Source organism: Salvelinus namaycush, chromosome 41, assembly GCF_016432855.1.
Source record: "Salvelinus namaycush isolate Seneca chromosome 41, SaNama_1.0, whole genome shotgun sequence".
Lineage (NCBI taxonomy): Eukaryota > Metazoa > Chordata > Actinopteri > Salmoniformes > Salmonidae > Salvelinus > Salvelinus namaycush.
Genome location: NC_052347.1, coordinates 8052900 through 8110229, shown reverse-complemented (window position 1 = coordinate 8110229; position 57330 = coordinate 8052900). Strand labels below are relative to the sequence as shown.

General features: G+C 41.6%; 1 protein-coding gene and 1 non-coding gene across 9 annotated transcripts; one reads left to right on the top strand and one right to left on the bottom strand.

Moving 5' to 3' along the window:
- Window positions 1-8369: 8369 nt before the first annotated feature.
- On the bottom strand, window positions 8370-8441 carry trnat-cgu. Its single transcript has one exon. It is a non-coding gene; the product is annotated as a tRNA-Thr (tRNA).
- A 4055-nt stretch (window positions 8442-12496) lies between these two features.
- LOC120033907 (axin-1-like) lies at window positions 12497-55436 on the top strand. Of its 8 annotated transcripts, none has more exons than XM_038980296.1 (12): window positions 12497-13208; window positions 21723-21917; window positions 31786-32766; window positions 40105-40251; window positions 41503-41599; window positions 45445-45582; window positions 48974-49530; window positions 49673-49831; window positions 49989-50240; window positions 50668-50760; window positions 52259-52408; window positions 52662-55436. In XM_038980296.1, the coding sequence occupies exons 3-12, from the start codon at window positions 31865-31867 to the stop codon at window positions 52780-52782; spliced, it is 2616 nt and encodes an 871-aa protein (XP_038836224.1). In that variant the 5' UTR covers window positions 12497-13208; window positions 21723-21917; window positions 31786-31864; the 3' UTR covers window positions 52783-55436. The 8 variants fall into 8 exon arrangements, with proteins under 8 accessions (XP_038836224.1, XP_038836221.1, XP_038836220.1 ...); XM_038980293.1 differs by lacking the exon at window positions 50668-50760 and having other exon boundaries at window positions 12498-12637; window positions 12980-13208; XM_038980292.1 differs by lacking the exon at window positions 50668-50760 and having other exon boundaries at window positions 12498-12894; window positions 12980-13208.
- Window positions 55437-57330: the final 1894 nt, after the last annotated feature.

Sequence of the window (57330 nt, the reverse complement as noted above, 5' to 3'; positions counted from 1 at the left end):
CACCAGCATTTCGCTACACTCGCATTAACATCTGCTAACCATTTGTATGTGACCAATAAAATTATCTAGGGGTTCTAAGTGTAGTTACATGGTCTGCAACCTGAATCAATGTGTGCATTTATATGAGAAATCAGCATTTGATGACAGTGTTGGATGCACATGTGCCCAGGAGACAGCTACTTACCGAGTTATGGGCCAGCTCCATCTTGACGTATTGGATGGCCATATATGAATTTTGTTTAAGTGAGAGCGACAACTTGGTAATATTTGGCTGGACAAATTTCTATTGTCATTATTACGTTGTCATACCAAGAGAGCACAGCCTACATTCATTAATCTTACTGTGTTAATCATGTTTGGTGTCTGATTCGAGCATAAGAATCAAGAGAATCATCTAAATTCCTTCCCATTTTGCTTCAAATGCATCAGGATGTCCTCTGTTCGCCGTTTCTACTGAAGCTCTAAATATAACTGCTGAGGCAGAAAGGGTAAATGTATCCCCCTCGCTGTGTGAGGGTGGCTTGTCATGTGAGATTTTTCAATATACTTTACCATGCAGAGTTCCCCTGCAAGGTCTCTGTGTGTGTCCCTCTCTGTCTAAGTAGTCCTGCTTCAAAATGGGACTTCAGCAGTGTGTGCAGTTCAGTGTGAATGTCAAAGGAATCTGACATCAGCAACAGTAGAGCACTCAATATGGCCTTATCTACAATAGGATTAGATGTGGGTGGGAGTCTTGGCTGTAAGGATTTCATACCGTGCCTATTGCTTCACACATGTCTTGTTGTTTTGGACAAGGAAATATATATTTTTCTTGACTAACATTGTTCTAAAGCATTCCCAAATGGAACAATTCCAAACTTTTTTATCATCAGAATGTGTAACACTTACATTGTAACAAGTGTTGTTATGACATTGTTCTTACATTGTATTTTGGGTCAGGATTACTGTAATTACAATACTTGTTGTATTACTTACAAGTAAAATCAGCATCTGATGTATGCTGAAGGACTGAATGTGTCATCCCATCTTGTGGTCCTGTTCAAGTATTATGTGCATTGACAAGAAAAGGCACATTTCATCTTGCTATGCCACCTGGTATTTTGTTTAAAAGCTGTGTGTGTGTGTGTGTGTGTGTGTGTGTGTGTGTGTGTGTGTGTGTGTGTGTGTGTGTGTGTGTGTGTGCATGTGTGTGCGTGCTCTTGGCCTGCTAACTCTCACACCCTCAGCTTGTTGTATCTGGCAGGCTGTCAGTGTGGAGACCTGCGAGCAGAGATTATTAAACCGTAAACTGGGTCTGTGTGCCCTTCTCACTCTGCTCTGCCTTGTCTGAAGACCACTAAATAACACTAGGAGGACTCATGTGGATGAGCGTAGTGAAAGAATACATGCCACCATCTTCTATTCACTCATACATACAGATCCATTCATCCTATGATGAATAGAGGGAAGGTTTTTGAAGACAGACACATACACTGAGTGTACAAAACATTAAGAACACCCTCTGAATGGCACACATACACAACCATGTCTCAATTGTCTCAAGGCTTAAAAATCCTTCTTTAACCCGTCTCCTCCCCTTCATCTACACTGATTGAAGTGGATTTAACAAGTGATATCAATAAGGGATCATAGCTTTCACTTGGATTCACCTGGTCAGTCTGTCATGGAAAGAGCCGGTGTTCTTAATGTTTTGTATACTCAGTGTAGTAGAGTACTATACGTTGATGTAGAAGAAGCCTCTATAGAGGAAGGTTGTACAATTAGAAACACAACAGTCTAAGAACTGCAAGGACCAGGAAATATTGGTCACATCTGGAATCTTAACGGTGGTTGTGACAATCCAAACCATTTTGTAGGTCATTGTGAATGTACTTTGTAGGTCATTGTGAATGTACTTTGCTAATTCAACAAAAAATGATGTTCTCCAGTGCATTCCTGTCCTCTGACGTCAGTTTGTCATAGCAAGAGGCTTTTGGGGATTAATTTTTGCAAAGTTTACTAGTTTATCACAGAATCTAATCAACATAGTTTTGGTTTATGCACAGCAATGCGTCAGAAAACATTCTACGTCGTTAGGATTTGAGGGATCATTTAATAGAGATTACTCAAAGTATTACATCCATTGGAAAAAAGTCAAACAAGCTTATGCTATTATCTCATTATATTGAACATCAAATGTCTCAGATTAATATCTTGCAGTCCCTTTGAAAGATATCTCAACTATGACAGTTATTCACCTCATCATCTACTTCCTGAGGCACCAGGCACCACATGATGCAGAAATTATACCAACAATTAGAGTTTCTACTATCATTATTAATCAGTCTATAAATAGTTTATCTGTTGCTTTCTCGTCTTGTCATTCACAGTTTAATATTTTAAATACTCATATTGCAATATTCATATTTCAATATTATTACCATAGGCATTCGCTGTGATGTTTTATTTCAAATCAATAAAGGCACAGATCCTTTCTGCCATGTCATTTAGACTGGAACGTTCCGTTGAAGGTATAGAGTGTCAATAATGACTTCCCCAGCTGTAACTGCCTCCCTCACGATAAGCAAAGACAAACCTGTCTGGAAAGCCAGCAAATGCTCTGTGATTCAACACAGCCTGACCATATTCTTCACACACAGCGCCTTCACAGCAAGGGAAGGTGTTTGCGACTCCACCATCACATCTCACGATGCAAATTATGACAGTTTTGATTCCGTATGTCCATGGCTAGGATATGTTTACAATGATATAGATGTGTTTATTTACTGATATTTTGAGAGATTATTTAGATGGGCTTAGTTATAGAGGGTTCTCCTCCACTGATATTCTTCTATGAATGCAAATACAACAATGAAATCCAAAATACTTTTGTTTCATGACCCATTCTGTCAAAATCATTCTGATTCCGTCATCAGTTACAAGGTAAAGGTGAAGAGAGCTAAATATCTATTCTGCTCACTCACAGTATATCCCACATAGAAGGAAGTGCTCTCCTGATAGCAGTAGCTACAGGCTTGTGGACATACAGAGAGCTTGATGGGTGTGAATGACCACTAATCACCTGTTTTATGTCTTAGCCTACTGAAAGTGTTCCTTTTAATCAAAATTCCTTTGGTCTTCATCTGTTCACCCTCATCTAATTTACAAAACATTTTGGTAATCGAACTAAACCATCGGTTTGGTATTTCAATTAGTTGATCATGAATCCACAGCTGCTGTGACTGCACTACACTGTAAAAAAATATTCAAGGGCTTAGTAAAAATTATCCCCAAAAATATATGATTGCACTACACTGTAAAAAAATATTCAAGTGCTTAGTAAAAATTATCCCCAAAAATATATGATTTTCACATACAAATTCAGGTTTCGGGTTTTACTTCAATATTTGTAATACCTTACTTCATTTGTATGTGTCCAAAAAGCATTACATTTGAAAATGTCAATTCAATTTAATATACAGTGTATAATTTGCTACATTTTCATAATATTTACTCTCAGCTTTATAATACATTTTTTTGCAACAACTTGCCATGTGGCCTCGTTTTTAGAGGATTGTGGGTAATTCAAAATTGTTTGACTTTATGATACTTTTACATAACTTTATATGCATGTTTCTGTATCGTATTAAGCAGCTTGTTGTGCTATGAGTTATAATGGATAATGATGAACTGATATGAAAACCATCGGGCAAATTAACGTTCTACGATGAGACCACCCATTCCCACCATCAACAAGGTTACACAACCCTTAATGCCAGAGGCATGTGCAGCATCTTACAATGCCTGCAGTTCTACCTCCACTGACTGCTAGTGGAATGCGCACTGTGTTCAGCAATGGGTTAAAATGGCAAATAATCAAAGACATAAAAAAATATTTGACATGATCACTGAAAGTCACTGATCAAAAAGATGAAGTAGACCTAACTGTTCCGGAATTGTATATTATACACAGTAATACCTCATGTTGGAAATACTCAAAAAGCTGAGGCAAACAGTTCATTGTTAAAAAGTAGAACTAGCACCTTTTTTTTTTACCGTGTACAGTAATTCAGTGATCCCAGTCAGCTGGAATTTAACGGGAAAGTGATACACACACAGGGGCTGTGAGAGGACCTTGGTGCAAAACAACTTAATTGTGCACTCAAGGCCATCTGTAAGAAGCACAAATTGTAGGCATGACATTATGTGAACTCCCTACCAAACGGCTTGTTCAAGCCAAGGAGATACATTGGTAATGTTAACACAAACAAATATTGAGCAGTGGCTTGTGTTTGTGTCACATGTTCTGAGCACTGAAAGAGTGTGTTCTGGCCTTTGCCTCAGGACTAGGATGGAACAATCTGGGCTTTGAAAGAAGACACGGCTCCTTTCTTTATAGGGAAATGCTAAGAAGTCAAAACTCCCCTGCGTTAATATTTAGAGGAATTTGAACGCCTCCTTACATGTTGTAAATGATGCAAACCTCTCACAATTGATATAAAGCCAATAACCATACTGAATTATGATTTATGCAATACAATCATTATTTATTCATCATTAGAAGCGAGATAACAATTTATAAAATTATAATTTGTCTCCTACCTACAGTGCATGTAATACTATTTATAAACATAACACTGTGGACCTATTTGCATATATGACCAATAAACAAAATACAGGTATAACCTTTTCTTTATCCTTAGGCATGAAATTAACAATTTGACAGAGATGTGTACTCTCTCGTTCAAAAGTTTGGGGTCACTTTGAAATTTCCTTGATTTTGAAAGAAAAGCAATTTTTTTGTCCATTAAAATACCATCAAATTGATCAGAAATACAGTGTAGACATTGTTAGTGTTGTAAATGACTATTGTAGCTGGAAATGGCAGATTTTTTATGGAATTTCTACATAGGCGTACAGAGGCCCATTATCAGCAACCATCACTCCTGTGTTCCAATGGCAAGTTGTGTTAGCTAGCCCAAGTTTATCATTTTAAAAGGCTAATTGATCATTAGAAAACCCTTTTGCAATTATGTTAGCACAGCTGAAAACTGTTGTCCTGGTTAAATAAGCAATAAAACAGGCCTTCTTTAGACTAGTTGAGTATCTGGAGAATCAGCATTTGTGGGTTTGATTAGAGGCTCAAAATGACCAGAAACAAAGACCTTTCTTCTGAAACTCGTCAGTCTATTCTTGTTCTGAGAAATGAAGGCTATTCCATGTGAGAAATTGTCAAGAAACTGAAGATCTCATACAACGCTGTGTACTACTTCCTTCACAGAACAGCACAAACTGGCCCTAACAAGAATAGAAAGAGGAGTGGCAGGCCCCGGTGCACAACTGAGCAAGAGGACAAGTACATTAGAGCGTCTAGTTTGAGAAACAGACACCTCACAAGTCCTCAACTGGCAGCTCAAACACCAGTCTCAACATCAACTGTGAAGAGGCGACTCCGGGACGCTGGCCTTCTAGGCAGAGCTCCTCTGTCCGGTGTCTGTTCTTTTGCCCATCTTAATATTTTATTTTTATTGGCCTGTCTGAGATATGTCTTTTTCTTTGCAACTCTGCCTAGAAGGCCAGCATCCTGGAGTTGCTTTTCTTTCAAAATCAAGGAAATTTCTAAGTGACCCCAAACTTTTTGAACGGTGGTCTAAATTAGCTCATGTTTCAACTTTATTTGTCCCAGAAGGCAATTGGTTTTGCAGCAAGGAGCACATAAGACGTAGAAACATTTTAAAAAAACTTTTGAATCACAAAGATACCGAATGCAAAGGTAGTACATACAATGCTAGTGCATTAGTCATGGGTGGGCAGCCATCAATATTAGCAATAGTACAAAGTAAAACCCAGATTGAAGTTAAGTACCTTATCAAATACATCAAGTCAACATCATCATCATCAAAAATATGCTGACCTAAAACTAAACATAAAAAATGATGATTACATTATCATCATCATCATCATCATCAGCCCATGTAATGGAATCCAAGACAATAAAGCTAGTTAGGACATTAATCCAAGGGCACTGTGAAATGTATAGAGGGGAAAGAGTTGGGTTAGTTTAATCTGATATATATTTTAGTTTAATCTGATATATATTTTAGTTTAATCTGATATGTATTTTGGTTTAATCTGATATATATTTTAGTTTAATCTGATATGTTTTTTAGTTTAATCTGATATGTGTTTTAGTTTAATCTGATATGTATTTTATATACCCCCATAAGCACAGCGATAGGAGATCAGTGCAAGAGCAATAAGGATTTTTAGGGGCATTATGATGGTGAAACTGAAACACAAGTGCCCCCAAAAGCCCCTCATTCTCCCTGCGGCGTTACATTTGAACTTCACTGGGCACCACCGCCTGCCACTATTTTGACTATTTATTCTGTCCCAACATAATCACAGTATCATACAAACAAACATAAAGTTGGGCTAATTGGTTTTAAGATGAGAGGGTGAGTCACAGAAGCGGGACTTTGCGGGCCAGTTGGATTCTATTCAAACTCATCTCGCCCCCAAGATCCCGTGACTGAGATCACACTAAGGCCACCTGACATTCTCATACACATTACAATTACTTATGGATACAATATTACATCATCCTCAGCTTTGGTCCTCAGTTCATTTTCAAAGAGTGCAATTTGTATGTAGGCTATTGCATAACTGACATTGGGTTATGGTCTAGGTAGGGGTTTTGTCTGGCTATAAGTTTTTGTCTGACCTACAATAAGGCTGGTTTCATAAGAACAACGGCTTTACAGTAGCCTGTGTATTTTATACAAATGATGTGATTACTGATTATGCAATCCTCATGATTTGAATCACTGTGCAATCCTTGAACTTGTCCTTTCATAAACTACACACTTGATTAGCATCAAGCTGACATTTCTTGTACAATAACTGGATTATAACATGCACATTAATATCATATTTCTGCAATATACCCCTCTGTATAGAATGTAAAACAACATGTTTTAATATACAGCTCTTGTGTGCGTTTAGTGAATTCAGTGGGCGTTAGTTGAGTCCCAGACAGTGTCTGGTGGTCCCTAGAGAGTTCAGGTACTCTCAGACACAATCTGTCTGCTACTCTGAGAGACCACCCCTTGAAAAAAACAGCACATTTAATACGACAACTAATCATGCATACCTAATATCAAAACAATAGCATTATCTAAACATTCACAGACAAGTTTAGCGTTCATTGTGCTTTTCAAAATGATCAATAACATAGGCCTATAATTATTAGATAATCGGAGTGACAGCAATAAGAATTCCCCTCACACCTGCTGGCCCTCTCAGCCCTGGTAGACAGACGACATGACAGCCGCTCCGACCTCTCAAGCAAAACATCTTCCGTGTATCATGGATATAACGTCGCTTTAAACTTACCATGATAATATCAGACCAGTCAGCAGGATAGGAAAGAATGACTGTCTGATTTTATGTGTTGTTGTTTCTTTAAGTATCCGTGCTCCTAGTGGTGAGTTTAGCAGTGTCTGGCGGACTTGACTCAATGCATTCAAATAAAATCTCGATACAAGCGCCTCAAACATTGCTTCATGGTCACGCCACGAGGTAAGAGAGGCGGTGAAGGGGGTGATGCAGTCTCAAAAACAGACAACAGCAATATGGCATTTATCCAAATAAATTTGTTTTTGTTGTTAATTATAGGCTGTTGAAATTCAGAAAACCATTCTAGGGGGGGGGGGGGTCGTATCAGAGTCAGTTATGGCGTTGTCCTGCGTTGTTGTCTGCAGCTATTGGGGGGAAAGTTTGGCATATGCTAGGCCCACTGTAAATGGAATTATGAGTTTTATTTTCGTAAAACTATTATACAAATATTGAAACTGGGAATTGCATTCCTCGAAGTCCATGGAGCGTCACACTGTTTTGTGCGTTTATGGTGCCCAGAACAGGCGCGCCAAAAGGTTTTCACAATAATACTAATGATGAAAGGGTTTGAAAATGCAGATGAAATGGGATGTAACAAAAACAAAACATTGCGTTGTTTTATAAAATTCTTACAAAAGTCCCCATGTCCCTTTTAAAATATGAATATATTGCGCAATTTAGCACACTAATTTAGTCAGTTGCTGCCTATATGTCACGTTTCACTCTTAGGTAGCTACAATGTTATGTACTTATTCATTGTAAAGGAAAGATTGTATAGACGCATTAAAAACATTAGTGTTTGCTGCCCCCTATTGATGCTAAAGTAGTCCCACACAATATTTCAAAAGTAATGTATGCAGTCGAAGTGAAAATCAACACAAATATGACTGTTGTTGTGGCTAATCACGCTTTCTATTATAAATTCTATTTCGAGTACGGAAATGGTACATCGATTTTTGATTTAGCAGGAATGCTATTGATAATCTCCTAAAAGGCACGGACGGGGTTCGAACCCGCGATCTTCGGTTTACGAGACCGACGCCTTACCACTTGGCCACCGCGCCTGCGCTGGTTAGCGCACGAAAGAGTGTTCCATATCTCATATAGACGAAGTAGTATGTGTTACACAGCTATCTCGTGGCGGTCCTATGCAGTTAAATTCCCCTGAAAATGTTTAATTTAGAAGAAAAAAAAATCATGGCTTATGCCGTGTGCATGTATTTTGGTCTATGTTCTACACTTAAACTATTTAAATTGGAAATAGGTCATGTTTTGTTTAAGACAGAAGTAACACAAATTCAGTTGAAAGGGAGTAGCTAGTAGGGCCCCTACCAATGCATGTCAAATATAATGTATTTTAGCATAGGCCTATTTAAATGAACTGTTACTTTGGAAGTGACATTGGGTGTGAGTAAAAAAAAAAAGAATGAGAAAAATAAAATGTTTCGCATGAACCACAGGGGGAGGCTATTACACTGCACTGTCTTTCAAAACTTCACAAGACTAGCTAGTACACACACGCACGCACACACACTCAATTTATGAAATATACAGATCAATTAAAATTATTATTCAAACAGCTTTTTACATTTAAATGACCCTTCAAAAATCTGATATTCAATCAGGTTTTCGTTGTTGCAGACATGGGACACATTTGTCACAACATTTTAAGCATGACCAAGCTAGTAATGTAAAATGAATGTAGTTGCGAATGTAGGTGCAGTGAAATGTGTTGTTTTACAAGGTCAGCCATAGTATTACGGCGCCCTTGAATGTCTTGTTCAAGGGCACATTGACAGATGTTTCACCTCGTCGGCTCAGGTATTCAAACCAGCTACCATCCGGGTTACTGGCCCAACGTTAACACGTCTGTAATTTTCGTCCATTCAAACTGTGCTCAAAATTCTTATTGAGGCCTAAACAGGAATGCAGAAACGACAAGACGCCTAAGCAGAAATGCAATATAATCTGTGAAAAAAAATGTTTTGTTAACGGGATCTGTGAAAAAAAATGTTTTGTTAACGGCAGTATGTGTTCTGTGCTGTTGCCGATGTGTTCTTAGAGGCACAGATGGTTTGGTCAGCTGAGTTACACCAGTTGTTTTACTGGGTCCTTTAATCTTCTCTGTCTGTGGGTTCTTCGACAGTGGGAGTGGGCTTCAGTCCTACAGCCTGGAGGGAGGAATAAACAAACACCTTTTGGAGAGAGGAGAGAGATAGAGAGAGAGAGGAGAGAGAGAGAGAGAGAGAAAGAAAGGAGACAGACTGCTAGTGATGGGGGAGGGGAGAGAGTCATGAGACAGGAAATGTAAGCGTGAGATGTATCCTTATTTTCAGACTGTTAATTGCAGAACACTGGGAACCGAAGGACTAACATTCAAATTGGATTGCCTGTTCTAGGGGGGAAATGTTACATTGTTACTGAGGGTGTATGGTTATAGAAATACAAATCTGTATTTTAGAATACTGCAGATATATTTATGTGTTATTTCTGAGTCTACAGGGAAAATGCACCCCAGAAAAGGAAACGAGTTGAGCTGCTCTACAGTATTGATATGGATAGTCAGTACATTTGTATTGCCTCTACATTTAGTGATACAATATGCATGAGGCTGGTGGAGCTCTCACTATCTTCTTCTTCCCCGAAACCTCAGAGAGAAATGCTTGCCTTAGGGCTTTCATTTGATCAGATATCCTAGGGGTTGTTTCAAAGGCTTTCCAAAATGAACAAGACTCATTACCATTGGGAATGAGGCAGTGTTGAAAACCAACAGATGTTGTGGATGAAACCTTGACCTGCTTATCCCTAATCGTCAGTACCTAGAGACGAACAAAAGCTTGCTCTGTTTTATGTTCAACTATTCTTGAGGTTTGCTGGTGCTAACAATGTATTTATTCAACTAGTGTTACTTTTTATGCTTAGTAAGTATAGCAAGCAACTATACTGAGCCATATTTAAAACAAACATTTAAAAGTTGAAATCAAAAAAGTAAATCTAAAAGCACGCAATGAAAAAGATGAGTTGTGTTTAGTTTGTCTTTGCTTGCTACATCACGGCACAGCCATGGCAAACGTAAATGGAACATCCACCACAGCTAATGAAGTCCCAAATAGTTGTAATTGTTTCGGAAGTAACATGAGCAGAGTGATTTGAGAAGGACAATGGAAATGCAATATGTCATGATGCAATGTTCAGGACACAAATGATTTGAATGAGCTCTGCTCCTGCCATAGTGTCTATGACATACAGAATGTGTCAGTCAAGATTAGTTGTGGAGGGTGTCTATTGTTTGTTTCCGTTGCTCATTGTTTTGTTTCTGACTGAATTGTAGGTTGAGATTCAAAGTGACTGCAGCTGCTGGCTGCTACTTTGTCCCCTGTTGATCATCGGTGGAATTTCATTGTGCGCGGTTTATCTCAGGGTTCCATGTTCTGTAGTCTGGGGATGCTGATAGGTGCAGGGCTGCCCAGTTAGTGAAATGAGGTGGAAACAACACCAATAGTAGGAGATTATTTGTTGGTTCACAGGAATTGTGAAATCCATAAATACAGGTTATACAGTGGTGAAGCGTGGAAAGTTATGGAATTTGTGGATTACAATAATCATCAACCACAACCCAAAGCATTTCTATGAGGGCTAAATGATTCTCCTTGAGCTAAAAAATACTATTGTGAAAACAATTAAAATTGGTAACAAATCTGTAGCTCACTAACCAAATTCGGTATAAGAATGTCACTTGTATAATGAGGATGGATCTTATTGTATTCAGTAGTGACTCCCCACAGACATCAATACATTTGAGTCATTCTTATCCAGAGTGACTGCACACATTTTTGTACTGGTCCCCTATGGGAATCAAACCCACAACCCTGGCGTTACAAGCTCCATGCTTTACCAACTGAGCCACACAGGACCCTCAGTCAACATCTATTCCACGTTGGTTCAACGTAATTTCATTGAAATGACACGGAAACAACGTTGATTCAACCAGTGTGTGCCCAGTGGCTAGAATCAACCAACACAGCAACACACGAGTTGGGTTATTCTTACTTTTCTGCTCTGCCAGGCCCTTATTATAAATGCCAAGCACATACACCTGCATATAACATCCAGAATATATCACACTCTCCAGTAGCCAGAGCTCAAGGTTCTGTCCAGAGCTCAGTTGGTACAGAAAATGAGGCTCTGGCCTTGGACATCCTGATCCACACAGGAGGACATTCATCCTAGCAGTCCTTACCAGCCATATCCATTGCACTTCTGTTGATAGGATTTTGTTCAGTGACTTTAACTAGGCTTTACTGCCCATTATGGATGAAGAACAAAGGCCGCAGAACATCTAGTCTTTATAGTAAAGAACAGGTATCTGAGGCATGGAGAATGTAGGGGAACATTTGAAATGAGACAAACAATGGTGCCTGCTCTCGTGTTTGAATCTTTATGACAAGAAATTGTATCCTTGAAACTAAAATAGTATGGAGTTTGTAATGTCATACAGCATTGATTCCGTAAATCCGTAAACAGAATCGTAAATCAATTCAGTTGTAAACCCTGAGAGCTATTTCTTAGCCTGAAATTTCATCATTATGAGGCATTTTTATTCATGTGGTGAAACACCAAGAAACTCACTTTCTCCCTCCGAGAATAAGACAACTATTTAATGTGGCTATCTTTTTAATAATGCATTGCTCCTTGTTATAGACACACTGGCCAAACTGCTCTTTGATAAGCAGCGCTTGTTTTTCTGTTCATGAGGGGAAATATGGGAGTGAGTGTGTCCATGAAAACACAGTCGGCTTCAAATGAGAAATCCACCACTATGGAATATTACCTGATACACGCACAGAGTACAATATAAAACACTTGTGTGGCCAGAAGTCTTAGCACTTGTAGTTTATTTTGTCCAAACTGAGGTCTTTGAGTGTTTGTCTCTGTGGTCGTACAATGTAGATGTCTTCATTTGTGTACGTGGCGGGGTAATGTTTGCTTTGTATTTTTGCCGTAGTGGATCTGTTTGACGAGTCTCTCTGATGTAGTGAGGACGTCATAGTCAGAGAATGTGCAGATAATGCTGGAAGGTGGCAATACGAACAAAATCAAACACGATATAGAGAGGACAATATGTTCCTAACACACCCATGCACACACAGACTATTTTGTAAAATGTGCATCTACTATAATGGTCACATCCACCAAATGAAAGATTTGTAGACTGAACTTTGGCGCTGGATTTTTTTTCTTCTCTAATCCATCTGTTCAGGTAAAAATACAAAAAAATGTCAGGCGAAACTTTCGATCAAATTTCCTCTCTGTAGGTCTGCGTTCCCCTGGGGGGGCGTCAGAGAGAATCTGCAGAATAAGAAAAAAATAGGACAAAATCCTTGTGTCCATGACAACTTACAACTCATCTTCGATGAAGAGCGAGATAAATCAAATCTTTCTCCCCAAGCCAGGACTTGACTGCTCCAACATCTCACCCCTCCCGAACATGAATCCCGGCTCTCCTTGATACCACTGGTCAGCTGTTTGTCCTATGGTGCTCTCTTCTTTTTAAGAGTTACATGTCTTTGAGTGTTGTAGCTTCTTCTTGTTTCTATTACAGATGCTGGCCAATGTGCCCGAAGGAGCGAAAAGAGAACCACTGAAATCAAGCGAAAATCTGAAAGTAAAATTTGTGTTAGTGTGGCGCAATCAAGGCAAATGCAAGTGGCAGGCGACACCATGGATGTTCGTTGGGGTAGTGTGAATGGAAAATCGGTCATTGTGGGAAGGGTTTGCTAAATCTGACCCTGGCTGCTACAAGACAAGCAAGTGTGAAATTCATATGAAAGGTAAGCAGCTGATAACGCTATACAACAAAGGCAATAATCATCTCTCCCCCTTTTCCCCAATGTTCTTTTCACTACTCTCATCTGCTTATACTTCTTCTCAGTGGCTGTTGTGTGTTTTGTGGCATTTCGCAATCTTCACTATCCATTAAACACATCCTAGCTTTGATCTAAAAAGAACTAAACTTCAGGTTTTATAACAAAGCACTGCTATTTCCACCACTCTCCATGGCTAGAGAGTTTGTTTTTTAACCAGACTGGATGAAACCAGACTGGATTGCGGAAGAGGACTCCGTTCAGCTTTGTTTGTTCAAAGCCACTTTCATTTTTGTAATTGTCTCCCCTAAGTCTCATCGCAAACTGTGATCATATCCGCTAATAGTAAGTGGGCTATTTCTAATGTTTACCCAGCAATTAGGAGCAAGTCGCTCATGCCTGCGGGATCTGTTGCTATAGTTACAATAGGATTCTGCAGACTATCATCTGGTCCTCGCATCCTCCAATGGGGTTGCAGTGAAGAAGCTGCAACATGAAGTAAAGATGCACATCTTTCAGCAATCCACTAGTAAGAAACAGAAACAGGTTCATGAGTATAAGAAAGTGATCTAGAGTGGCAAGCAGGCGACTGCGCCCAGTCATGGCGGACCAGAGAAATCAGAACCGACGACACACTCAGCAGGAGAGCCAGGTGAGAGCATCGACCATTTTGAGTCTTAACTGGTTATTGCACGAAAAAAGTACTTTACGGAACAAAAAAAAACTGTGACAGTAAACAAGATTAGCCTTAAAATCGAGTCACCGACCATTAAAGAGGGAAACGAGTCATGTGAGTGGGGTGTCAGAATGGATGAAGAGCATTGTCAGGATGAAAGCAAAAAAAATGTAGTCAAAGGCCTCAGAATTGTTTTGGTTTCAAAAGGCGCGATCATAGAACTCCAGCTGAGCCCTTGTTTACTTACGATATGTTTTTTTGCTCTCGATTTTTGTACATCGGAAGAACAACAAAGTCGGATTGGTTGGATCAAGCGTTTGTGTCTCTAATACCTTTGTTATCCGTAAAATATGTGACTGAGACTGTACGGGTGACAACAAATTGGCCTAGATCAATCAAAGTCCTCTAAATCTCATTACTCGGAACATCTGACAGAAAGATGTATTCAATAGACTCTATTGAGGAGCTTTGAATTTGGCCTTCCACACATCAAAGGCCTCAGTGCTGAGATACATTTTTGTTTGGAATCGCTATTTTTTGGAGAAAAAGTAGAAATGTGGTCAGCGAATGTGCGGCGAGGTAAAGGAGAGCGGCCAATGCTTCTTGTTTTGAGCTGCCCCCCTACCAGGCGGCATATGAGCCTGTCGATATGGCGGTTTGATGTCAGTCAGAAAAGAAGAACCCCCACAACAATCACAGAGGGGGCCGGGACGGAGAGACAAGAACAGAGTAAGAGAGGGGAGAAAGGAAAGAACCATCGACAGATGAACTCAGTCGTGATTAAAGATGGCGGCTCCGCATACCGCAGACTGCGTAGCGCGGGACGTGATCCATAGCAAGACAACCGGAGCAGTCTGCATTTCAGCAGAACAAAAACAAGCATCGCGTAACAAGGTAAATTCAAATGGAGGTGGTAGTTATGCTGTCTGCACAGCTTTGAACCGTTGAGAGCGATGGCTGCTTTTGCATTGTTTATCGCTCCATTTCTTTGTCATTTCGAAACAGTTTCCATTTTTTCTTTCCCAGATGATCTTGCTACTGTCACGGGCCTCCTTGTTTGCCAAGGCAGAGCACATCAATTGTTTTGACTGCTTGAAGTGCATCCCAAGCCCAAAATACTGGGCATAATGACAAGCTTTCATGCCTAATTTCATGTGCATTTGTCCAACCCAACAGATCTTCTATGATCAGAGGACTTTCGCCATTGGGTGCATGGCCACCGCTGTATGTCACTTCAGGGTTCCATTCCATAACAAACATAAAGCAGCCTGAATATGTAGTTATATTATATGCATGTTTCGAAGAGTAGAAACTATAAGTAGTAATATAAACTCAAGACGGCAAATCATTTAATCCTATGTGCCTAATCCACTCTTGGGTTTGTTAGCCACGATATATTCAGCAATGACAAAGAACATCAGCAGGACTCCAGAATACATTTTCTGACAGTCTTTCGGGTATTGCTCTTTTAAGACGTTCAAACACTAAAAAGAACAGCCTATCAATACACCAAAGAGACACTCTTTCTTTTAAGTCCCTTCTATTCAAGTAACTTAATTATTCTTGACCAAAGCTTGACCAAAGCTTGACCAAAGCTTGCACTGTGGTTCACAGTATCCGCAGCTGGGAAAAAAACACTCAGCCGCTGAAAACATTTGTGCGTGTTTTATTTCATTGAGTCTTGTTCCGTACTTTTTTAATGAGAACCTTGAGACAAATACATCTTTTTTTATCGCTTTTGTTCTTATGCAAACTTCATTTTTTTGTGAGTGACTTGAAAACGACTGGTTTTGAAACCTGATACCGCCGTGTGTGTACAAAGAAGTAGAGCATTCATTTTAATGTATAGATGGGCTATTGTCAAGTGAAGAGGCCTCTCCAGAGATAAGCCTATTTCAAGCAAGGCCTACAAGGGAGTGAAAATCCACATTGGCAGCTGGAACAAAAGGCAATAGAAAAGAAGACCTGGGGATGTATTAAGTTGTTAAGATTATTCCATGAAAGGAAGCTTGCATCATTCAATTAGATGATTGCAGATTTTTTTTGTTGTTGTTGATTGCCATCATCTTTTATCCTGTCACGAAGGAGAGGAAACACAAAACATTCTGATGAAGGTGATTTTTAATTCTTCGTCATTCGTTTTCACTGTCTGTATTTTAACCTCAAAACCACATCATTTATCTTGGTTATCCTGATTCAGTCCAATGATAATGCAAACAAATTAATCACATCAAGTAACAAATGTGAAATGAAGGATTTATTCATGTATATTAAGAAAAAATGACGGTGTATCCATTGTATGTATGCTTCGTCCATGCATCTTAAAACTGTTCCTAGTGCAGCTAGAATGGTGGCAATTACTATATTTGCAGTAGTATTGAGTCGATGCCTATTTCGAAATGCCTATTTCCTATTTCGATGCCTATCTCTCTAAAGCCAACAGTGGTTCTCCAGAGCAGTGTGAAAGGAAGTCAAAGGAACATCTGCAGGTCGCATTCTGTTCCCTCTCAATCTCAATCGGCCGTTATGGCTGTCATTGCCTGTTAATTGAAAGCTTGAGCTGCATATTATTCAGTCACAGCCACTGAAATAGTTGGAACAGAACTTGAGCATTTGGAATGGGTACATGAATTAGTGACATACAGCTGAGAGATCGGAATGTCTTTTGTCTTCGTTCCTGCTGATTAGGATGTAGGAGTGATTGTCCAGCATGTCCTCAAAGGAAGTAAGAAACTCAGAAATAAAAAGCAATGAATCAAGTAAGTAGGCTTAAGTGTAAAGTACATGTGCACAGTATCCTAAACTGGGTCATAAATGCCATACACAAAATAGGAGTTTATGTGTCTGGACTTTTGGCAAAGTGGTATATAGCATGTTGGGTTGGCAAGCGTCATGTTATTGCAGATCCCATTCTCAGTACTATCGACATTTCTACAGCAGTGAATAATGTGTGACATACTGAAGTCATTTCGAGAAATAACTCTGCAGTCAGTAAATTATCCCAAAAAGGAGTGAAATTGCAAAAGAAAGGCATGCCCGTTGTTGCTTCATTACATTTCATAAGCTGATATTCTGGGATGTGACCTTTAACATAGTCACTGTCAAACTTGCACATTGGTTGTTTTTCCCCTCACCAATGAGACTTTACTGTCTTTAAGCAAACACAGCTCTCAGATGTGCAAATGAGATAAAATGGGCAGGCCCATGGGAGAGCCCTGAGGTTTATTTTGGATTTACAGGAAATGTGTCTGGAAAATGAGAAGCTAAGCAATCTTAAGGAGAGGAAGTGAGGAGGAGGAGACGAAATTGAAATACCACTTGCTATGCAGAAAGCTCATTTCATTCCATCATGGTCTAAGACAGTGCATGAATTCCCTGCGTGGCCCAGGCTCCATTCTTGTGTGATATAACTCACTGGAGGGATCCCTGTAGAAGCATTTTCATCTGCTGTAGGTGAGCAGATGGCTGGGTCACAGACAATGGAGAACATGAAAGACACCTAGAGGCCTGGTTTAGGTTACCTTATCATCTTCGGCAGCTGTGAATTGCAGCACAGGAAATCAAGTGCGCCATAGCCCATAGGTGGCAAATGTTTAAGCTGCTGTTAATTCAGATATGAACATTTTGACTTCTGGTCGATGAGACATAAATAAAGATGGAGTATTCCATTGCGTGTGCCTGTTCGTTCTATTCACTTGTAACACAATGGATCTTAGTTCAGTGAATATTTGACTATGGGCTCAATTCAATCAAGCTCACATTGCAGTAGCATAAACATGCTTTTCCACATTAGGCCCCCCCCCCCCCCCCCCATACAGGTAAATGTTTACCATTTTCAAAACAAGACTTGTAGTCTTTGGTGGAGAAAAAAACGATACAATTCTATGTCCGGTCTGATTGAATCACAAGTTTTACTTGGATTTTTCCACTAATGCTAAAAGGCCTCATGTTAAATTATAACTCAATTCATAACACGTACTATGTTGACGGTAAAGCAGTAGGATGATTAATTGTCCATGAATATTCTCTTGCAATAAAGCAGTATGGTATTTTGCATGCACAGCACAGCAACTTTGTAAACCTTGTACTTTGCACACCGCATGCATACAATATGTTGATAGTGTACCAACAGATAATACATATTACTTGGACCGGTACAATGAATTGAAGGAACCATCCATGCGTATAATATAAACATTGCATTATTGTACCCAAGGGTTTCTCTCCTGATAATTTAGAGAGGAAGACAAATTAAAGCATAGCTGAAACCAAGATATAGTCCTCTGTATTGCATCACTTTGTATTGTTTCACGTGTACAGAAGAATCATCAACATTTGAGACATAATTGAACAAAGGCATTCAAAAGGAAATCCTTCTTATGGACAGTATATGTCCCTGTTTTAGGAGCTAACTACCACCATGATGTAATGATGTCAGGTTAATGTGTAACGTAGAGGGTATGATAGGGTTGGGATTACCACTCTGATGTCCTGACCTCCTTACTCATGCTATGCTCTAGCTCTGCTACATGCAATGATAGGATATTTGACCATTTAACTGTTTGTTGATCTTAAAGTGATTATATTACAAGCACCAAAAGGCTACATTTTTCCAATTATACTTATGAGAATAATGTGTAATATTGTTATGTGAAGTTATGTGAATACTTATAAAGGAAGTGACATCATTAGTTATAAGTGGAGATAGTTGGATGGCATGGTGTCACTAAGAAAGAGAGAGCAAGTGCTTGGTTAATGAATGTGTTTTATTTGGTTAGATAATAATACACTGCAGTGGATGACATCATTGTACACTATGGGATCTATTTTGACAAACTAACCTCTAACATAAATCTAAGCGCACTCAAGTTGTGGGTGTGTCAGAAATATTTGGGATATTTTGACAGCGGGAATTATGAGCGCAAATTGTAGGTGTTATGAGGGCTTGACCACTCACTGGCCAATGAAAAACTGCTCCGAAGCTTTTTGTGGTTGATTTAAATAGTGTATTTACGGTGTTTGGTGTTCTGTTGTCATAAACTCCGGCGGGAGAAAATGGATGTTCGTTCTATCCGTGAAAGATAGGGCTACTAGTTTATTAAATAACATAGAGTATAAATAACATACGGTAGTAACCCTATAATAGTCCTAGTTATAACACATTTTTATGTATCCACATTTTCATATGACTTTAAAAAAAGATAATATCCTTCAATATGGGAATGTTAGCCTATAGCCCAAATTGCATTGCATATCCGAACAATAGACATTGCCTTCCAAATGTTATAATAAGATTAGCCTACCTTCGCAGTGATATGGCCTGTATGGTGACTTTGTCATGTGAAGAATTTTACAGGTAAACAAACAAACAAACAGTCAAATATTAGTCTCCCTATAGGCAGAGGGGTGGGTTGCATCCCACAATGTATCCACCTAGGGTCGGGATTACCAGACTATGCAAATATTAATACAATAGCGGATTCAGCAACACGGACAACAATCAGAATTCCTGCGATTTGACATCAGCAGAGGGCAGTGGAAGATTCATTTTTCAACAAAATGATAAACGAGAAACAAGCAGACTTTTTAACAACTTGATGTTTCTAAATAGGCTTCCTACACATCACTACTTGATGTTTCTAAATAGGCTTCCTACACATAACAATTTGATGTTTCTAAATAGGCTTCCTACACATAACTACTTGATGTTTCTAAATAGGCTTCCTACACATAACTACTTGATGTTTCTAAATAGGCTTCCTACACATAACTACTTGATGTTTCTAAATAGGCTTACTGACATCTTTCATTCAATGGGCATCGCACGTGTCTAAAGTTTTTTTAAGGGAGCTGGACATAAATATTATCCAAAAACTGCTCGCAAAAGTGATATTTTAATATAACATTGGTGATATGCTATTCTATTGATTAGGATACCGGGTGCCTCCGCAGGCTAAATCCATGCCATAGACAACAGCCATACTGTTGAGACCAGCTTTTAGTCTGTCTTTAATACCCCCACAGCGCTGCCTGAAATTGGCACTTTAGCGTACGTTTTTACGGACACACCTCAAATATTTCCACCCCTCCCTCCTCAGCGCAAGCGAGCTGATATAAGACAGGTAAATTACCGACCCTGGCGCAATCGTTTGAAAAGATCAGCTTTGGAATTGCAAAAATATTGTGCATTTGAGAATTGTGCTGGGTTAACGGCAGCCCAAAATGCAGCCCTACACCTTTAAGAGGCTGTCATCGTGACATGTGCTGTGTCACGTACCATTCTGTTCTTTAGCCGGGTTTATGGTCAGGGATGCCCTTGAAAGCTAGTTAATACCACTTGAGACAGATAGACTGTGACATGGTGTCATGATTTTAAAGGTCAAGGAGAGACCGTTAAACTCCCTAAGTATATGGTAATGGTGGTACGTAAAAATCTCTTGCCACCCCAAACTTGATGTGCACCCCATCTTTATTTTTGTTACTGCACTGTGCTTTCCCTTGCATATCAACTGTATATTCCAACCAAACCTTGTAAGGCAGATGACAAGATTTGCCATACCTGCAAAGCAAATGTGATTTCGTATAACTCAACGGTTTGTTGGACCTTCACTGTACCGTTGCTGCTGAGAAATTGGCATTGGTCAGAAAAGTTAGACTGATGCCGGTTATACTTGTGATTACAAACTCAGTGGAGTTTTCCTTATTCAAACTTGTTCTGAGGGAAGCTCTGCCTTGAGGGCAGGACAAAAGACAGCCCTTACTGTCAATAACACACCCACCCCTCACTAGCTTGTCAGCTGCCTTGTAGAGGGGGCAGGTACTAGCAGCCTGCACCTGTCATGTCATTTGTCAATCAGTCCCAAGGCCAATCAACAGGTAGCTGATTGGCATCTACAGCTGCCAGTCGCAATCCCTACACATCATAGTAGAGGAAAACTGCCAAACACAGCTGTCAAATGATTCTAATAGTTTGCTCTATGGGGGGAACATGATGTCCATACGTTATGTGCAGACATCGATATAATGTAAAATGAACGTGGCCACAAGCCAAATAAAATTGGGGGGTTAACGATTATTTGAAGGCAGCTTCAATGGCTTTATGTAATACTTTATGCAAGACTGACCATAATTGCAAAGGTAGTTCCTCAATCTGTGTAAATCGTATCCATTCGCTTGGCATCACGCACAAACTTCTCAGTTTTTTCTCTTGCTGGTGAGCTGGTGTTGAGCTGAATTGGTATTCCCTGGAATCCCGGAGGCCTGGGGTTTGTTCGCCGTGGGGGGCCCAGCGATCAAATCCAGGGCCCAGGAAGGCCAGGGAGAGGGCTGTATGTGCAGCTGCTGATGGCATCTGATGGGAGATCTGCTCTGCCGTTTCCATTCAATTGGGGAACACTGCTACAGACCTTGTGTTATTATTCACCAGGTTATGGTAATGTCGAAATAGCCCCTTATCTGGATGACAGTGCTACATAGCTGAGAAATATTGCAACAAACACAGTCTTGAGTTAAAAAGGGGTAGGGGGCTTCAGCAAAGCAGTACGTCTCCTTCAAGGTGCTGTTTCTGGCAGGTTTTAGATATTATTTTGAGATGCTGGTTTATTCTATAAATAATGGCATAAATTAATTTGATGTTTATGCATTTCTTCAATTTCTATTTGAGTGAGGTGTCAAAACGTTGAAAAATAAAAGCACAAGTAAAATTTTCATTGGCATTTCACATCCTCAGAGCATTGTTGTCAAATTGAAAATATTTTATATTTGGTGATAATGCAACCAAATGTTTTCTTGTTCCTCTGTTTCAGAACCGAATGGATAAAAAATACATCCTGGTATGGCAAGATTCTCCATGGGCAGGCACCTTCATTTTGCTAGTATTGAGAGAGATGTCTTTACTGGCACCTGATTTATCCAATGAGATTGCAATGGGAGCCTCAGCAAATGGGTGTCAAATTGGAGGAGAGGAATCGATCAAACAATGGAGTAACGTTTTACTAAAGGTAAGGCATGTTGCTTTACATAATTAAGAAATATTTTCTTATTTTATTTCAGAACTTGTGGCATTTTTCAATATCGAGCCTATTCATTATGTTATGTCTTCAGTCACATGGGCCTGCAGCCTAAGACTTGAGCTCTTATTTATAATGAGACACAGATGTCAGGCAGATACAGTATGTCTGTGAGCAGTGCTGCATGTCCTCCTCTCTTCATCATCATCATATAGAATAGGCCATGGTTAGGTGTGGTCTTTCAAATGGTTTTCTTCACCCAGAGAATAGAGCATCCTATTACTAGCACACCACTCTGCTGCTGTTTCTGTATCTCTTCTGAACATATTTCTTGGAAATGTTATACACACCGCACACTGCTTGCTGTGCAGTCATATGTAGACACTCCATGTAGACACTACAGATAATAAATGCTTATACCATGGCAATGTTTGATTACTCGTTTCTGATTGGCTTGAAGGGCATTCTAGAGTGTGCATTATTTCCCTTTGGCGCACGGTAGAAATTTGAAAACAAAAGTGAATTGAAAACATGAATGGCATTGTTGAATTTGATTTTCATAATAGAAAGCTAGGATTGATGGTTTGGTTAGCTAAACTAGGAATACTGTTTGATTACCATCTAGTAAACTTGCTAGCTACTTCAGTGGATGTTAAACACATTTCTAGCAGCAAAATAACACGTCTCGGGGCAAATGTGTTAAATTACAGCCATGGTATAAAAGGGACAATCAACTCATTGCTCGATGCGTTCTCTGGAAAATAATGCAACTCCGTGGAAGGTCAGTTCCCCTCCGCCAGTGTGTCGTTCATTAGTTTCCATAGAATGCATAGCCTCTTATCCCTTACACAATGAATACATGTACATGTGTCATAGAGGAGGTGTGATTAGTGCAGGGGCACTGCACTCCAAGTCACTCTATGTTGACAGACAATTCCTCTAGTCAGCCATGCTGTGTCATTTGAGACCTCTGGCATGCTGTGTGCCCTTGTGGCTACAACGGTTGAATAATAGTGCACTTGAATGCTACTGCAAGGGCTTCGTCAGGACATTTTCACAGAGGCAATTCTCTATAGGAGGAGAGAGAAAGTTCAGACTTAAAGAAATGTATGTCACTGTAGTTTACAACTTGTCCTCATTGTTTATGGCTGATTCCAGCATTATGGAAATTACATTTGCATGAAAAATCAACAACTTTAATGTCTCACAGAAGGGACAAACAAAATATAAATGAAATGTTTCATGTGTGTGTCTACAGTACCCCTTAGGGTGAGCGTACATCCCCTAAAAGTGGACTTCTAAATATTGGCATGTTGGAGAAATAAAGATAAGAAGTGTTATGGATGTTAAATTAAATGGACACACTTTTTGGGGAGACTGATAATGCGCATCCCGAGTGGCACAGTGGTCTAAGGCACTGCATCGCAGTGCTAGCTGTGTCACTACAGATCCTGGCTCGATCCCAGGCTGTGTCGCAGCCGGCTGCAACTAGGAGACCCATGAGGTGGCGCACAATTGGCCCAGCATTGTCCGGGTTAGGCCGGCCGGGTTGTCCTTGTCCCATCGCACTCTAGCGACTCCTGTGGCGGGCCGGGCCCAATGCACGCTGACACTGTCGCCAGCTGTACGGTGTGGCTGGCTTCCGGGTTAAGCGAGCATTGTGTCAAGAAGCAGTGCGGCTTGGCGGGGTTGTGTTTCGGAGGATGCCCGGCTCTCGACCTTCGCCTCTCCCGAGTCCGTACGGGAGTTGCAGCGATGGGACAAGACTGTAACTACCAACTGGATATCACAAAAAAGGGGTAAAAAATATAACAAAAATAATAATAAAAAACAAACATATCTACAAGCTGCCTGAATAGAATACAAGGCCAGGCACCACCTTTAAAAAAAACCTTTAAACATATACAGCTTCCTCCAGTGTTAGTTATGAAGATGAGATGTTAATGAAGCAATACAGACCCGTTGAATGTAGACAGAAATATAAGATGTTTTTGTATAAAAAAAAACTGAAATATTGTAACAAAATATGCACATGAAACAATATTCATGTGCTTATATTGCCGATCCACTTTTTTCCATTTGAAAAAGACAAACAAATTGTTGATACACTCTTCTCACCTTTCTATCTAAAAAAAACAGCACTGCATTCATTGTATGAGTAATCAGAATATATTTTCCAAGAGAATCTTATCTAGAACACATCATTTTCAAGATATCAACAATTACTTCAGGGCAAGTCTGAAGACTACTTCTCAGAACAAGCAGTCAAAATGTGGTGAAATCACAAGCTTCTGAAGCTAAGATATGATACATCAATATCCATCACATCCACAACCGTTATGGATGTTAAGGATATCATTGCGCTGAAAAAAGATACTCATAATGAAATGTAAGAAACCAATTATAGACCATTTTAAACCTTGTTGAAAGTTGGCTTTACAGAGAAAGTTTCAAGATGATCCAATGTATGGTGCATATTTTACAACATAAAATCCTGGATGGATGTTACATTGCCTGTCCCAGTCACCCCACTATCTTTATAAGATAGTAGAACATAAAATAAAACTTTGGTCTGTATTGCTTCATTAACATCTTCATAACTAACACTGGAGGACAGCTGTGGGTGGAAGAATAAGCTCTGTGAGCCCTTTCTGAAAAGCTTTTTTTGAGACTTGGCAGCCTACTCTGTAATGGTCCAAATTCAGGCAATTTCCTACATAAACTGGTCAAATGAAGCTTGAACTCCAACGTATAGAATAATTATCAACGTGGTTTCATTTGGAAACGACTAACTTTATTTGTACATGCTCAGGTTGACCTTCCCACAGAATCACCCGTATCTTATTTGTATTGCACAGTGGTGTATTTTGAAGCACACCATTGTGGCATAAAATCTGCACTTCAAAAGAATATAACAAGAATTTAACCTTCATACAACTTATTTCTCAGAGAGTCTTTCGTATTTGTCCATCTTACTTTAAAAAACAATAAAAAATGAATTGACCTGATAAGAAGAGTCAAAGAAAAAAAGGATGAGGTCACTGAATTCTCAGAAGAAGATGGCTCCAGGCCAATCATATAAAGTAGATCAGTTACAGTACATGACACACACCTTACTGTTGTTACATTTTTTGCCATTGGATGTGAAAGAGTTTATGAACAAGAAAAGATACTGTAACTTGAGAAATACCAGCAAATAGCTTGAGCAAGGTCAAAGTACATTTGTATTTTGCAAGTGCACACACAAATTCAGCCCGATGAGAAGTTATTTTGAAACTTTTTTTTTCTTCAAAATAATTATTTTTGGTTGACAAAATCATTAATTGAATAAAAATGACAGTTGAAGTCGGAAGTTTACATAAACTTAGGTTGGAGTCATTAAAACTCGTTTTTCAACCACTCCACAAATTTCTTGTTAACAAACTATAGTTTTGGCAAGTCGGTTAGGACATCTACTTTGTGCATGACACAAGGAATTTTTCCAACAATTGTTTACAGACAGATTATTTCACTTATAATTCACTGTATCACAATTCCAGTGGGTCAGAAGTTTACATACCCTAAGTTGACTGTGCCTTTAAACAGCTTGGAAAATTCCAAAGATAAAATAAAGTGATGATCCTAACTGACCTAAGACAGGGAATTTTTACTAGAGTTAAATGTCAACAACTGTGAAAAACTGAGTTTAAATGTATTTGGCTAAGGTGTATGTAAACTTCCGACTTCACCTGTACACCTTAGCCAAACACATTTAAACACAGTTTTTCACAATTCCTGACATTTAATCCTGGTAACAATTCCCTGTCTTAGGTCAGTTAGGATCACCACTTTATTTGAAGAATATGAAATGTCAGAATAATAGTGGAGAATGATTTATTTCAGCTTTTATTTCTCTCATCACATTCCCAGTGGGTCAGAAGTTTACATACACAATTAGTATTTGGTAGCATTGCCTTTAAATTGTTTAACTTGGGTCAAACGTTTCGGGTAGACTTCCACAAGCGTCGCACAATAAGTTTGGTGCATTTTGGCCCATTCCTCCTGACAGAGCTGGTGTAACTGAGTCAGGTTTGTAGGCCTCCTTGCTCGCACACACTTTTTCAGTTCTGCCCATACATTTTCTATAAGATTGAGGTCAGGGCTTTGTGATGGCCACTCCAATACCTTGACTGTGTTGTCCTTAAGCCATTTTGCCACAACTTTGGAAGTATGCTTGGGGTCATTGTCCATTTGGAAGACCCATTTGTGACCAAGCTTTAACTTCCTGACTGATGTCTTGAGATGTTGCTTCAATATATCCACATACTTTTCCTACCTCATGATGTCATCTATTTTGTGATGTGCACCAGCCCCTCCTGCAGCAAAGCACCCCCACAACATGATGCTTCCACCCCCGTGCTTCACAGTTTGGATGGTGTTCTTTGACTTGCAAGCCTCCCCCTTTTTCCTCCAAACATAACGATGGTCATTATGGCCAAACAGTTCTATTTTTATTTCATCAGACCAGAGGACATTTTTACAAAAAGTACGATCTTTGTCCCCATGTGCAGTTGCAAACTGTAGTCTGGCTTTTTGATGGCGGTTTTGGAGCAGTGGCTTCTTCCTTGCTGAGCGGCCTTTCAGGTTATATCAATACAGGACTCGTTTTACTGTGGATATAGATACTTTTGTACGTGTTTCCTCCAGCATCTTCACAAGGTCCTTTGCTGTTGTTCTGGGATTGATTTGCACTTTTCAAACCAAAGTACGTTCATCTCTAGGAGACAGAACGCGTCTCCTTCCTGAGCGGTATGACGGCTGCGTGGTCCCATGGTGTTTATACTTGCGTACTATTGTTTGTACAGATGAACGTAGTACCTTCAGGCGTTTGAAAATTGCTCCCAAAGATGAACCAGACTTGTGGAGGTCTACAATTTTTTTCTGAGGTCTTGGCTGATTTCTTTTGATTTTCGGGACCACTTTTGGCTCCTGAGTGATACTTTCAGAACTACTGGCTAAAAGGTATACAAAAGTACACAGAGAATCTCTATAATAAAATGTTTCTTGAAGCACATACAGTCATATCTAACCTCAACCAGGTTACAACAACACTGGGTGTAACTAAGTATACCTCAAGATCTTGTTTACTCTGATCCTTTTACACAACACCAGGACCTCCAATTCTTGAAGGGCTGCACATATGCCAGATTTGTGTTGGCTCATTCAGTTGCAGTGCAGGTGTAAAATCCCCCCTAAAATATAATGTAGTTGAAAAATATGTACAGTCAGTCTCTGTACTTTTTGAATGATCTAATCTAATCAAACCATCAAGACCAGTAATGGCTTTCTGCATTCCAATGGCCTTTGATCTCAGTACAGTAAAGCCTTGAGATTACAGACCTGATTGTTTGCAGGAATGTGCAGCTAGTTTGCAGGTCTAGATCAACACACAACGTGTGATACACAGTCAAAACACACATTGCCCTTGCAAATATACATTCCAGTAAAAATAAATGTTCATTCTTACTCCCTTGTGTATTTCTTAAAGGGGGAAAAAGATTCGAATAGCAAGTTGAAAGGCACCTGCATGAACTTTTGTCGAAGCATTTCTCTCCTTTGGTCAGGTGGAGGAATACAATCACAGGCATACCTTTGATCTTTATCTCTTTACAAGCTGTGAGAAGGGAGCTAGAAGAGTTAAAGAGTACCATCATACCACCCTGCATTTCTCTTTGGTAAACTCCGACAGAGCTGATAGAATTAAATGATAAGATACAATAATTCATTGGCTGTTGTAATGTAGTGGACATATGGTGATAATAGACCTCTCTCTGGCTCTCTTCTTGTGTGACATTCAAGGTAGATAAGCTGCACTCCACATTAATATTCCCTGTGTGTTGATATTGATGTTTCACGGACATTTTCAAAGTGAACTAACTACAGTACAGTGGCAGCAGGCAAACACAATAACTCCATTCTTCATTATTCTGGTGCCAGCCTTATACATAAAAGAACAGGGGGAAAGGACAACCACATTAAATTATTACTTGCCTTTTTGAATCTATATTCTCAAAACAGTTCCTTGGCAACAGTTCTTGTGAAAATATTGTAAATAGCATTCCTAAAGAGACAGGTGGTCTACTGTCTCTTATTGCCACATCATCTGCTTTTACATGCGGCATTGTTCCTCTCCTTACAAATGTTGTGTTTATCTCTGTAAGAATATCGCTTATAATTTTTTTCCCTGATATGAGCGTTTTCATTTGACCCTTTCTGCCAAAGGATTTCCAAATAACGGTATAGATGTAACGTTATCATTCTAGGCTTTGATTTGTTTAGATGGTTTGATCAGGTTGTCTTTATTATCATCAATACATGTGATAAATTATATTGTCGTCTGGATAGAGAAAGCCTAGCTACACTATAGAATATTTGAAGAGAATGCACATCATCCCTCTCCCTCCAGTTCAGCCCCCCCCCCGTTCAGGTCCCCCCCATTTCTTCTACACGCGGCAGTATGTATTTTGAACGCTCGTGGCGCTGTACGTCTTCTGAACCACCACACAGACAGGAGTGAGAGACAGCCATGGAGAGGTGGAGAACGGACTGTTTTCTTTGTTATTTTTAAACTCTTCCCATTCGCATCTATGACACGATTCACAGTGAGCTGTACAAGCAAAGATTCCCGATGCACTCGAAAACGGCAAGTAGGTTTTCACAGGTGAAGTACAGAGTACTTTTTTTTCAGCTCATGGTTTGGGATTGCGGTAGCCAGAGATGATATGTGCCATCGCTTTGCTGTGTGTGTGTGTGTGTGTGTGTGTGCGCGCGCGCTAGTCAATTCCGAGATCGAGTGTTCTATCTCTGCTGCGTCTTTTATCGATTCTGAAAAATGGTGGGGTGTTGGTCGTGAACAACACTAAACATTCATTACCTAAGATACTTCCATTTTAGTAGGCAAATAGTGTTGCAAAGTTGTGTACTAGTCGGTCGGCTGCGGAAGGGCCTGGCTGTGTGTACGGAGTTTGTTTCTGCCTCCCCTCCCCCATCCGTTTCTGCTGCTGTGCTGCTCATACTCAGAGGCCAAGACATGAATGCAATGAATGTGGGGATCACTTCAAAGCATTAGGGATGGTAGGGAATGGGTGTAGTAATACAGTTATAGTAGCGACAGATTACGCTCTTTGGAAATGTACGTGCATATTACGAAACTATTACGAAACTGAAGACCGCAACACAGTATTTGTGAATGTGCGCATGATAATACTTGCACGATCTACGTGTTCACAGTTGGAATCATATCACAGCCTGTTCTTGATAATGTGATCTTGCTATTTTGGTAAATGTGCTACTACGTAGGCTACATTGTGGTTTAATAGAATTCCAGCATCAATATTGTTACTTTTTTTTTGTTCCAGTATAACGTCAGCTTCCTACATGTTTGTTACGTTGTTGCTGGAATGCTATGTTGCTAAGTTAATTGATTCCAACAGTGTTGTTTTGGTATTGTACACAGTGAAAGTTGAGAATGAAAAACGAATCCCACAATGAATTCACACCTAAGCTTTTCCCCCTGAATTTTAAATTGAGCCGTTTAATTAAAGCAGTAAAGAGGGGAACTTAGATTTAGGGTTTGATATTGACATGACCAATTGCATATAATATTGATGATTGTACAAATCATTCTGAGCAGTTGGCTGAACTAATGCCTAGTGGTCAAAGCAGGTGTCATTAGTTAACGTCCACACCTACTGTGTCAATAAAGATCAAATTCTTATTTACAATGAGACCTCTCAGGTAGCAGGCGCAACACAGTAACACACAAATAGGTTAAACAATATCATAGATACAACAGTCAAAGGTACACACAATGCCCAGTCAGCAAGATATTGAGTAATGTGCAGCATTTAATTAAGAGGCAGTGGGAAAACACATGCAGTTATCAGTTAAAATCTCAGACAGTTTGTTTTTAAAAGTACCAGTTGGCTCAAAATAGCATAGTTTTCGTTTTTTTTTTTAAGCATGGTCCAATCTCTAGCAGCTGGTAATTGAAAAGCATTTTCAACCAAGATACTGAGTGTCTTGGGGATTGCCAGGTTTATGAAATTGCTGGATCTCAGGTTGTTGTTGGTGGTGTGGAGTCTTAGTAGCGAGCTGAGCTAAAGGCGAGGAGGGATTTGTATATGAATGTGAGCCAGTGGGTTTTATGTCATACGTGTAGGAATGGCCAGTTAATGAATGACTATAAGTCACAGTGATGGGTTTGGAATGGGGCACTAGTGACAAAACTTATGGCAGTGTGGTAAAGTACATCCAGTTTATTGAGGGTGGATTTGGGGCCATATTGTAGATGGCATCACCATAATCCAGGATGGGAGTATTGTCATTTGGACCATGGTGTGTTTAGCACTGTGTGTGAATTAAGATTTGTTCTGGTAGAGAAAGCCTATTCTGGACTTGACCTTTGCTTGAAGATTATTGATGTGCGTGTGGAATGATAGTGCCAGATACCCAGGTATTTATCTGAGCTGACATTCTAGGTCAGTTGGTGTCTAGATAGATGAGGACATTCTAAAGATATTGAGATTCTTGAAATGTAACATTTAAAGAGAAGTACTACTCCCGCTACTAGAATTGAGCGTATCACATTTTTGTGTAGATTCATCATCTCCGTCAACGTGAAAAGGAGAGATTTAAGGATAGTTAGTGTTTCATTGCACTGTGATGTGTAAAAGACCCTGTCTGTCCACTCCATAGTTCCCGGACAGCCACAGGGGAGGGCCACTTCCTCCAGGTCTCAGCAGGGACTGAAAATATTTGACTCAGTCGTCCTCTGATATGATCAGTCGGAGTGCCTGCCTGGCTACATTCACCACACACAGCAGCCATGGTCACAGTCATGGCAGATTGGGCTCTGCCTGCACCCCACAGTTCCTCCTTTAACCTCCAGAATGCTCTGCCCTTGTCGCGCTATTTCATGCTCAGGGTCGGCTCCTGTAGTACACTGCTTAGATTTGTGTCTGTCATCAGTGGCCTCAAGTGGCGTTTTTGTTCTCTGTATCCTTTACATGACACATGTCAAACATGCAAGTTTATTTTCAATAGTGAAGAGGGGCCGATGAGCACATCTGTCTCTACTTACAGGGGAAAAAACAAAATAAGAACCTGACAGTATTAAAGAATGGAAGGAAGAGGAACCCTACTACTCGGTGTCCATGACCCTTTTCCGTTCAGTTATTTTCAGCCAACCATTCCAAGTCAGAAATACATTCAATTGGATTGTGATGAAGCACTTAGGCTATATCTGAAATAGTGTTCTTTATTTTCGCTACCTCTGTATTTTATAGAATAGAATTCATTCACACTAACATATAGCCTAGCCGCAGTTCAGAAACCCAACAATAAAAATATGTTCTAGAATCTTCTGATGTTAAGGTATTGCTGTAGGGAGTCATTAATGGAACGTGCTAATCTGTGTGAACATATGACACACAGATCACTTTTTTTTGTGAGCATCGATTTCTTCAATGCCCTTTGCTTTAGGGGATATTGAATTTTATTTCTTAGTAGTCAAAATATTTTTTCAACCTTTTAAATGGGTGCTATCGATGTGAGCAATGAAATAATTTATGGCATCTCTGTTTTGGCAGGATTTCTTTTTGAAATATTAGACTTGTGTGAATTCTAAGCTTAGACATAGATATGCAGTCTGCTTTTATTTTCTCAGTATTGAATGGATTTCCAATTTGTCTCAAACGTTTGTTCTTTTTTACTAAGTTGTCAAAATGAGATAATAAACGTCTGAGTCATTGCCTGTGAATACGTTTAAACGTGTGTTTTAAGCTTCCACTCATTGTATATTTTTGTATTTTTCTTACAGGAGAAATTCTTTCACCGTGGCATAAGTAGAGGGGTGGATCTGATAGTTCTGCACTGTGGGCTGTACTGGGACGGGGTGTATGGACGCTGTGAACATGAGCGTGGGCGACAAGTTGGGGGGTTACCTAGTGGATCTGGGGGGCAGCTTCACTGAGGATGCCCCCAGACCCCCGGTCCCTGGGGAGGAAGGAGAGCTGGTGTCCAGCGATGGACGGCCCTACAGCCACGGCTTCTATTCCTTCAAGAGCGAGAGCCTCAAGAACGAGGCCTCCACGGCCACGCCCAGACGACCTGACCTGGACCTGGGCTATGAGCCGGAGGGCAGCGCCTCCCCCACGCCGCCCTACCTTAAGTGGGCAGAGTCCCTGCACTCCCTCCTGGACGACCAGGATGGTATCCACCTGTTCAGGACGTTCCTCAAGCAGGAGGAATGTGCCGACATGTTGGACTTCTGGTTCGCCTGCACTGGCTTCCGGAAGCTCGAGGCCAACGAGGGCCAGGGCGAGGAGAAGAAGCTGAAACTGGCGAAAGCCATTTATAAAAAGTACATCCTGGACAACAATGGAATAGTCTCGAGACAGATCAAACCGGCCACCAAGAGCTTCATCAAGGACTGTGTGATGAGGCTGCACATTGACCCGGCCATGTTTGACCAGGCTCAGACTGAGATTCAGACTATGATGGAGGAGAACACCTACCCGCTGTTCCTCAAGTCAGATATCTATTTGGAATACACCAGGACTGGGGGGGAGAGCCCTAAGCTCTACAGCGACCAGAGCTCTGTCTCTGGGGGTGGGAAGGTTTTACCAGGGTATTTGCCCACGCTGAACGAGGACGAGGAGTGGAGATGTGACCACGAGTTGGAGGAGCAGCAGGAGAGTGATCCCACTCCCAGCAACCGGCTCACACAGAAGCTGCTTCAGGAGACAGCTTCCCAACGCGTCACCAGCACCAAGAGATTCCAGGACAGTCATGAGTACAGGTAAATCCTCTCCCGACATCCTCTCTCTCTCTCCAGTCTCTATATCTATCTAGCTTCTCTGTGCAAGTGCTGAATTAGAAATAAACTTGTCCTCCCCCCCTCTGTGCGAGTGCTGCCTGAAGTTGGAGATGAAAAGTGCCTCTGAGTTTAGCACAGCGGACATCTTAAGATGAGAGGAATGCAGTGTAGGCAGAGGCCTTTAAGTACCTGTGATGGCGAGGCAGTGGCAGGGGTCGAAGGGAGAGCATTTGCTGGTTGTTAGAAGGTGGAGGCAGACGCTCTTTGTGTTCCCGCAGGTGTCCCGTGAATGGCAGGCTTTTCTACTGGAAGAAAGGTTCTCTCAGAGAAAAGCTCAACATGATTTCTCTTTTGACTGTGGAAAATGGAGAAGTCTGGTTTAACTGCAGCCGAAAGTCAAAGGAACTATTCCCTGTCTAAGGAAATGAACCTGGCACAAAAAAAGGAATCACTCCCCATATTTCTCTTCTGGATGACTAAAATAGGATTGTAAATGTACAGCACAGGTGTCAAACTCATTCCACGGGGGGCCGAGTGTCTGCGGGTTTTCGCTCCTCCCTTGTACTTGATTGATGAATTAACATCACTAATTAGTTAGGAACTCCCCACACCTGGTTGTCTAGGGCTTTATTGAAAGGAAAAACCAAAAACCTGCAGACACTAGGCCCTCCGTGGAATGAGTTTGACACCCCTGATGTACAGTCTTGTTTGTCTGTCTTCCATTCTTTAATCAATAGTAATATGATGCTTGTGTTATATTTGACAGAAGCCTTTGTGTCACAGCCCTGTGTCATTTCATTTGCGCAGAATGGGATTGTGCGATGTGACTGACTACTTAAAACTCTAATCCTCGTCCTGTTGGACCAGAAACAGCGCATCTGGGCTTTTTAGTCCACTATGCAAAGGATTAGGCCTACAAATGTTCCTGCCAAAGTCTGTGAATTAAATATCAATCTTTTTTTTTAAAGACATTCACACATCTCTGATTTTGTTCCATATTTGTCACTAAGCAAAGCTGCTATCACCAGTTGTGAGAAGAATATGCGGGAATATGAGGGATTTTGCGGATTTATTTAGCCTTGCTCTGAAATATGTAAGAACACAGCATTTTTACTTTTCAGATGTGCTTAAGGATACTGTATTCACTGTTGGCATTGTCTGGTGCAGGGATCGAAGATTGCATAATTCTATCCCTAGAAGTTGACCCACTTTTCTATCAAGAGTCTTAGACAAACCTTGACATATGCAGAAGATGCAGTAGCACTCTGTGCAGAGAATGTGTTGAAGAGTTGTGCTTGCAGGGCTGAAGGACTTGAAATCCGTCTTCAATTAGCCTGACTAAAAAAGTAACGTTTCCAAGTCTTTGTTTTAGTTTAGGACTAGTGTTGTGATTTTGGAAATAGGTCTCAGGAATAGCACTTTGTTTAGACTATTGTCCTATGCTAAGGACTATTGTTTTGTCTGACTTTAGTCTATTTGGATGCTCCGAACAGTGTTTTTAGTATAGTTATAGTGTATAGGCCTATATGTTGCCTTTTCTCATTTCCAGCTGGCCTATAAATGTGACAAAATGAAAGACTAGGATATTTTAAAACCACAAACACTCCCCACTCCACCCTACTTCTGATTGTGTATTCTATGGCCTCTGGATATGATTTGCTTTAATTAGTGAGAGCAGTGCATTTTTGAGGTTGTTTTCAAATGACTATTTCATTAGGTCTAGTATTTGGCGGAAATTACAAAAAGATTACCCTCCATTTTTAAATAGCCTTTTAGCATCACCCTTCGGGTTTTTGTGCAACTAAATTTTGCACCAGTCAGATGTCTCTTAATGTGTGAAGACCAGAATCCAGGGACTTAAAAGGGAGCGGCTCTGTAGTGAAGATGAATATGGAGAAAAGCATATTTTTTTCACAATTGTGTAGTAATGCACAAAAAATGTTGCGGGATGTTTGTACGTTGTTCTCAGACAAGCAGGTGATAGCCTCAGCGAGTCACTGTTCTTGTAGAGACAAAGCTCTCTGAATATGTGTGCGTGCTATGATGAGCATGAATACACATTTTATATGAAACTGTTCATTCTGAAAGACTCATTTCAATCGGTCGGTCTTATTCAATTCACCCCGGACTCATTTTCACCAGGAACATTTCTCCTGGTGCCCCTCCTCTCCAGGTCTCCCTCGGAAAGTAGTTTAGATGGTTTACCTCAATGACAATTTCTGGTTTGAACAGGTTAGATATATAGCCTCCATTTTTATATAACCCTATCATCTTCAGAGTAATTGTAGAAAGAATGTAATGAGTAACTAACCTGCTAGCAGGTCTGATTCCTTCACCTATAGTCAGAAGTTTACATATACCTTAGCCAAATACATTTAAACTCAGTTTTTCACAATTCCTGACATTTAATCCTAGTAAAAAATCCTTGTTTTAGGTTAGTGAGGATCACCACTTTATTTTAAGAATGTGAAATGTCAGAGTAATAGTAGAGTGATTTATTTCAGCTTTTATTTCTTTCATCACATTCCCAGTGGGTCAGAAGTTTACATACACTCAATTAGTATTTGGTAGCATTGCCTTTTAAATGTTTTAACTTGGGTCAAACGTTTCGGGTAGTCTTCCACAAGCTTCCCACAATAAGTTGGGTGAATTTTGTCCCATTCCTCCTGACAGAGCGGGTCAGGTTTAGCACTGAGCACTGAGTCAGGTTTGTAGGCCTCCTTGCTCGCACATGCTTTTTCAGTTCTACCTACAAATGTTCTATAGGACTGAGGTCAGGGCTTTGTGATGGCCACTCCAATACCTTGACTTTGTTGTCCTTAAGCCATTTTGCCACAACTTTGGAAGTATGCTTGGGGTCATTGCCCATTTGGAAGACCCATTTGCGACCAAGCTTTAACTTCCTGACTGATGTCTTGAGATGTTGCTTCAATATATCCACATAATTTTCCTGATGCAATCTATTTTGTGAAGTGCACCAGTCCCTCTTGCAGCAAAGCACCCCCACAACATGATGCTTCCACCCCCGTGCTTCACGGTTGGGATGGTGTTCTTCGGCTTGCAAGCCACCCCCTTCTTCCTCCAAGCATGACAATGGTCATTATGGCCAAACAGTTCTATTTTTTCTGTGGATATAGATACTTTTGTACCTGTTTCCTCCAGCTTCTTCACAAGGTCCTTTGCTGTTGTGCTGGGATTGATTTGCACTTTTCGCACCAAAGTACGTTCATCTCTAGGAGACAGAACGCGTCTCCTTCCTGAGCGGTATGACGGCTGCGTGGTCCCATGGTGTTTATACTTGTGTACTATTGTTTGTACAGATGAACATGGTACCTTCAGGCGTTTGGAAATTGCTCCCAAGGATGAACCAGACTTGTGGAGGTCTACAATTTTTTTCTGATTTCTTTTGATTTTCTTATGATGTCAAGCAAGGAGGCACTGAGTTTGAAGGATTGCCTTGAAATACATCCACAGGTACACCTCCTATTTACTCAAATAATGTCAATTAGCCTATCAGAAGGTTCTAAAGCCATGACATCATTTTCTGGAAATGTCCAAGCTGTTTAAAGGTACAGTCAACTTAGTGTATGTAAACTTCTGACACACTGGAATTGTGATCCAATGAATTATAAGTGAAATAATCTGTAAACAATTGTTGGAAAAATTACTTGTCATGCTCAAAGTAGATGTCCTAACCGACTTGCCAAAACCTATAGTTTGTGAACAAGAAATTTGTGAAGTGGTTGAAAAACGAGTTTTAATGACTCCAACCTAAGTGTATGTAAACTTCCGACTTCAACTGTATGTTGCTGTGTATGAGCAGGGCTTTGATAAACCAATCGGTGGTGATCCAGGGGTGGCTGCACTCCAATGTAAAGGGGAGTGACAAAGGACCAGTAATTATTCTCTAGGCCCAAAGAAATGCCCAAGTCGTTGGAACAACAAAAGGCCCTACATCTAATGCTTTGGCATTGAGCTTCGATCACTGTGCATCAGGAGGACAAGTTCATTGAGTTTTTCAGGACAAGGGTATTCAAAGATATGGATGATGTTTTGATGGGCTTTCTGAGAGGTATTTCCTCATGTTCATCGAAAGCCGCCTGGCCTACTCGTCGGTCGTAAGAAACGTGATGAAATGTCATCCATTTACAGCTGTGCACCCACACTGTCATAGCTAAACAGCAGAAAAAATCAACCATGATGAAACCAGTGTTGGTTTGAAAGCATATCTCATCTCCGGCTCCATCTCTTTGCTCTCTCTCTCTCTGTGATTCTGTGAACATTGACATCATGGCTGCTGCTTCAATCATTAGAAGATTCTAGATCATGGGCTTGAGTGCTGCCTGGGAATAATCATCAGAGGCTGCAGTAATCCGAGAGCTGCTTCCATCCCTTTCCTCCTCTCAGGCTGAACCAGGCTGGGTTTAGAGGCTCATAAACAGATGCCTCACTACCAGTCAGTAGGATGGATGGCCATGGTTCAGGTTCTGGTTGGAGGCTGCCATTTTACATGTGGTGCCCTGAAGAGAGAACGCAGCCAGGTTGTAGAATTGGAAGCCCTGGCTTCTAGGAGGCAGCAGGGGAAGCAGGCTTCCAGGTCAAGGGGAAACCCTGGTAGAAAGGAGGCTTCCTGCTTGGCGCTCGCTCCCCTGCCGTGCACACTCCTTAAAACACTGTGGCCTCCTGCAGCTGCCCCTTTCAGTTGCATTTCCTCTCGTAACGCTCCTTCCTTTAAATGAATCCCACTCATTTGAAACCTTGGCCATATAGCGTTGTCGCTATCCACAACCACGTTGCACCTCAGCCACAAAATGTACACTTCTATGCATTGACGGCTCGTATTGGTTGGACTTGTTTTTGTTTGATAAATGTAGCATGAGGGATGCCGTCATGGTGTGGGTTTTGTTCCTCAAAGCAGTTTTAGAGCATCCGGAGCAAATAAGTGTTCTCCTCAGAGCCTCTGTTTTGAGAAGTCTATCGATTTTTACTACTCAACTTTTATTTTTTATATTGAGTCGTTTTTGACTTCAATGGAAACTCACTTTTATTGCAACATTGCTGACTATTCCAAATGAAGTACTTATCTGAGCTCTTTCCCTTGTTGTCTTAGTTGTTCACGTTATGACATTTCATGTTTTTGTTAGATTTGGCTTGTAAGCTAAAAGCAAATGTCATGCATGTTCTCCATGGGTAATTCAGTAGACTTCCCTTGAAGGACAGATGATGTAATGGCTTACTGCTGACAGTGCTTATGGACTGAAAATGCAAAAAGGCCATAAGCATCATTTAATGACTAGAGTGCTTTAGTATTCAACTGTAATCTCTTTTCCAGTGATAAAAGCTGATAGGACTTATGGTTGATGGACAGGACAGGGCTCTCTGTTCAGAAAGCATGACTGTACACCTGTTCTTTACGAAGATTAGACCTGTATTTATGTCCATGTTATGTTGAATAGGAAGTGAGGTATGTTTCTGTGTGGGGGTTTTTCTCGGGGGAAATTTGCCTCCGGGATTGTCGAGGAATAGTCTCTTACTTTTATAGTTGGACACCACCTTGATATGATCCTGTCTGAATGTGACGGCAGTACCACTAGCCTCGGTCCTGTCATTTATAGCCAATAACCACGTTTCCATCCCTACATTTTGTGTGAGTAAAGTCATACAGTATAAAAAATAAAATAAATAACAGCTGTGATGGAAACAGGAAGTTCCAGTACAATTTTATAAACGCTGACGGATAAGTTGTTCGTTTGACATGGTGGGATCTTTTTGTTTCGGTAAAATGTTATTATGCGAGAAATGGTGGTGGAAATGCCTTTATGCGCAAATATGTAATAGCCATCATATCGAAGTAAACTTGGAGTCACTTGATGACATGGTGTGTGGTCCTCCCACTACGACTCAGGAAACCATGCAGTTTATTAGGCTACAGATGAAATAAGTTATGGTGAACTTCACAGGGTGGTGAAAGGGCACGGTGATCATGATGCTCCTTTCCAATAAATGTTGAGGGTCTTATTCTGGTGACATGATGATCGATGCTTGACTGCCGTTTGACAAAATAAAAAAATATTCTCTGTGATATCATCATGTAGACTAACCTTCCGCAGAGCCTACGCGATCTGTGTCCGTGAGCTGTTGGCAAAAGCACACGTACCAAAACCAGACCAGTCACATTTTGCTATTTAACACAAAAAGTTTTTGTGGCAAAACTGTCGGTAGAGTTGAAATGTGATGGAAACACGTTAAACATTCACATTTTATTCGGTAAGCCGAGAAAGGACATTTCTGTGTGCACTACGTCATCATGCACTGATTTCTATCCGCGACAATTCAGTTTGGTGGAAACACCACTGGTGGGAAAATGCGCATGTTTACTTTGTGGATTGAGGAATATTCGCATGGAAATCTAGTTTATATCGTCATTTTATTCGATAGATTGGCAGTCTCGTTATGACACAATAAATGATATCTTCTGTCACGACTGACATTGCTTTTCATAGAGAACCAATTGTAATTTGTCGTTTCTAGACATATTAGAATCTCATCCCTTTACTTACATAATGTAGAACTAAAAGACATTCTTCAACCACTCTCCATTCTTCTCTTAATCCAAACTGATTTACCACTTCGCCATAGATTTTCTTTTTCTTTGTTTGGCTAGAATATGGGCTGACTGATAACCAGTCAGAAGTAGCCTGGGTTTGGTTTGGTCTCTGGTAAGACTGAGAGCTTCAGAGTTCCCAGGGAGGGAGCATGCAATGAACACTTTAGGGATCTTCTTCAGTTTAAAGATGAAGAGAACAGAGGCCTACCCAGATCTATAATTCACGTGAAGGGAGAAGTTTGAGGAGTGTGTTGAGGGAGGTTGAGTCAATGATGGAGGCTGTGGTGATGCGATGCCTCCAATCAGAATTAAATCAGCATCTCTACTGTACCTACCCTTAGAAACCCTCTGAAGGATATTCATTATGACAATGTGGGTGGTTTTGTGTGAAAGGCATGTATTACTACAGAGATACTACAGTAGTCTTATTTGGAAATGTTTCTTTGTTTTATATCTAAATGACATTTACATTGTCACTCAGTTCTTATCGGCTCTTATCCAGAATAACTAACAACGTCCTTCCATTTTAATGCTATGATAATACAGTGCAATAATCTTTGTAAAATGTACTTACGTGTGTCTCATGTGAACCTGAATCTATTGTTTAATGGTGCTAATACACTCTGACATCATTGATTGTGTTATATCATGTGCTATGTATTGTTAATGACTTTGCCTTAATGCTATCTCTCTGAATGTTGCGTTTCTTCCAGACGTGTGCCGTGGCGGGAGCCTGTCAACCCGTACTACGTCAACACGGGCTACGCCATGGCCCCTGCCACCAGCGCCAACGACAGCGAGCAGCAGAGCATGTCCAGTGCCAGCGACGTCGACACACTCTCCCTGACAGACAGCAGTGTGTACGTATTCGCACAGCCTCCGCATCACCTCCCACTCACACACACAATCGGTCAAACTGTAACAGTACATACCACAAGTAAGGGCAGAATGTCTCGAGAATGAAGGTTAACTTCCCTGTTCCTTGCTATTCAGCACGAGGACCTTCACAAACAATTTCATGATGTGTGGGTGTAGAAAACAATAGTGAGAGTGTGTTATTTTCAATTTCACCCATGCCCAGTATATCTGAGCTCTACCTGGGTCGTATTCATTAGGGCACACAGTAGCAAAACGTTTTGACACAGAAAACAGAAACAAGTTTCTCATTGAACAAGTCCCTCTTTTTGAGAATGTTTTCTTCCGTTTGGTGCCGAATGAATAGGGCCCTAGTCTGACTGTAGCGCCTCCTGCTGCACGCAGACTGGTGCCATGGTGCCATTTCCCCCTGTCTGTCTGTCTCACTGGGAGCAGCAACACATCTCTCTCTGCTCCTCTCCTCAGAGAACAGCCATCTGTTCATTACCCACACGAATGATCACTGCTAAATGTCATTACTTATGCTAATTATAGAGCTATAAACTGGGAGGTACGACAGGGCCAAAGTATGTCATTTGAAGGCATTGACCTGTTACCCTTTAAATCAAGTTTCCCGGAATTGTGAGGAAATGGTGGAGAATTGACGGTAAAAGGTTGAGTAGATTATGACAGGCTCTCATAATTGTGTAAAAGGAGTCGGTACACAAAGAATACAAATAAAATGTTATAGCCTACGTCTTATATGACATACCCACATTGCTTGACAACGGTTTGTTTCAAGATGGGTAAATGTATAAGCAGCGCCTTTGGAGGATCCCATGTTGGGCACAAGCTGTTATTTAGTGCAGCGATCCTCTTTCTTCCGCCTTAGCGGGAAGCAGACTGTTTCCCTTTAGAGTAGATCGAGCTAGGATGTGTTGGCAGAGGGAAGCCAGAGAAGACAGGAACGGTGCTGTAACTTCAGAGATGGCACGGGGGAACGCATGTTAACGAAACATCAAAGGCTGCTCAGCAGGACAAAAACATGTGTCTGAAGCAGGTTAGATTGGAGGCCATTATCTGCTGTTTGCTCCACAGCTCCTGGCACAGACGAGGCAAACCCAGCAGTACCACTTAGACGTGGGATAAAACAGTTCTTGGTGTTGGTGTCAGCGACCACACCAGCTTCAAAGTAACCTATGAGTTTTCTAGTTTTGAATATGTTTGTAAAATTGTCCTTTTTGTTTTTGTTCCAGAGATGGGGTTCCACCATACAAATATCGCAAACAGCATCGACGAGAGATGCACGAAAGTGCCAAAGCAAATGGGCGTGTGCCACTACCTCATATTCCTGTAAGTTAACCTTGGTTTAGCTGCACACACACACCCCTACACAAACAAGTACGCACACATACCTGCAAGAACCCCACTCGCTCATCAAAGACTGCTGACGTGGCTGTAACCTGGTATTCTAGAAACATCAGTCTTTCTCAAATGTTCCCATCTCTCCACCTTCCTGCATTTGTAAGATGCCTGACTGCATCTCTCTCTGGGCCCGTGTAGGGTGTGTGAATAGCTCATAGTGAGGCTTGTGCTTTCTAAACTGTGCCTGGTGCTCTCCCCAGCCCTCAGCTGTCTGTCTGAGTTGAAGCCCATCAGACAGCAGTGTTTCTCCTCTGTGGCAGTCCCGCCTCCCTGCATGCCTCTGCAGCTCCCTACAGGAGAACTCTCATCCTAATTGGGCCTCGGGGTCAAGAGTTTAACAAGACTCTCTCCCTCACATTAGGATGCATGTATGTTTTTGTGTAGAATATATTTTTTTTCATTGACTTCTGTTTTTCGGGACACAGAATACAAAATAATAAAGAAACGAAATATGCATAGCAGAATAATGGAAACGCGGGCTGTCTTGTCCTTCATTGTTCTGTTTTTGTCTAATGGATTAGTCCCTGACACATACTGCAGTGGTAATGGAGAGATGTACAGTGCATTTGGAAAGTATTCAGACCCCTTGATTTTTTCCCCACATTTTGTTACGTTACAGGCATATTCTAAAATAGATTAAATAAAAAATTATCCTCATCAATCTCCATAATAATTACATATTTGCAAATGTATTAAAAATCAAAAACAGAAATACTTTTATTTACATAACTATTCAGACCCTTTGCTATGGGACTTGAAATTGAGCTCAGGTGCATCCTGTTTCCATTGATCATCTTTGAGATGATTCTACAACTTGATTGGAGTCCACCTGTTGTAAATTCAATTGATTTGACATGATTTGGAAAGACACACACCTGTCTATGTAAGGTCCCACAGTTGAAAGTGCATGTCAGAGTAAAAAACAAGCCATGAGGTCGAAGGAATTGTCCATAAAGCTCCGAGACAGGATTGTGTCAAGGTACAGATCTGGGGAAGGGTACCAAAAAATGTTGGCAGCATTGAAGGTCCCCAAGAACAGAGTGGCTTCCATCATTCTTAAATGGAAGACATTTGGAACCACCAAGACTCTTCCGAGAGCTGGCGACCTGGCCAAACTGAGCAATTGGGGGAGAAGGGACTTGGTCAGGGAGGTGACCAAGAACCCGATGGCCACTTACAGAGCTCCAGAGTTCCTCTGGAGATGGGAGAACCTTCCAGAAGGACAACCATCCCTGCAGCACTCCACTAATCAGGCCTTATGGTAGAGTGGCCAGACGGAAGCCACTCCTCAGTAAAAGGCATATGACGGCCTCCTTGGAGTTTGCCAAAAGGCACCTAAAGGACACTCAGACCATGATAAACAAGATTCTCTGGACTGATAAAACCAAGATTGAACTTTTTGGCCTGAATGCCAAGCGTCACATCTGGAGGAAACCTGGCACCATCCTTACGGTGAAGCATGGTGGTGCCAGCATCATGCTGTGGGGATGTTTTTCAGCGGCAGGGACTGGGAAACTAGTCAGGGTTGAGGGAAAGATGAACGGAGCAAAGTACAGAGAGATCTTTGATGAAAACCTGCTCCAGAGTGCTCAGGACCTCAGACTTGGGCGAATGTTCACCTTCCAACAGGACAACGACCCTAAGCACACAGCCAAGACAACGCCGGAGTGGCTTTGGGACAAGTCTTTGAATGTCCTTGAGTGGCCCAGCCAGAGCCTGACTTGAACCCGATCGAACATCTGGAGAGACCTAAAAATAGTTGTGCAACGACGCTCCCCATCCAACCTGACAGAGCTTGAGAGGATCTGCAGAGAAGAATGGAAGAAACTCCCCAAATACAGGTGTGCCAAGCTTGTAGCGTCATACCCAAGAAGACTCGAGGCTGTAATCACTGCCAAAGGTGCTTCAACAAAGTACTGAGTAAAGGGTCTGAATACTTATGTAACTGTGATATTTCTGGGGGGTTTTCTTCCATTTAAAAAAATACTAATCTGAAAATCTGTTTTTGCTTTGTCATTATGGGGTATTGTGAGTAGATTGATGAGAAAAATGTAATACATTTTATAACAACCCTGTAACGTAACAAAATGTGGAAAAAGTCAAGGGGTCTGAATACTTTCTGAATGCACTGCATACACTGAGTGTACAAAACATTAGAAACACCTAATCTTTCCGTGACAGAGAATGACCAGGTGAATCCAGGTAAAAGCGATCAACCCTTGTTGATGTCATTGTTAAACCCACTTCAATCAGTGTAGATGAAGGTGACTATAGGTTATTTGGATTGTGTATGTGTGCCATTTCAGAGGGTGACTGGGCAAGACAAAATATTTAATTGCCTTTGAACAGGGTACGGTAGTAGGTGCCAGGTCCACCGGTTTGTGTCAAGAACTGCAACCCTGCTGGGTTTTTCACGCTCAACAGTTTCCTCTGTGTATCAAGAATGGTCCTCCACCCAAAGGACATCCAGCCAACTTGACATAACTGTGGGAAGCATTGGGGTCAACATGGTCCAGCATCCCTGTGGAACTCTTTGACACCTTGTAGTCCATGCCCTGATGAATTGAGGCTGTTCTGAGGGCAAAAGGGGGTGCAACTCAATATTAGGACGGTGTTCCTAATGTTTTGTACGCTCTGTGTACAATCATCACTAATAGAGGGTAATAGCCACAGTAGTGAAATAATTTCTACAGCCAGGTCTTCTAATGGCCATAAAGCTACTCTGGGCTGTTTGTGTGTAAAGCTTTGTCTGTGTTGGGTAAAATGAATATGAATCCAACTGAAACCAAATTCAAAGAGAAAATAGCAGTCAGAGCTGGAGAAATCTCCGGCTTTGTAATCAGCATGTGGACATATCCTGTGTGCTTGGGTGGGGCCCTGAGTAAAACGGCCCTCTACAATATTTAGGCTGCACCCAGAATGTACTTTAATCTCTCTTTGCTAGATTACTACAACAATGCACCTTACAGGCTTGAGTTGTGTTGGGAATACCAGCTACGAGCTGCATATTCCCAGCATCTCCCTTTGATAAAAATGTACTTCACTCTGCTGCCTGTAATTAAACATGCAATGATAGGGATTATTTTGAACGGACAATCACCTTTTAGAGATGAAGTCTGGTCTGTGGTGTACCCGTGGGTTTTCACGCTGTTTTTCCAGACGTGGCCTGTAGCTCAGACGCTGTTAACCTTTATTTAACTAGGCAAGTGGGCCATGGTGTCACACTGCGACGCGTCGATCTGGAGATTGATTTCGGTGTTTTCTTTTTTTAATGGCTATTATAAAGTCACTGACCAACAAAGTTGTTTATGGCTGATATTTGACTAACTATCTTGTGCATTTTCTTTAACTTTGGAAGTACCCTATGTTGAAACTTCGTTGTTGAGATGAATGCCTGCGGCTTACAGCATACATTCTGCGTAGCAGCCTATATCAGACTATTCAAAGCCTTAAACCATGTCAAATCAGACCTTGTAGGTACTACATTAGCTACTAAGCAGTAGTCTTCTTGACTTTGGTTTGAGGTTATTGTTTTGGCACATTCATTTCCATTACAGGTCTCCTGTTAGCTTTTCCCTGATAAACTGTAGACTTGTTTGATAAGTCTTTCCTCCTTATGTACCATTCTCTCCCTTCTGTTCTATCAACCGAAGTGAACAGCATAGGGACCACAGGTTTTACCTTTTTGAGGAGAAAATGGCAACAATGTTATCAGCGAATGACTACCGGTACAATTTGAAATGAACTGGAAATTGTGTGTTTCCCTCTGTTAGCGCACAAACCGGATACCAAAGGACATTCACGTGGAGCCGGAGAAGTTTGCGGCGGATCTGATCAGCCGGCTGGAGGGAGTGCAGAGGGAGAGGGAGGCCCAGGAGAAACTGGAGGAGCGGCTGAAGAGAGTACGATTGGTACGTTGTTGTCCACAGAAATACCACTATGCTGTCGGTGTGATCCCTCTCCCTGGTGGGGCGCTGTACTACTCTATATGCCCCCATCATCCTCTTAACAACCTCTTACCATGTTCTCTATAGCTGGTCGCTATTTGTCTGGCTGTCTATCAGAAGGTACACTGTAATATCTCAGTTGTTTTGAAAGGACTGGGTTGATTCATTCAGAGGAAACAGACATTATTCCATTATGAATCATTTATAGAAGTGTAGCTCTGGCCTATCAGGGATCCATCCCGCTGTATCCTGGATCCCTTTGTCTCTGGCATCAGATGGAACACCTGTAGACAGCCTGAGCCACTTGTGAGCCTGGCGCACTGTAATGACTTTGTTTGAAGTCAGTTGGAGCGTGAAGAAATGCCTGCGCTCACCGCAAATGGAATCTCTTTCGGTACACAGAGCCAGGTCTTAAGTCTCAAGGCAGATATTTTATGTCGTTTGGCCCCTCTGTAAGAGGAGCCGCCATCATGGAACAGTAGGTTTCTCTTTATTAAGAGCTGGTGGCAGACAGGGGAGTAACAAATAGTGACTCTATTAACTGATATTCTTACCTAAATCAAAGATAAGCTAGTTCCCCCCCCAAATTCCTCTCCACTGCTCTCTAACCTGGTTTTCATCCACAGACTTACACCCTGATCTCACTGAATGTGGCCTCAATCCAATGTTGATTGATGGAGAGGTCACATCCGGTCTCGGCATACTCCCTCAGTAGTGTCTGAAAGGAATGGGTCAATATAGCAGGATAGCCTGTGGTATTATGGTGCTGTTGACTGATGAAATAATTTGTCGTCTTCATCTCTCCTCTAAATAATACAGAACCTTTAGGATCAATGCATTGCTGCCACTGAGAGATAAATAACTTAATAGGCGTTTTTCGCTTTACTTTTCAACGCTCTGAATATTGGCCCACCTAATGTATAATTTACATGTTCAATAGCAGCAGTACGTTCCACTTCCCTGAGGTGAGAGTGAGTGAGAGAGACTCAGTACATCACATTCATTAGTAGATGCCTTTTTAGCAGGATGGGCTCAGCAGGTCTGGATCTGGCCTCATTTTGGCACGAACAGGGTAACTGAGAGTGCAGAGCAATGGCCTGCACAGCTGCTCTGAGCCAGAGACCGAGAGCCAGGCCAATATCTGCACGCGCCAGTCAGACCCTCATCAAAAAGTCCTTAGCTCCCGCCCAGGATTCCTCTACCTGGAGTGAGCATCAAAGCCTCCACCACATAAATTGCCCACTGTTATTTGCCAATGATTCCCATGTTGAAATGCCATCAAAGGTGTGTGGGAAGGGTGAGGCGGTGAGAAGCCAATGGGGGCTGATGTGTTTTAGTTAGGGGAGTAGAAGACCGAGTCCACACATCCTTAGCAATTCAGTTAGTTGCAGAGACGGAGACAGACCTGGTGAAATAAGGGCACAATGGTATGCACAGCTGCTACATGTCATACAGTTAGTTACTATGGCTGTACGTGTCATACAGTTAGTTACTATGGCTGTACGTCTCATACAGTTAGTTACTATGGCTGTACGTCTCATACAGTTAGTTACTATGGCTGTACGTCTCATACAGTTAGTTACTATGGCTGTACGTCTCATACAGTTAGTTACTATGGCTGTACGTCTCATACAGTTAGTTACTATGGCTGTACGTCTCATACAGTTAGTTACTATGGCTGTACGTCTCATACGGTTAGTTACTATGGCTGTACGTCTCATACGGTTAGTTACTATGGCTGTACGTGCCATACGGTTAGTTACTATGACTGTACGTGCCATACGGTTAGTTACTATGGCTGTACGTGCCATACGGTTAGTTACTATGGCTGTACGTGCCATACGGTTAGTTGCTATGGCTGTACGTGCCATACGGTTAGTTGCTATGGCTGTACGTGCCATACGGTTAGTTGCTATGGCTGTACGTGCCATACGGTTAGTTGCTATGGCTGTACGTGCCATACGGTTAGTTACTATGACTGTACGTGCCATACGGTTAGTTACTATGACTGTACGTGCCATACGGTTAGTTACTATGGCTGTACGTGCCATACGGTTAGTTACTATGGCTGTACGTGCCATACGGTTAGTTGCTATGGCTGTACGTGCCATACGGTTAGTTGCTATGGCTGTACGTGCCATACGGTTAGTTGCTATGGCTGTACGTGCCATACGGTTAGTTGCTATGGCTGTACGTGCCATACGGTTAGTTGCTATGGCTGTACGTGCCATACGGTTAGTTGCTATGGCTGTACGTGCCATACGGTTAGTTGCTATGGCTGTACGTGCCATACGGTTAGTTGCTATGGCTGTACGTGCCATACGGTTAGTTGCTATGGCTGTACGTGCCATACGGTTAGTTGCTATGGCTGTACGTGCCATACGGTTAGTTGCTATGGCTGTACGTGCCATACGGTTAGTTGCTATGGCTGTACGTGCCATACGGTTAGTTGCTATGGCTGTACGTGCCATACGGTTAGTTGCTATGGCTGTACGTGCCATACGGTTAGTTGCTATGGCTGTACGTGCCATACGGTTAGTTGCTATGGCTGTACGTGCCATACGGTTAGTTGCTATGGCTGTACGTGCCATACGGTTAGTTGCTATGGCTGTACGTCTCAGACGGTTAGTTACTATGGCTGTACGTCTCAGACGGTTAGTTACTATGGCTGTACGTGCCATACAGTTAGTTGCTATGGCTGTACGTGCCATACAGTTAGTTACTATGGCTGTACGTGCCATACAGTTAGTTGCTATGGCTGTACGTGCCATACAGTTAGTTACTATGGCTGTACGTCTCATACAGTTAGTTACTATGGCTGACTGCGCCTTTGTCTAGGAACTAGTACATAGCAATATTGTAGCTTGAAATATATAGAGCTATTTAATTGTAGTAAAAATCAAGGGTCTATTGAGAGCTAAGATTATGCTGGCAGACATGATGTAGAGCGAAATAGCTTTGCACCACAGAGGAAGAACATTGCCTCTGCAGCAGAGCCGTGATAATGCCACGGCAAGTGTTAACACATGGTCTCGTGGAAGTGTGCCATCTGCTGGTGTGACTGATTGGAACAAATTGCCTTTTGCCTTTTGAAATGACTTTAGCAGTTGTTCTTTCACAATGTGCTGAGTTGGGGCTCCATTTATTTTCTTGGGAAATGACCAGACTCTGAAGCTCATACATGTGGGTTGTAATTGAGATATGTCTCAATGTACAGCAGAAATTAATGTGTAGGATATATTTGTATATTATATACTGATGTGATCTCTGATATGCCAACTTGTAGTATTGCTGTTGAGTTGGGTAGTAACCACCTTCAGTATATTTAATGATCATTTATTTTTCTTTCTGGAAGGAGGAAGAGGGTGAGGATGCAGACATCTCCACATCCACCTCGTTCTCCAGTCACAGACTGCCCCCTGGTGCCCAGCCACAGCACTACAACAACCCCCGCTACTCTGACATCGGCTACAACGGCCTGGCGCTGCGTCCTGACGCCCACGAGGAGAACCCCGAGAGCATCCTGGACGACCACGTCCAGCGAGTCATGAAGACCCCCGGCTGCCAGTCCCCGGGCACCGGCCGCCACTCTCCCAAGTCCCACTCACCCGACGGCTTCCCTGCAGGTGGCAAGGTGCCCGGACCTGGGATGCCACTGCCCACAGGCCCGGGCAAACACCCAGCTCGGCTGGGGCCCAAGGGGGAAGCTGCCAGCCACCAATACCACCACAAACACGTGCACCACATCCACCACCCGGCCGGAGGGAAGCCCAAAGAGCAGGTGGAGGCTGACGCAGCCATGAGGGTCAATGGTAACTTCCACTGGGGGGTGGAGCAGCACAACTATGGGTCCAAGTCTCGCAACTATGCTGACGGCATGGGCCCCAGCCCGATGGATCCTATGGGCTACAGGTACACACAGAAACACACAGCCTCTTCATGTCTCTTTGAATTATGTTTTTAGTTCTTCCATGTCTCCAATGGTTTTTCTATTTATTTTTTTTACACTTTTGCCATTGACGTCATTGTCCTTTTTATCACGCAATTTCCGTAGTAGCAAAGGTAGCACGCTATCGAAGCGGCCGTTTAAGAAGGCTGAGGAGGTGCGGACCTTTGAGGTGCCCGTGCCTCCGGAGGATGTGGAGAGGAACCAGAAGATCCTCCAGTGGATGATGGAGGGAGAGGCGGTCCGGAACAAGAAGAGCCCCTACGGGTGAGTTCCGGCTTTATGGGTGACCCCTAGCTGTCTTTCCCACGTAGGGAATCGGTAACGTACAACCACAGTGATGCAAGTCAATTGAATTTACTCTGATCTGTATTATGGTGGTATGTGTACATTTGGGTCAAACAATGACAAGGATGTCTCCCAGGAGCACCACAGGGTCCAAGAAGACCCCGTCGGGCCACGAGGTGTCGCGGCCCAGCTCTGTGGAGCGTCCCGGGGCAGTGCATCCTTGGGTCAGCGCCCAGCTGCGGAACAATGTGCAGCCCTCACACCCCTTCATCCAGGACCCCACCATGCCCCCCAACCCGGCCCCGAATCCCCTCACCCAGCTGGAGGAGGCTAGGAGGAGACTGGAGGAGGAGAAGAAGAAGACGGGGACCTTACAGACCAAACAGAGGTGAGTCGGCGTTACCTGGGGAGGAAGGGAGAGGTCTCTGTCACAGCCTGGTTCTTCATGTCATGTCTAGCCATCCGTTGTAGTGATTGTGACAGCCATGTGACTGAATCACCAAACTCATCCTTTTGATAATACAGGCAAAAAAGGAATAACGTTATCGAAAAGTAATGTTTGTGCTGAAACAGCAAATGTTGAGGTGAACTGAGGCATGACAGAGTCTCAGACTTCTAAAGAATGAAATATTCTTCCCTTTTTCTTCTTCACTTTTCTCACTGATCAAACCCCATTTTGAGTAGCGTGGTGCACTGACCAACCTTGTTTTACATTTTCATTGCACATCTGTGCATGATCACTGGTGTGTGTATCCTGGTTGGTGTGGCCCTGTGGCTGGTCCGCGTCTAACTCCCAGGGTTGTTGGGTCCTTCAGGTATGTGATGGAAGTGATCCAGCGGGGACGCGCCCTGTTCCCACCGCTCAGCGTGGTGCCTGCCGTCTCTGACACGGAGCTCTCCGAGTCCGAGTACGTCCAGTCTGGTTTACCCCAGTAGCCCTTAACACCCACCCCATTGGTCACAGCAGCACCCAAACCCCCATCCCATTGGTCACAGCAGCACCCCACCTCACCACCTCCTCCCATGTCTATCACCAGCAGCATCCAGACCCGACTGCTCTGTATCTGCACAGCCAAACAGAGGCCTGTCTGTATGACTAGACTCCATAGAGATTACTAGAGGCATATATGTTTGGTTACTGGCATTACTACTTGTATCCCCATAATCTAGTAGTAGTTTCCTGTACAATAACATCTGTGTGTAGTTTAGTTTTTTGTGAATTATAAATTCATATTTGATCTGATTATTTGCTTATGTATGGGTGGGGATTAGAATAATCAGTCTCACCTTTTCAGCCATTTCTTAGTCAGACAGTATTCCATGGCTGCAGGGTGAGAGCTAAAACAGTAGATGATAGCGAGAATGATCATACCTCTAGCTTCACACTGGTGGGATGAGAGGGATTAGAATGATATTAAGTGGAGAGAGATGGGGAAGATAGAACTGGAGGACAGGGAGGGAGGTAGCAGGAGGCAGCAGCTAGGGAGAGATGTACTGTAAGCTGCATGGGGCGAGAACGCAGAGCTTTGATGTTCTCTGTGTGAAGCTGCAGTTTGTTTGATGTCCCGTAGCTTCTTCCTCCGATGGACAGTTTAGTGATGTAGGGGGACAGGATAGCTGCAGTAAGGAGCAGATGAAAGCCTGGCTATCCTGGGCCTCCACCACCTCACCCCACACCATCAAACCCAACAACAGACCCAGGGGCATGCAGTTGGAACACTACTTACTGTAGTAGCCTGCTCCCTGCTGGTAGCATTTGGGCATAACACCTCTTCATCACAATCCCATTTAAACATGTGAGCATTTCCTTGCGGGAACAACATTACCTCCAAGAACTCTGATTGATAAATGAATACTTTCCCTGGACAAGGTCCTTAGGGCAAAATTACCTGTACCGGGAGTGCTCAATTTGATCGCATTTTAGAGGAAATCAATGCTGTAAAGTCACACATTGTGGCTCATGAAGTATTCAAATCATGAAACTGATTCTTTGAATTTGTTTGTCAAACATATTTAGCATTTATTGGTTGTCTCCTTTTTGGCAGACCTTTGGAAATCAAACTAAGGCCCCCCACTAGGGGTCCCCGGCCCCCTGGTTGATTATGCTTCGCCACCTAAACAGTCATTCACTGCATAGCAACTCTGGTGGCGCTCACAGCCAAAACATTTCTAAGTTGTAAAGTGGGAGTATGAGTGACTTGAAATCTTGTTTCCTTACATCAGATTCTGACTGAGAGGAAATTATACCTCTGGATGTCAGAATCCCCCCCCCATCCCCCCCACTCTTACTCTGTCAAATGATCAGAGCTTGGAGTTCTGCTGAGGTCTTTGAAACATCTCAGGCAAAAGATGAAAGGAAGCCTTGACTTTACAAATTGAATGAACCTCTTTCTTGTTTGTTTGCAGACATAAAGTGACGAAGAAGCCGGCGTGTGAGAACATTACGGTGGCCTACTACTTCTGTGGGGAGCCCATCCCGTACAGGACGTCGGTCAAAGGTCGCATGGTCATGCTGGGCCAGTTCAAAGAGCTGCTGACTAAGAAAGGAAGCTACAGGTGAGGTCACTACTCTACCTGGTGAAGGCACAGGAAACTAGATTTACAGGATGATGTTATGTGACAGTTTAGTCTATTAAACTCTGCAGTCCTTGAAATTGAATATCACGTTTTTGTTTATGGTAACGTGGAAAACGATGAACCACATTCCAAAGTCAATTTTTAGTCTTATGTAAATTTGGTGCATAATAAATAAAGCTTTTTCAATGAACTTGAACTAACAACCAACTGTTCTCTATCCAACCGACTCTAGGTATTTTTTCAAGAAGGTAAGCAATGACTTTGGGGTGGTGTTCGAAGAGGTACGCGAAGATGACGCCGTCCTGCCCATCTTTGAGGAGAAGATCATTGGGAAAGTGGAAAAGGTTGATTGACATGGAGCTGGAGAGGAATGAGACGCTCACAAAGTCGGCCTGCGATGGCGCTATCGATGGATGAGCTGTTCACTTGAGAGAGACGGAGAGAAAGTGTTTGATTAGCGTGAGGATTGGCAGGGGAGAAAAGGTACGGAGTAAGTCGCTACAGGAGGGAATGGATGAAAGTAGGAGAGAATGAGGAGAAGAGTGCATAGTGGTCACTGTGGTAGACCCTTGTGACTCCAAGGCTTTCATATCTGCTCAGTGCCACTGCATTGTGCAGACAGAGTAGGAAAGTGTTGGACAACAAAACAAAACAAAAGCTGACATTCTCCCCTTCAGTGTCTTTCTGAGTGTAATGTAATGTAGCATTGTACAATTTGACCAGAAGAAAAATGCTATGAATCTGCTTACTAAAGCAGCATATTATTTTTGATATGACGTATCAGAAGGTATCCTTTCTAATGTAACCAAGCGTGTCATTTTTATATGTGTTGGTACCAGATGTGTACAGATTGTCTGTTTTAAAACATGACGATAAAGTTTTATATTATCTATTTAAATATTTTGGAAAAAAGCGGTCGTTTTAATCCTTTTAAAGCAGTGGCGCTGTTCCAATTCCACAAGATCCAAGTGTTTTGACAGGGCTGTTTTTCAAGTATTGTAGGAACTATTATACAGCCCCATGTTCTACCAAGTGCTTTTTACAGGAACACTCAACCTTGCCGGTCCTCTAAAGTTAAGTGGCATTGAGTTGTCGTGCTGCACTTATCACTGTATTATGCATTAGTGTCAATGGCGCAAAATGAAAAAGGAATGCCTTCTTGAGGTTGCCCTTAACTGATTCTGCCTTCATGTTTTGTGTTTTTCAATGAGAAAGGGACTCCCCGGCAGTAGCTCGATCTGTGTACAATGTACTGTACTCTGAGGTCTCTTAACTTTCCCCATAGTGTACGTATGTATGCACATTAAAAACATTATTATACCCATACCTGCAGACATCTGCCAACTTAAATTGGTCCCCACTATGTTCAGTAACTTTCAGATTTTGCTACAGTTAGGTCTTAATTGTAGCAGATCAGCGCAGAAAATAACATCTTTGATCAGAGATAATCACAACCAGTTGTGTACATGCTACTGACAGTTCAAATCCAGATTCTATTTACAGTCTAGAGCTTTTGTAGGCATTTAAGACCAGAGTCCATAGTAGAAGTCTCCTGGAGGTTCATACACGGGTGTCTGTGTAGAGAAAGGGTGTGTGTGCGGAAGTTTGTCACAAAGTAACTACCGCGTTCAATAGAGCGTTGATCACCTAATGTGTGTTCACATGCATTCAGAAAGGCTCCTGACCCCATGCTTTCACTCTGGACAATGAAAGGACATAGTATATGTTTACCTAGTTAATATATCACAAATACAGCTGAATAATGACTTGTAGCCTTTCATAGCTCTATAGAGCTACATTTGGTGCCTGGCAGAAATTGTCTCTAGAAATAACTTTAGTATGAAATGATCTACTTTTTGATAGGTCACAATACACCAAAGAGAACAGTAGAAGTTGATATATGTTTGTCATCCCCTTTTCTCTTCTTTATTTACCCTCATTCACATGGGTACTCTTTGATTATTCTCCAAATCCCTGTGTTGAAGTGGAATTCTCTTGTACGATGTTCTAGGGCAGGGCTCTCCAACCCTGTTCCTGGAGAGCTACCCTCCATGTAGGTTTCCGCTCCAACCCTGTTCCTGGAGAGCTACCCTCCATGTAGGTTTCCGCTCCAACCCCAGCTGTAACTAACCTGATTCAGCTCATCAATCAGCTAATTACTACAATCGTTTGCGCTAGATTAGGGTTGGAGGGAACCTGCAAGGACGGTAGCTGTCCAGGAACAGGGTTGGAGAGCCCTGTTCTAGGGCGTTGTGCTGGGGTCAGTGCAAGGTGGAATGTGCTAACCGTTGTGATTAGGATGGTAAGGACCTGTATTGCTGGGTGTTGTTCTGTATCAACACCACATATAAGAGGACGATCTCCTTTTCTGAGATGCTGTTTTTGTATTTATTTAGATGGATATTTTTAAAGAATCTGTATAAAGTTAACATACGTAGTGGACAACCCTCTATTGTTCCTGTTTAAACATTTGAATAACCGTATTTTATGTTTTTATAACGAGAGGTATTTACTCCATGATCTTTGACAATATTGGTACTCAGCCATCATCTGTCACACTACAATGTAGAATTTGGCTCTCGGTTATAATTATTATTAGATGTTCACTGTCTGTATGTATTACCAATGGAGGGCAGTGATTCTTACTGTGAAAGCCCCAAAGTGAACTTCCCCCACTTATGGTCAATGAAATGTATATAACAACCATCACAGAGTGCCTTTTATTGCCATCCTCTCATGACATCCGCTATGTGATTCTCAAGTATTACCAGGGCCTTGCTTTATATTTTTATTTAGCGTCTTACAAACAATGTTCTGTTGAAGTGTTTCCTGTGTCACATCTCACTTTGGATAGAAAAGTTTTATGTAAATATGTAAAAATTGTACATGTCATCAACCAGCAATTCACTTAGGAGATATTCAATACCCTGGACCTGTTTCTGTGTGCTGAGTTGTACGGTTATCATTTAAAGGTACTTGAACAATAAATACATGTAATAAACCTGAACTTCTGCATTACTTGTAGTCATTCAAATGTGTTAACTGTTTTACTGATTTTAAACTATAAACCAACAACACTTTATGAAATACTTAATATCCTATTAAACTATACTTTACTATAAGGTGTTACCCACAAAGTAGATTTGCAATAAATAAATAAAGAATCTGCAGTGTTTTACTGGCACAGCTTCAGCTGAAGATGGCAGTCTTGATCGGCTGATATTGTGAGCATTGCTTGAAGTGGGCTGGTTCTCACCCGTACAGGTACCTGCACCTCAAGTGTTCTACTGCTTGACTACTGGGAACCTCGTATAGAATATTGGCTCTAGAAGATGACACGTAAATCTGTACTGTAACCTATGGTAGTCCATGATCAGCAGAGTGAGAGAAACATTTCCTAGTGTGAGGAGTAGATTCTCAAACCTGGCTGAGATGACAGCAGTTACAGACAAATCCTTTGATAATGGTTCTGGAGGTGAACTTTGGAGAGTGGGTGTTGTCTGAATAACGGTTCAGGTTTCCAGATTGAGGTGATTAATTGGAACATTGCTACAGAATCAAATCTTGAGAATCAGAATCAAACTCTTGATTGCCTCTTGTTGTGGATTGTATTAGAACAGCTTTGCTTTTTGTTCACGAGTTTGAATCAAGTTTGAAGTATTTCAAGTCTAACTACAAAGGAAGATGTTGCAGTTCACTCTTGTCAGTTAACAATCCTTAATAGTCTATTGACACCCAAAACTGATGAGTCAATCTAAGTAACATAATTTTAAAAATACCCATCAAAATCTGTAAAATTAAGCTAGAGGTAACAGTTTGCATGGGCTGAGTCTCAATCCACTGATTCCGCCTGTGTCAGCCTTCCGCATCTGCGGTGGAAGGTAGTTGAGCTACAGCGGTATTTGTCAGAACATGAGACATCCCGAAAATGGGTTTTCTCACGGAAACTTCTGTAGCGTCCGAACGGTTTGGCCTACAAACTATGACCCCCACAAGTGTCACGGGACTAGTCTGAAGGTAACCCATGGAAGTATGGAGGTAGATTTGAGTCCCAAAAATATGGGGTTAATTATGTGAGAAGAAAAAAAATCCGGAGCTTTCTTATATCTCCTAGATATAGGACAGACACTTTACAACCTTATTCCTTATAATTTATTTTTTTTACTGTCTTTTTTGACATTTATGATTGTGCCATTCAATGCATTTCTATGGGCTATAGTATATTTTTGGGGGATACCTAAAGGGGTCCTAAAATTCCAAATCAAATAGCTAAATGATCTATGGTATGACCATCTTAAAACAATTGCACATGTTAGCTTTGTACCCCAACGACTTTTAGAGGTTAACCTGGCCCATCACTGGCTACATCAGAAATAGCTGCATATACAAACACAAGTCAGACGTGAGTGGTTACATTTAACGAATGATAGACTTGATTGATTCACTTTGATGTAGACTTACGAAGGGATAATGTTGTGATAAGAGTCCGATTCAAGCATTTGCGAGATGGTTTATATGTGAATAAATGTTATTAAGCTAAGATGGTTTGTGGAAATACTGGACATTTGTATAAAGCGGAAGCAACGTTACATTTAAAACAAGTGTTCTCAGAAATGACAGTGTTTCTAGGATCAAAACTGATGAAGTACATTTTGTAGGACGTTCTCCATTAACCTTCAATGACACTCTCTTCAACTCTCTCTGCCGTGTGGGTGATTATCCATCGAGCAATCTCCTTATAAAGAGCTCTGTATATATCTGCACATTAGCTACTTTTACTGCTCAGAAATATCTTCCTTTGTCTTCCAGTCCCTAGTTTGAGGCTTGTCCTAGTCCCAGACAAGTGTTAAAAACACTGCTGCTAGCACACTGTTGGTTAATTGTGTTTTCGCTCACTTCTT

Bases quoted from the DNA above. Each gene is read 5' to 3' on its own strand.
- LOC120033907 (XM_038980296.1), top strand. From the start codon at position 31,865: ATGGACGCTGTGAACATGAGCGTGGGCGACAAGTTGGGGGGTTACCTA. The intron at 41,600-45,444 runs GTAAGTTAACCT...TCCCTCTGTTAG, and splicing joins TGCCACTACCTCATATTCCT to CGCACAAACCGGATACCAAA. The intron at 45,583-48,973 runs GTACGTTGTTGT...TCTTTCTGGAAG, and splicing joins GGCTGAAGAGAGTACGATTG to GAGGAAGAGGGTGAGGATGC.